General features: G+C 36.1%; 2 protein-coding genes across 3 annotated transcripts; one reads left to right on the forward strand and one right to left on the reverse strand.

Annotated features, from left to right (window-relative positions):
- Positions 1–4751: 4751 nt before the first annotated feature.
- LOC115229955 (beta-ureidopropionase) lies at positions 4752–30317 on the reverse strand. Its single transcript, XM_029800214.2, has 14 exons — positions 29858–30317; positions 25555–25726; positions 23027–23114; positions 21455–21549; positions 18914–18998; positions 16675–16751; positions 15961–16015; positions 14327–14441; positions 11966–12047; positions 11202–11244; positions 8566–8592; positions 7933–7973; positions 5596–5682; positions 4752–4875 (listed from the first exon to the last, which is right to left on the reverse strand). Exons 1-14 carry the CDS (start codon positions 29956–29958, stop codon positions 4792–4794), a joined length of 1152 nt encoding a protein of 383 aa, XP_029656074.1. The 5' UTR covers positions 29959–30317; the 3' UTR covers positions 4752–4791.
- Positions 30318–43980: 13663 nt separating this feature from the next.
- LOC115229958 (zinc finger SWIM domain-containing protein 7) lies at positions 43981–56921 on the forward strand. Of its 2 annotated transcripts, XM_029800218.2 has the most exons (7): positions 43981–44126; positions 46737–46808; positions 49161–49182; positions 50957–51059; positions 52722–52800; positions 54743–54768; positions 56266–56921. In XM_029800218.2, exons 1-7 carry the CDS (start codon positions 44117–44119, stop codon positions 56368–56370), a joined length of 417 nt encoding a protein of 138 aa, XP_029656078.1. In that variant the 5' UTR covers positions 43981–44116; the 3' UTR covers positions 56371–56921. The 2 variants fall into 2 exon arrangements, with proteins under 2 accessions (XP_029656078.1, XP_036355311.1); XM_036499418.1 differs by lacking the exons at positions 54743–54768; positions 56266–56921 and adding an exon at positions 52917–53230 and having other exon boundaries at positions 52722–52876.
- The last annotated feature ends 15168 nt before the right edge of the window (positions 56922–72089 follow it).

A 72089-nucleotide genomic window follows, 5' to 3' on the forward strand; every position in this document is an offset into this window, starting at 1 on the left:
ATGTGAGTCAGTTTTATGTAGCCAGGTTGTAGAAGGGCTGTTGTTTGAGCCAATTTTTAGCAGTCAATGCTGACCAATTCTTTTTAAGATGAACAACAAGGAGAACAAGATGAAGAAGAACATGCCAACTGGTTGTGTTGGTGGGTACTGATCATGTTGCAGGTGGAGTACTGGCATCTGAGTTGTGTTGTTGAAATTGCTTATTGTGCTGGGAAACAGCACAGTGGTTTTGAGACACAGTCACTTGCATGTCAACAAGAATGGTTGTAGTTCAGGTGAGGCTATGATGACAGTAAAATATCAATGAAGGAGAAAAGATTCTCAGAGGCAGTTCAGCCATACATTGGTGGTTCATTGGAAGTTAAAAAGCTTGGCTAAAATACTCATTCCTTCTCAGGGCTACCAATTTCAGTGATATGAATATTTCTATTCTGGTGACAATAGAAAAAGAATAGGAAGCTGTAGTGGAAATAAATAACTGAAGAAATAGGGAAGCTCAATTTAAATAGTTTTCAACACTTTGCATAAGATCTTATGTTAGTAATGACAGTAGCAATTGTCTTGATAGTCTAGCAGGTAGCTAGTTTAACCCTTTAACATTCAGATTACTGTCAAATTTTATGCTTATTTATTCACATTCTTTTGAATTAATCATGCATTACCTTGTAGTTTTGATGTGCTTCTTTATTTTTAGAATGGCAGATATTGTAGGATATGTGTGAGAGGCCAGATCTGGCCAGTTTGAACATAAAACAGATAGAATATTTGGGCCAGATACGGTCAGTTTAACTGCTACAAGGTTAAGCTGTCATAACTATCATCATCATCCACTAGTCCTGAGTACTGCAGCCTCTATCTGCTAGTGGATAATTGCACTGTGTATATAGCTGATGTCTTTCAAAGAAGGCACCAAAAATTGAAATTGTTAATGACATTCTGTTCTACCAGATTTGAGTGGTCAGTTCTTTGCTGACATCATCAATCATTGAGCAAATTGTGATTGTATTTAGTTATTTATGCATTTCAATAGTGATCTGGGTTCAATTCCTAGGAAGTGAGTTATTGTTGAGGACTGTGGCAAATAATTCTGCATCACATACATTAATGAGATGGATGCCAGCTTGATGCATGTTACTGTATTAAAATACACAGATGACATTACATTGTACCTTGAGATAAAAAGATCAGATTCTATACACTAAAGATATTTCTGGCAATATTGGACACTATGTAGCTATGGATTGCTGACTGTAGACAAGTGCACTATTATACATTTTGGGAGGGAAGAACTGGAGTTTGCCTACTCTCTCCACGACAGACCTTAAGTTTGCTAATGAACATGACCTAGGCATTATTGTCAACAATGATTTGTGTTGGAAAAACCACATTTACAGTTTGCATCTCCAATTTGGAACCTCCATCTTGGCCAGAAAATTGATTTGGTATGGTAGCTGTCTAGAAACCTGAATGTATTGTTTTTATGTGCATTAATACACTAAAGTTTTGATTCTAGTAGATGAATTGGTAAAAGCCCATAAAATTATCCACCATCATTCCAACTTTGGCCACCTTTTAGAATTCAATACCCCTAAAACTCATGAACATAATTACAAATGTTTAAAAAATCAACAAAGCACCAATGGACTTCTAGAAACATTGTCACACAATTATTGAAGCATGGAATAAGTTACAAATATCAGTTATTAGCTGTCAGGAACTATCCTTCAAAAATTCCATGCTTCCTAAAATTTGCTAATATATCTATGCACCCTTTCCTCTTTACAACTCTTTTAATGTTCACTTTTCTGCATTTTCCTGTGTATTGTGCATGTAGTTCTAGCTTTCATTGCTGTCTTTCTTTACTAGACTTCTGTCTATTTCCTGTCCCCTCTTTTAATCTTTTATTGATGAGTTGTGGTGCACCTTAGAACTGTATACAATAAGCTCATCATTATTATTATTATTAAGAAGGAAGCAAGCTGGCAGAATCATTAGCATACTGGACAAAATTCTTAGTAGCATTTTGTCTGCCTTTATATTCTGCTAAGGTCAACTTTGCCTTTATCTTTACAGGGTTGATAAAATAAGTACCACTTGAGCATTGGGGTCGATGTAATAAACGTCCCCACCACTCAGGATTGCTGGCCTGTGCCAAAATAAAGGATTATTATTATTAAGGTGTTGAGGTGGCGGTATCAGTATGTTGGACGAAATGCTTAGCAGCATTTCTTCTGACACATTACACTGAGTTCAAATTTCAATAAGATCAACTTTGCCTTTCATAACTCTGCCAGTCAATTAGTAGGGTCAATGTAATCAATTGATCCTTCCCACTAGTCTTGTGCCAAAATTTCAAATTTACTAAGGCTGAGCTGGTAGAATTGTTAGCATGTACAAAATGCTTGGTGACATCTTTTTCACTTCATTACATTCTGAGTTCAAATTCTGCTGAGGTTGACTCTGCCTTTCATCCTTTCGAAGTCAATAAAATAAGTATCAGTCAAGTAGTGGGGTCAATGTAATCAAGTTCACCCTCAACCCAAATTTCAGGCTTTAAGCCTATAGTAGAAATAATTATTATCATTATAAGGTAGTGAACTGGCAGAATCATTAGCATAGACAAAATGCTGGTGATATTTCTTCCAGCTCTTTATGTTCTGAGTTTAAATTCTGCCGAGACCAACTTTGGTTTTCATTCTTTACAAGCCAATAAAATAAATACCAGTCAAGTATTAGAGTTGATTACATTGACTTGCCTGCTCCCCTCAAAACTGCTGGCTTCTGCCAAAATTATTACTATAATCGTATTGTATACTCTTGAAAATTTCATTTAAAAATATGAATTTTTAAGAAAGTTATGAGGAAACAAAATGAAGAGAGCACTGCTCATTGACTTTGTTTCCTCAAGGAAAAAAAAAAGTTTCATATTTTATCAAGATAATTATAATGCATCTCTGGAAAATTGCATTAAAAACTATGCATTTAACAAAGTTTAGTCGGGAAATGATCCACCAAGAAAAATGTTTTTCTCAATTTTCCGTTCCCCAAAATCAGTCTACATTGTCTAAAATGTATCTTTGGAAACTTTTATTAAAAAATATGCAGTTTTAAGAAATTATGGGGAAACAAAGTCCAGGGGTGGGAACACACACTTCTGTAGTAATGCCATAGATAATATTGAGTATACCATATGGAATTTCTATGTACTCATAGTAATTATGGTCATTTCCCTAATAGCAACAGATTCCTGTATTCTTTTACTAGAGCTCAATCTCTGCTAAGTTTACTCTGAGACTTCTTGATTCTAGGTTTTGTTTTCATGTCTGGAATTTCTTTAAATCTTTGTCTCTGCTATAACAAGCAACCAGTCTTAAAATTCTTAGTTATGGCTTAAATAAATAAATAAATAAGAGGATGGGAATCAAACCATAGACATCTATGTACATATTAAGTTCCTCACTGAACTCATTGCCAGTTCTCACTTTAACTGACTGCATCTCTGTACATAGCTTGCACTACTCTCACAAGCCATTAATCCACTATTTTCTTATTGACTACCAGATTTCAGATAAATAAATACTAGGTAGAGATGCTTACTCTTAGAGACAAGCTGCTCTTGCAGTTGTCTTGCTCTGAAGTAAAGTTCGTTGTGTTTGCAAAATCTAGAGGAATATTATAGAGAAAATAATAATAAATGGCTGCTGTTGATTGGTTGAAAATTGTAGTGGTATGTGTGTCTAGCAAAGAGTTTGAAGGACTAAGCAACAATAATATTAATTTCAATGTTGAAGGTGATATACTACAAATATAAGGCTCTTTTTCAAAAGGGAAGAGAATATAGGTGGAGTGAATTGTTCATAATATTATACTTGTTTTTACTTTATAAATCATGGAAAAATGAAAGGCAGAATTTGAACTCAGAATCTAGAAGATATAGAATAATATCAGGTATTTAGTTTTTTTATTTCTGCTAACTTACTATCCCACATAGTATGACATTGTTGCAAGTTGCGCAATTAACTGCAGTCAGCAGGTTCTTTAGAGCAGTTTGGAAAATTAAAGTGTGGAAGCATGACATGGAAAATTTAAACCAGTATAGTTGAAATTGAAGAGGGAATGTTATTAGCAATTTTTTCACTATAATGAACTTATTGTATGGTGTTCAGGAGTAATACAACTCATCAGAAAAAGTAACCAAACCTCCATGAACGGTGCATAGAATATGCACAGGAAGGGAACATTGAATAAGCTTACAAAAAAAAATAAAATAAATAAATTGATGAATAAATCAGGTAACACAGAAAAAATTGACAGTGTATTTGATTATTGTCCTAAAGCCTATTTTGTTTGCTTCTAGTTGAAGAGTGGACAACAGTGTGATCCCAAATTTTATCTCAAAATTATTGTTATTTATGTTATCTGCCTGGAAATGATGAGATATTTTGTCCAATAGTTCATTACCTTATTGATTTAAGAGCAATGATGTCTAAACATACAAAATAACAAAACTGAACAAGTTTTAAAACAAACCAAACATTGAAAAATAACTTTATTCCAATACAGAAATTACAAAAATCATAACTTGGTTTCCTTCTCATTTTCATAGCAAAGTAGTTTATTATAAAATACATTTTTCATCATTGGAAGAAAACTTTAGAAAAATTTTGAAAGGGAATGTGTTCAAAATAGTTTGATTAACATTTTTTGCCCTGATAATAGAATTTATGTGATAACATCTTTCTGCTGTTATCTATTCTTTAATTAGAGATAAAAGCATGCTATTGTTGAAATCTATTCTTTAAGAACAGGTGGAACATAGTCATCCTTCACAGCAGCAGTTAAAGATTCTGCATACAGGTCAAGACGCTGGGTCATCTATTAAAAAAAAAGAACATGTTATTTGATTATCACATTGTTTACTATGTAGGTGGCTTTACATTACTTTTATATATTTCTTTGTGTAAATATATCAAATGACTGGAGAGAGAGAGAGAGAGAGAGAGAGAGAGAGAGAGAGGAGAGAGAGAGAGAGAGAGAGGGAGCACTAATTACATTTTAAGGTATGATAATACATCATAGATATCAGTAAAACACACCTGCAAGGTATCGTGTTTTTAAAAGTAAATAACAGATATTTATACAATTTTACTATGGTGTATAAGAGGCAGCTTAATTTAAAACAAATTAAGTAAGATGAAATAATTGGTTAGGTTTATGCTAATACTAAAATAAGCAACAAAAATTTCAACATAACTTAGTTATAATAATGTAAGTATTTTATAAATAAATATCCCCACCAATGCTATCATGGAAGGCAAATGTTAAATGACAATGATGATGATATAGGTAGTAGAAATATATTTTAATACTTTTAAGGTATCAAAACATAAGATCATTGGGTTAAAAAGCAAAAACCTGGTAGAATGGATGATGTGTATAAAATTATAGTTCAGTCATAAAAGTTTTCTATTATACATAATTAAATGTCAAATCGGGAATCGATCAATTAATAATACTAATGATGATATATGATATGTGAAAAAAAATGAGAGGTAAAATATATGGAAAGAAATTAAAAGCAAAAACTTAACTTACTCGAAAACCCCAAATATCTTTTACTTGGCGGCAGAGATTAAGGTCTACTTCAGATATCAGCAAACCATCTCTGTTACGGCTAAGACCCTGACATGGAAAAGAATGAATTGAATTAGATGAAAGAATTTAGTTCAATAAAAATACAAAGAGAAAGTGTTCTAATGTGAAGCCTTTCTTAATTGGATATGAATCAGCAATGAGATTTATCAGTTTGTTGAATTTGAAATATTTATGACTAAGAAATTTATTGACACTATACAATGAGTACATCACCATGCAACAGAGATGGATAATATGAATTTAATTATGCAATGGTTGATCAATGTTTGCATATTACTGTTGACAATGCAGATATTTAGTTATACCCTTCTCTGTTTGGAGTGCAAATATCTATTTCTTTACTACCCACAAGGGGCTAAACACAGAGAGGACAAGGACAGACAAATGGATTAAGTCGACTATATCGACCCCAGTGCGTAACTGGTACTTATTTAATCGACCCCGAAAGGATGAAAGGCAAAGTCGACCTTGGCAGAATTTGAAACGTGCTAACGTTTCTGCCAGCTCGTCGCCTTTATCATTAGGACTGACTTACTTTTACTGTAATGTACTAAATAAGAATAAAATGTAAATAAATAGAATTGGTTCTTAGTTAAGCCATTACACATTACTTATTTCGATATCTATAATTTCATCAGCAGCCAGGGAAACAAATGGGTCCTGGCAGGTTGACATGTTACATGAGAATATCATCTCTGGTGATGATCTAACAATTCCTGTCACAAGTCTACAGGCTCATTAAGCAATAGCATATAAGTGGCTGAGAGTGCAACACTCCCCATTGTAGGGGACACCAGTCCATCATAGGGTTAACTTCCAGCTATTGCTGGTACTCATTTTCGGTTGAGTGAGCTGGAGTAACATGAAATGAAGTGTTTTGCTCAAGAATATAATGTGCTGCTTGGTCTGGGAATTGAAACCAAAACCATACAATTACGAATTCAACACCTTAACCACTAGGCCATTGAAACATCAGGTGATACAAAATAACTTCAATCTAATATTCAAATCAAATCTATCTGTCTTATACAGTGACCACTGTAAAACATTTTCCATAAACCTGCATTCACAAACAATAGCCGCATCAGATATTTTGGCCTTAAAGCAAGGTGCTATCCCTTTAAATAAAACAAATTTATATATTTTTCATTCAGAACAAATTTCAGTAATCAAATAATCAAAAATTATAGCAAAAATGATTGGGCTGTACAGGCCCTATGCAGAGATGCCATTAGCAGGGTGAGGATTGGCAATGAGTATAGTGAAGAATACCGGGTAGAAGTAGGGGCCCACCAAGAATCAGCCCTCAGCCTCCTCTTATTCATCATAGTCCTCTAGGCAATAACAGGGGAATTCAAGACAGGTTGCCCCTGGGAACTCCTCTATGCTGATGATATGGCCCTCATAGCAGAATTACTACCAGAACTAAAGAAATTTCAGGTGTGGAAGCAAGGTTTAGAATCGAAGGGCCTTAAAGTCAACGTTGCAAAGACCAAAGTTCTAGTAAATAGGAAGGCAGACACATCATTGGTATGGTCATGTACTGCAGATGGACAAGGAGAGCTGTATGAAGAAGTACTACTCTCAAACAGTAGAAGGAGTCCGGGGTAGAGGGAGACCCAGGAAGACATGAGATGAGGTGGTTAAGCATAACTTTCAAACATTGGGCCTCATGGAGGCAATGACAAAACACCAAGACCTCTGGAGGTATGCTGTGCCTGAGAAGACACGGCAAATAAAGTGAGTTCACAGATTTAACCTACACCAGTGTTGCATAACCAGCCCACTCAAAAGTGCCTTGGACCACAGGGCCAGCAAATAAAGTGAGTCCACAGCTGCAACCTACACCAATGTCGCATAACCAACCCACTCAAAAGTACCTTGGATCGTAGGGTGACATGCCATGCTTGAGGAGACTGATTGAGTCAAGTACATCAACATCAGCAATATCAAAATCAAATCAAATGGAAATTGTAGTTGTGAACCCTGCGCTGGTAGCATGTAAAAAGCACCCACTACACATTCAGAGTGGTTGGCATTAGGAAGGGCATCCAGCTATAGAAACACTGCCAGATCAGATTGGGGCCTGGTGCAGCCTTCTGACTTCCCAGACCCCAGTCGAACCGTCCAACCCATGCCAGCATGGAAAACAGATGTTAAACAATGATGATGATGATATTTTTATACAATGATTATAGTGTCAAATACAGTCTATCTCGTTAATTTATTAACAGACTGATTATTATCTGTCATCAATAGCAATCAAATATAACTTACTGGAGTTCGGCTTCCATCAGGAGCTGCAATATAACTAGATCCTGAAAAAAAAAAATGCATATAAAACTTTTATTTCTTTAAGCAATAACAGTAGAAAAAGTATTATCCATGGGTGAACTTTTGCTGAATAGAGACAAAGATCATAATATTCTTCTTAGCACATATACATACTCAATTTGAGACATATTATAGTAAATGTCTCAACTTAAAATTTTGTGTATGTATACAGACATACAATATGCTTCTCTTTATTTTTCAGATGATATTATGGAAGTATTCAGTATATCCTAGTAATGAAAATGTTTAGAGACTGGTGTATGTTTGCTGTAACTAGCATTCCAAACACATACTTAAGCGGTTCTATACAGCCATACTGAAACAGAATAATAAATGAGCCATATTTACCCTATATTCCGAGGGTTAATCATTCATTAATGAAAATATCAGATTAATGTTAAGAAATGAAATAATTGATCAGTACATTTCCCGAGATAAATACACACTGAAAAATATATGGATATAAATCTTTTGTTTTATCTGTATGTTTCACTTATTTCCCATTTTATGACAAAAAGCGTTCTATATTTTTAGTATTCTTTTAAACACTAAACTTGTGTTGAAATAATAACTTACCATAAAAGTGCCCAAAATCCTTATGTGCTGAAAAAGACAAAAATGAGTAATAGACAAAATTACAACGAATTTAACGTCTGCTTTCCATGCTAGCATGGATTGGATGATTGACTGAGGGCTAGCGAACCAGATGACTGCACCAGGCTTCAATCTTGATCTGGCAGAGTTTCTACAGCTGGATGCCCTTCCTAACACCAACCACTCCGAGAGTGTAGTGGGTGCTTTTACGTGCCACCGGCACGGGGCCAGTCAGGCGGTACTGGCAACGACCTCACTTGAATCTTTAACACATGCCATTAACTTTTACTTTTTCCATGCAGTTGATATTCATTACTAAGATTGTAACTAATATTGATTTCATAATTAATTAATACTGGTTTCAATTTTTGGAATAAGGCCAGCAAGTCCGGGTAGGGGCGGTTGATCAATTATATTGATCCTAGCACTCAACAAGTACTTATGTTATTGATCCTGAAAGGAAGGAAGGCAAAGTCAACCGTGGTAGATTTGAACTCAGGATGTAAAGAGAGACAAAATGCTGCAAAATATTTTATCCAGTATGCTGATGGTTCTGCCAGCTTGCCACCTTATATTAATTTCATAATTATTAATATTGATTTCAAATATAGGCATAAGGCCAGAAAATAGGCAGAGATAGATTAATTCAAGTACTTATTTTGAAGACCCAGCAATGTTGAAAGGTGAAGTCAACATCAGCGAGATTTGAATACGAGTAAAGTGAAAGTCAAATACTACAAGGCATTCTGTCCAATACTCTATTGACAGCCATTTACTACACCACCAAGTCGCACAAGCATGGAGAAACAGACATAAAATAACGATGATGATAACTATAAAAAAACAATAAAGACCAATAAATAATTTAGAAATCCACAGTGATTTTTCATTAAAGTTTTAATTTCAATTGATTTAGATTTTCCACTCATTATATTAACTAGTCATTCATTATGCAAAAGGTACCTATGTGTAATTTTTCCAAGATCATTATTTAAATTAAACCCTCTCGGGAGAATTTTAGGAAAAGAGAACTAATGATAAAGATAAACAGAGGGGAAGAAAATGAGTTGAAGAGAGAGAGAGAGAGAGAGAGAGAGAGAGAAAGGTGAGGAATGATGAAGTTCTACAAATGAGATAGAAAGAGAAATTTATGGGTTTGATATGGACAGTGATAAGGTTAGAATAAAATAGAAGACTATTATTCTAATATAACAGCAAACCACATGAAAGAGAAATGATAAGGATTTCTAATATATATATAAGGCTATGTAAACTGGAGTGAAAATAAGAAAGATAATCAAAATCAATTCGATGACTGGCATCCGTGCTAGTGGGATGCAAAGAGCACCATACGAGTGTGATCGTTGACAGAGCGGCTAACCGGCTTCCATGCCAGTGGCACATAAAAGGGCACCATTCGAGTATGATCGTTACTAGTGTCACCTTACTGGCACTTGTGCCTGTGCTAGTAGGGTGCCAAGGGCACCTTCCAAGCGTGATCGTTGCCAGAGCAGCCAACTGGCTTCTGTACCCGTGGCACGTAAAAGGGCACCATTTGAGCATGATCGTTACCAATGTTGCTTCACTGGCACGTGTAAGAAGATTCGAGCAAGGTCATTGCCAGTACCGCCTGACTGGCCCTCGTGCTGGTGGCATGTAAAAAGCACCCACTACACTCTTGGAGTGTATCCAGCTGAAGGGCATCCAGCTGTAGAAACTCTGCCAGATCAAGATTGGAGCCTGGTGCAGCCATCTGGTTCACCAGCCCCCAGTCAAAATCGTCCAACCCATGCTAGCTTGGAAAGCGGATATTAAACGATGATGATGATGATGTATAGTCAATTATAGACTAACACTATTCTAGATTGTACCTAATTCATACATGTACACAGACAAAGATAAACATAACTAAACATCATATTTTGTCCAGTTCCCAACTGATTCAACCATCCACTTCTCTTTAATAATCAATATAACAATAGTTGTTGGGACCATTGCCAGTGTTGCAGATATCCATTTTCATCCTAGCATGGGTTAGAATAGATCTACAATGTAACAGCTCATTATATGATTTAATCTCATGTCATCTTACAATGCCTAATGTTTGCAGCTGGGATTCAACTCCTTGAGTAATTTGAAGGTTATTTCTATCATAGATATCTTCTTTTATTACTTCAAAGAACTTTGTCAATCATTATATAGTATTCATTCACATTACATATTTATACTAACAGTTATCTCTCTTGCTTATATCTATTGCTGCCTCTGTTGGCCAAATGCTTTTCGAATGACTTGTGTCCAGCATTTCTCCTGAATTAAAATTGCAGATCCAATTGAAGAAAATATGCACAATTCTTACAACAGCTGGTTCTTACTCAAATAGTACCGAGGAACTGGGAGTGGCTTAATTTCTTTAAGTATTCAATATCTCAATTAATTAGCTTTTTTTTTACTGACTGTGTTCAAATGCAAGAAATTGATCCGAAGTACAATGCAGAACTATGGTTCGTCTGTTAATTTGTTCAATCAATTAATCAATCTAACATCATCTATTAGTATCTGTTCTCCATGCTGGCACGAGTTGGCTATTGAAGTGAAATGCTTAAGATATTAAATACCTGGTTTGTGATCTCCTGATGTAAATTCATTTGGAAAGGTCTCCTACAAAACAAATAGAGAAATAGAAGTATATAGTAATTAAGTATTTTATGATATTGGAAAACTGATCTATTAAAAAACACTTAAGATGCAAGGCTATGAAGTAATTGCTCTGGACTACTGGTCACATGACCATAAGTTTTCAAACTTACTTCAGACTTCAGCCAATATTGTGTCCCTAAACAAGGTGTAAACGACCGTGCTGGCACAGGTTAAATGAATATACACATGTGTGTGTGTGTGAATGTTGCTATTTCAGGGTTTTGCTTGCTGCCATCTAAGTGAAATAGTGATGTGATGTTTATATTCCTTGATATTGCCCTACAATATCAAAGGCAAGCAGAATATACAAAGTCCTTTACTTGAAAAATATCAAGGATTGCTGACACAAAAGACATCTGACCATAAAATGCTCCCTCAAATAGTCCCCCATTCAATCCATGGCAGCCTAGAATAGACATTAAATGAACAAATATATAAGATGTTGTTCTACTGCATGCAGCATCTCCACATGATCTGGTTCCTATTCCTAACAGCTATGAGAAGTGAGGGATTTCGAATTATCCAAATACACAGCAAAGTGTTTGGAATGAATAAGAAGTCAAAAAGTATTTGAACAATCTAACTGTAGCATCTGAGGCAAAAATATAGCAACTTTACTTAAATAAACAATTGAGAGAATTAAAGTTATGACGCACTGAAAAAAAAAATAGTTCACACTTACTGTTCCAACTCGGTTAACAGCACAAGTAAAATAACTGTTTGCTATGGCTGCATTTCGAGCTTCAATAGGCCACAATGGTTCACTACAATTGAAAAATTAAAATAAAATAAAAGGAAATACAATATAATGTATGAGCGTGATAATCTAGAAGAGCGGTAACTCTGAATGAGAACTAAAATGGTGATGACTCATTCAAAAGCATCCCAATATGGAAAAGCAAACATACAAAAATGAAATGATGATGACTTTGAACAGTTATTTTTATTCATCTTAAAGAAGTTAGTTTTCATTACTTCTATAGCTTTTCTTGCATTTGGGAAGATCAAAATATTTAGATGAAGTTTGTGCAGTTAATCATCTTACAAACAATAACTCTGAGCACCTTTTCAAACTTCACCTGTCTAACACCCGTGAACATGTTTACAAAGTCAGAAAACAGCACAGCTCCCATGACTTTCAGAAACATTTTTTCACGCTGAGAGTTGCTGAAGCATGGAACAAACTGCCGGCATCAGTTGTTAGTTGTCGGAGCACAGCATCCTTCAAAACTTCCATGCTTTCTGAGATTTGCCAACACTACACCTGATTTTCTCCCCTCCATACACACGCAAGCATGTATCTGACTCATACACTGTTCACTTCCCAGACATTTGTACATTACTGCATATGCTTTATACGCACTTTTGACAAGTTGTGGTGCACCTGAGCACTGTATACAATAATTTCATTATTATTATTATAATGTTAAATTTGACTTGTAAGATAATATCTAAAGTAAAGACAAACACGAGGGTGTCCAATATTTCAAGAATATATGGACAGGGTTAGATGATTTTCTAATGGATACATTTAAGTGTAATGTTTAAAAAAAAAAAAGTACTAATGCAAATTATATATTTTAAATAAAAATGTTAATAAACTCAACAGTACCATAAATACTCTCAGGTTTTGACTAAAGAAAGAAGACAGCATCAAAGCATTAGTGTTAAAGTCGGCATATTTAATGCAGTAAACTAACAAGAAATAATTATTTGGTGAGGAAAAAAAACAAAAACAAAACTCCAAAACAATATAAGTTAATGGCTAATATTTCGTTTTTAGATTTGCTTTGCAAGATTCTTTATATGAGTTCATGTGTTGAATGGCTATTTTGGCAAATATGGGGAAACTCTGGAGAAGTTTCAGTTTTTAAACAATATCCAGTCATGGGGCCACTGGTTCAGAAATACTAGCCACTCTCTTAGACACTATTATTCCTAAGTCTACTCTGACTCAGTGTAGTAGCATCTTTTAGGGTCCCAGCTATGGGTTAAATAGCATGTAACCACCCAAGACAAGGTACACTGAAATCATGGATGCAGCATGATGGATTTGAACTATTTCAACAAATGAATTTTACTGAATCAGTAGTGAATATCACTACATGTTGAGTGGATAAGCAGACAACAAATTGTCAAAAGCCAGGATCGACTGGTTCAGTTAGAGAACTACTGCTAACATTTGTAGTTGTGACATGTGCAGATGAAATATTTCAGCTAGTGGAAAACCAATGTGACTAAAACCCAAGCCAGACGTTCATACCACACTATTCAATTGGGATATCTGATGTGGAGGAGTTGCATTGGTCCAGGTAATTGCCCATTGAAGATGAGGATAACCTATCTGCAAAGCTTAGAGTTCCTTTCTTCTATAGGCACAAGGCCTAAAATTTTGGGGGAGGGGCCAGTCAATTGCATCGACCTCAGTACTCAACAGGTACTTATTTCATCGACCCCGAAAGGATGAAGGGCAAAGTCAACCCTGGCGGATTTTGAACTCAGAATTTAGTGACAGGCGAAATACTGCTAAGCATTCCGTCCAGCATGCTAACAGCTTTGCCAGCTTGCAGCCTTAGCAAAGTTATCTCTCATATTTACCAGAGTAATAAAAACATTAGCCATTGATCAATAATTTGTTTGCATCACTGCCTAATTATTTTTAGCTGGCTTTTTAATGATCCCTGTGTTGAATATATTACTCCTAACTTAATGATTGTTTTTCTTACAGAATTGTTTCTCTCAGTAAAAAATAACAATAACTATATATGACATTAACCCTTTCGTTACTGTATTTATTTTGAGATGCTCTGTATTTCTTTCAATTACTTTAAATATAACAAAGAATTTAGTAAAATAACTGAGTTATCATTCAGCTAATGTTAGGAACATAAATTGTGACTAAGGTTTGGTGGAAGATTTTAATTCAAAACTTATGAAAACAAGACATTTGTACTCAGAGCCAGGTAATGAAAGGGTTAAGGAGATGATATAGAAAAGCAAAAATTGTATTTATTACTGAGAAAGTCAACAAATAAAAACTCACCTCAGTGATCCAACTGTGGCAGATGGATTAAAAACTATTTCAGCTCCATTTACACCATACATCATCCAATTCTGAGGGTGGTGGCGACCATAGCAAATATTCACAGCAATTTTACCTTACAATCCCAAAACAAAAAAAGGCTATAAATATTATATTTATAGTGGTATGATAAAATACAATGAGACTACAATGTAAAGCAGTAGCTGATAGGAGTGGCATTCAACCATAAAACCATGCAATAAAGAAACATGATACATAACAACTTGGTGGACTACACCAGGTAGGAAGACTTGCCTAACAGATACCAGGGGCAAAATGTTGATATATGAAGGACAGAGGTTTATCACAGTTTTGTAGTAGCAGATCACAGGGGAGGTACTAGAAATATGCTTTGAAGTAGTATATGTAAGGCAAATAAAAAAATATCTCACTTGTCAATGTTACAATGTTCCCGCTGCGTCCATTACAATATGAACAGTACAAAATAGATCTTAGCAGGATTTATACCTAATGCCAACCACTTCCACTATGAAATAGAAGTGCTATATATTTTTAGATGGGTTGATTTAAGATAACGAGCTGTTTTACCTATGAATAAAGCATAATGCTACTTGCAAAGTATAAAGGGCTTTGAACCTATAGTAGGTGAAGGTCACTTTTCACATTATTTTAAGGCAGTGCTGGTAAGCTAAATAGATAGGGCTCACAGTAGGAATGGAGCTAGCTGTGAACCATGTAACTAGTTTCTTTTGTAGTCAATTTGATATTTATTATAGAAACTTATGAGAGGTGGACAGCATTCAAACTAGTTACAATACAGATTGTAAAAACATAAAAATTGATTGCTCTAGTTTAAAACTAGGAAAAACAAACAGAATCTATATTGATAAACCCATCACTTATAACTTAATTATAAGTGTTATCTCTATACATAAGTCCCAACTCAAGCTACATAAAAGCCGTAGTGAAATATATATATATATATAACAAGACGCTTAACGGACATGTAGAATATGCATGTGTGTTGAAGCTAAGTTTGTGTTCTTTTTTACCGCCATAAAAACCATTTCATAATTGCAGAAATAAAAGTGAAAGAAGTGAAGAAAAAGAAAATATTTAATACATTGGTATATTTATGTACATTTAATATTTACAGTACATTTAGAAGTAAGGCAATTTGTCATAGAGAGTCACGACCAACGAACACTAGCATAAGTGTCGTGAAGTCTAGTGATAACCAAAAATCACTAGTGTGAGTGTGGCGGAGTTTAGTAAAAACCAACGATCACTGATTAATTTCCCCAAAATCAGAGTTTTTTTAACTGCTCATACCTGAATTCTAAGAACCATATTTCGTGAAAGAATTCTCTTTGACAAAAGTTTAGAATTCAAATATGGGCAGTAATTTTAACCAATGGGAAACCAACAATTATACTTGTTCAGGCAACATGGCCATTACATCATATTACCACCTTTTACGACTTGCTTGCTGCTCACTACATCACAATAAAATACTTGTCATTATTACAATTCTGTTGCTACCTATGGTGAACCATTCAATTGTAAAAAATTTTCTTTCTCAGTACTTAACACTTTTGGCTGAACTACAAAGACAGTAAAAGTTAATAACTCACCCCATTTTGTCTCAAACACTCTATGTCCAGTATTGCCTTCCATATAATAAGTAGACTGAAAATAATAATAACAATTATTATATAAAATTCAAAGCAACTACAATATTGTCTCTGGTTGAAGAATATTGTAGAATAATCTAAACAAAAGTTTAACATGCAAAATGGAAGGAGCAAGTAATTATCATCAGTCATTTAACGTGTTCTTCATGCTGGTATGGGTTGGACAGTTAACAGGAGTTGGCCAGCTGGAGAGTTGCCTGGGCTCCATTTGTCTGCTTTGGCAAGTGTCCTATGGCTGGATGCCCTTCCTAACACCAACCACTTTACTGAGTGTACTGGGTGCTTTTAATGTGGCACTGGCAAGGGCATTTTTATTTGACACCAGCATGGGCACTTTTATGTAGCACCAGCATGAGAGCATTTGTGTAGCACCAGCACAGCTGCTTTTATGTGGTACCAGCACCCATGAATCCACAAGACTAGGACCTCTCAGCTAAGAGAGGGATTAGAGGACATACACCTTACTAATTTCTTTTTTTCCATCTAACAGGAACTTGAAATTAGTTGTTTTTTTTACTAATTATAACATAATAGAATGATTTAAGTATATAAATTTAAAATTACTTAATAATCAGTTGTTTTATTTATCTCTTATTTTTGCATTAGTGATGTAGATTCTGCATGTTATATAAATAAACAACAAATAAATAATACCTCATTGAAATCCCCAACTCTGGGGATATGGTTCTTACGTGTGATTCCAATAATATTGCCACTGTTTGAAATGATCACTAAAGTAATAAAAAAACAAAACAAATTTAATCAATAAAAGATACATGTAAAACAAAAGCAATACACAAGAGGTAAGGTATGTTTTGAAATGAAGCATATAGTTTTCCAACTTATCTATCTTATCATCACACTCACTTCCAACAACCTTCTCTCCAATACCTTGACTCTCTCTCCCTTATGATAACTGGTATGGCGTTTTTGAAGCTAGATCTACAGAAGACCTACTCTCCTATGTTACTCAGCTGTGAGTCTTCACCCTCAAGAAATTTCAAAAGATTGTTGTATCAACATCACCAATGCATTGACAGTATCAAAAGGTTGCTTCTATCTCAGGTCTTGGATCTGGTTTTCTGTCAGATTGCATCATTATGGCATGTGCTTTAATTAACCCACACTGTCAACCTTAGTGTGTCCAGGTTTGTCTTTCTTTTCTCATTATACTCTTCCTCATATACATCAAAAAACTACATGCCCTCCACCAACAATACACACCCCTTTATAGATGGAAGTACCCTTCATTCCTCTCTAATTTTCTGCACTCAAATGTCATCTGCAGGCATCATATCTCACCCTAAGCATTCACCAATTCTATGAAGAGAGACCTTGAAAACATCCTCCAATAGGGTCATTCCAATTGTGACTTTTTCAAAAGCACAGTGACACAATTACTACCCATATTAAGAAAATGCTATTCTCCTCTTTAAATATGAACAACATGCAACTAGATTTTGTTGTATGTAAAGTGGCCCCAAGAAACACATATTAATCATAGATGTGTAAGCCTTTAAAGGAATTGCTTCATATAGCTACTTGTTGTGCATAGTTATTTACATTGCCCTGGTTCTGATGAATAAAATATGCAAAAAGAACTGTAAACTACAATAAATGAAACACATCATTTGATGGCTGGGAACCAGGAACTTTGCTCAATGGAATTCATAAAAATTAATTTATTCTGACTAGGCACAAGTTCAGTGTTTTGTAGGGAATCGGTTGTAATTAATATTTGCAAAATTCAAAGTAAATGTATAAGAAATATAGGTAAATTACAATGAATGTATAATAAATATAATTCAACCATAGATATTATGCAGAATAAATTATAAAGATCACAGAATGGGAAAATATATTTTATACTTGCTGATAAAACCTAAAAGTAATGTTTCATGTAAAAGACTTCAATGATTTGGCATCAACTATGCATAAAAAAAGTGGGAAGTATGTTAATAAACTATGTTGTAGAAAGTTCTGACTAGTAAAGCTGTAGCTACAAATGTTGACTTATCTTTATAATGATTTTAATGCATAGCTGTAATTGAAGTCACCACCAATGAGCTGGTCATGGTAATAGCTTAGCACATAGTTATAACTGAAGTAGTTGACGCTGTTGAGCTGGTCACAATTGGTAAAAGCTAGTTATTGCAGTGGTTACTGTGTAGCTGTCCTACTGTTATCATTGCAACTATCACTACTACTCTTCTAACTGGCAGCTGACTTGGCAGAAACCCATAAAATTATTAACCATCTTACTAACAATAACTCTGAGCACCTTTTCAAACTCCACCTGTCTAACACCCGAGGACATGTTTACAAAGTCAGAAAACAGCACAGCTCCCATGACTTTCGGAAACATTTTTTCACACTAAGAGTTGCTGAAGCATGGAACAGACTGCCGGCATCAGTTGTTAGTTGTCAGAGCACTGCATCCTTCAAAACTTCCATGCTTCCGAAGATTCGCCAACATTACACCTGATTTTCTCCCCTCCATACACACGCAAGCATGTATCTGACTCATACACTGTTCACTTTCCAGACATTTGTACATTACTACATATGCTTTATACGCACTTTTGACAAGTTGTGGTGCACCTGAGCACTGTATACAATAATTTCATTATTATTATTATAAACTGATGTTAAACACTGATTGCTTGTTAGAAATGGTTGACAGAGTGTTGCTGTTTCTTTTGATATTGCCATAAGCTGTTACTGTCAGCGAATAAGCATGCTCACATGGTTAATCACTGACAATAGTGGCAGTAAATCAAATCTGTGGGTGGGAGTTTATCTTACTGGCACATCTCTAATGTAATCTCACTTTATCAAGGGATATTTACCACAAATGAAATGAATATAGAAGTATTCAAACATGAGAACATACCACAAGTATTAGCAAGGATATCGCCATGAACCTCATCTCTCTCCAATATTGGTGAGATAATCACCATGTTGAACATCTTAGCCATCTGAAAGACATTGAAACATTAAAAAACCGTGTAAATAAATACGAGAACATTTCTATTTCAATAAGCTTTATAATAGTAACATTTCAGATTAAAATCGATGTAAATAAAAACATTACCTATTTCTTTATTACCCACAAGGGGCTAAACATAGAGGGGACAAACAAGGACAGACTTACGTATTAATTCGATTACATCAACCCCAGTGCGTAACTGGTACTTATTTAATCGACCCCGAAAGGATGAAAGGCAAAGTCGACCTCGGCGGAATTTGAACTCAGAACGTAGCGGCAGATGAAATACTGCTAAGCATTTCGTCTGGCGTGCTAACGATTCTGCCAGCTTGCCGCCCTTAAACTAAAATAAAAACATTACCATTAGCACTGACGACTGGGTGTTTAGAATTGTATTATGATACATTCTTGATAATTTTATGCTCACCATTCCACCCTCTCCAGTTCTTCCTTTAACCATAACTAAGTGAGCCAATGAGAATCTTCTGTTCATTTGATCTACTATAAACAAAAGTCAAATTTCTTTCAATTCACACCCTATGGTCTTAACAGAAGGACATATTAGATACTGTAGTCATGAATGAACAAAATAGACTGGATGGTTATGGCTGGAACTTCTTTCATCATTTGGTGTTTAAGCCGGCCATATCCGGCCCAAATATCCTACATGTTTTTACATTCAAACTGGCCATATTTAGCCCCTCACACCTAACCTACATTGACATTCTAAGAATAAACTATCATACCATTGAAACTTCAAAGCTATAAGATAATGTATGATTAATTCAAAACGATTTGAGTGAAAAAAGTCTTACATTTAACAGAGTAATCTGAACACGAAAGGGTTAAACAACATCAATCTTGAAAAGTAAGAAATAGTTTTCTTTCAATGCTAGAATATGAATTAACAGACAATGTATCTTAAGTTTAAACTAGCTTCAAACATTTCACTGGGACAGAACACTATATTTTCGTTGTATCAATCAACTTAGCTGTTAAGAAAACTATCAAACCTTCTTGGGAGTGTCGGGGGAGAACGATAGAGATCTGTTTTATCTACTTTTGTGATACAGCATTGCAAATTCCTAATAATCTAAGAAATAAACAAATTAAGCAGCAAAATAGTGAAAGATAAATCACTATTATGTTTATCCTCTTTTAGGAAGAAATACTACCAGTAATATTTATATATATATAAAACTGTAGTTGTGTGAGTGTCTGTCCCCTTCGATTTAGATTCCTTACTCCCACATTTTGCGGTGCAGTTTAACCAAAACCGGGTATCTTATAGTCGTGATTCATATCAAGCGCTTCTGGGTATTAGCGCGCGTCTACGATGAGTCTACGATTTAAAAAATAATTTACCATCATTTTTTCCATTTTAACGCATATTTTTTTAAATATAAGGGAAGTAACTCTCTAAAAATGTCTACGATGAGTCAACGATTTAAAAAAAAATTTACTATAATTTTTTCCCCATTTTTAATGCATTTTTTTGCTATTTTTTGGCTATAACTCTCTAAAAATGCCTATATAGTTATTTCCCTTACAAACCCGAGCAACACCGGGCGATACTGCTAGTTTATATATAATTTTCAAGATCTCCAGACCCTATCACTAAAGTCTGAAATATTTTCCTTGTCACACATCTTCAAAATACTTTGTTTCTCTATCACCTCAATAATGAACTATTGACTCAATGTCAATAATTAATTATTGGGGTTATAGAGAAATAAGACATTAATGAATAATTTATTTTCTATCTATGTATTTTGGGTCATCGCAATTCTCAATAGTTTATATGTCTTTCTGCAGTTTAAAAAAATAAAACTGAAGTAAACCATCTTACACATGAAAGTATGGATAATTGAATACAAAATAGATATATGCATACACTTGGATATTTTTATATAATCATTTTTTTTTATTTGATTAAAAAAAAAATATCAATAAAGATCAAATTTAATACACATTTAATATTCAAACTGAGTGGTAGAGACTGATATTATTGAAACCAATCTGTACCTGACCTTGTTCATGTTACTTTTTGCTCTCATTGTAGCTTCTATAAATCATTAAAGAAGCTAGGTTTTTCTTTGTATTATCATTTTTATAACACAACCCATTTAATTCAGTTGGTTTTATTATGAATGTCAAAAGGTTAGTTAGAGTTTCAAGCTTAATCTTTATCCAAAATAAATAGTTATATAAGAGATATCATTTAATATGATAATGACAGCTGACTGGAACTTGAAAATTCCTGCCAGTTTTAAGAAACAAAGATAAGAATGATATTGTGATAAATTATATTTCTACAAACATCATTAGAAAATTAATCTCTAAAAACAGCTGTTGTTCATATAGGTTTTTACCTGTACCAACAACACTGACTTACTACCTTATGGATGTGATAGCTTTTAAGAGAAAATCTTTGAAAATAATCACCTGTTGCAACAGCTTGGTTGTAGGTCCAGTTGTAGCATTCTCAGCAAATTCAGACCATGGATACTTTTCTCGAGTACAGAAGGCAAATGGCATATCTAATCAAAACCAAATAAATAATCTGTTCAGTTTTTAGAATAATGTATGTGAAAATAATCAAATTTTCGAAATGCTTTTTAAAAATAGTTTACAACACAATTATAATTACATTTGTAATTGTTTGATTTCAGTTACAAGACTATCGCTTTTAGCGGGGGATATGAATATCAGAACTTTTGTTTCTGTCAGCTGACATCCAAAGATCTGATAGAAACCAATGAATCCTATTGATGGATACTGATGAAAATGTATTACATGTGTGTGGAAATAATTCCTCATACAGTTGAGATTTTAACAGTTTCTTGTGCATTAAACAGCTTTTATCTTAGTTATCTGCAAGAGAAAGGTGAATTTCTCTTGGTTTTGAATAGATAAAAAAGGAATAAGAATGTATGATGTTTATGCATTTTTGAAAAGCATTAGCAGTTTAAGTTAGGTGAAATGGTTCCAGCTTGGCCAAAACCAAGTATTAATATTATTTAGAATAAAAATAATTTGGAGGGAGAGAGAGAGAGAGATGAGGAAATGGAATTTCAATTATGAGACAAAAGTTTTGTTTAATTACTGAGAAATTAAATGGAAAGTAAATATGACTAAAAATTTAGTCCTCAAATGGTTAAAGTAGTTTTTTCATGATGTAATTGCTTCAGTTTTAATACACACTCTCAGATCAAGTCATTTGCCAAACAAGTACAACTATGGTGAAGTAGTCGTCCTCCTCAGCTGTTTTATGCTCTGCACCCATGTTATAGTGATTCTCCCTACCTCCTTTATGCATTACACCTGCCTCCCCACCTCTGCTTCCCTCAGACTACCCAACCATGTCATCTCTCTCTCTCTCTTGTCCTCCCTCATGGCAACTTTATCATCTTTACTACTTCTGCTGCTCAATTCACCACTCTTTTTTGTATCCCTCTATCATCCCCAGTCCATGGTCCTTTGTTTGCTCACCCTTCAATCCTACCCATTTTGGCAGTTTGCCTCTCTATCTCCTCATTCTGCTTTCCATACAATCCTGTAAACCATCAACTCAACCGCCCACCTACCCTCTTCTGCTCAGTTTGTGCCTTGTGGGGTCATGCTGATCTTTTTCTCTCTGCCCCTTTCCCATGAGATATGAATAGCCATGCAGATCCCTCTACAAGAACCTGCCCTATAACACCATCTTATCATAGTAATTCCCTTGTCCTCTAGCTTGAAGCTGTCACCTTCCCTCTCCCAGGGTCTGTAGTCCTTGCGATCTCAATAGTGTAAGTGGCATGCAAAAAAGCACCCAGTCCATGCTGTAAAGTGATTGGTGTTAGGAAGTGCATTCAGTCACAGAAACCATGCCAAAGCAGACATTAGAGCACAATGCAGTCCTTATACACATCAGATCCTGTCAAACAGTCCAACCCCCGCCAGCATGGAACATGGATGTTAAATGATGATGATGTTGATGATGAAGATTAAATATTAATAAAATAGCTAACTCACGCCATGCTTCTTGAAGACACAGAATATTGACACCACATAGAGAGGCAGCCTTGATAATGTTACATATTCTATTGTGAATAGCATCACGCTAGGTTTGAAAATAAAATTTTGAAAATCATTTACTATAATGACAAGTTAAAAGAAATTTTATTTGTACATTTACTAAAACCAACAAATTGCCTTTAATTACATAACTAATATTTACAGGAACTAGCAGTACCTATGGAAATTCCAGTTATTTTGAAACTGTAAGATGGTTGAAAATTTATACAAGAACATGAAATATATAATTTCTTTTGAAATTGTGTTATTTTAAACAGCTGGAAGTAGTTTGAAACATTAGTAATACTTCTACTTGGTATAAAACTAAATTGCATCCATGTTAATTCTCTTCCTAATCAAATATGCTATAATTCTTTCTCTCATCTTCATAAGCTGACCCAATAGTTTAAAACCTCTGTAATTTCCCTATTAAGTACACTGTTATGTTTGTCATTAGATATGACACCATCTTAAACTACCTGGTCTACTATGAAGGTGATCATCCCAAATCTTATTCTGACAGTTTAAATATTTTAGTAGCAATTCCTTATGGACCAGGTGCCTCCCTGTTCCTCATATTCTTAATTGCTTTATCTACCATACTATTGTCATCTTGGCTGGTCCTTTTATTGGATCTTGTGTCTTAGAGCACTGACAAACTCCTCACTCTCTCTACATATATTATTATATATTATTATTGCATATATACTGAGTTCTTTTCGAGTGTTGGTCTTCAAGGAGGCATTGACTGAGACCTTTGGCATTAAGTTGTGCTTGAGAAGAAGACCCATCAAGCCGAACAAAATTGCAGTTGTAGCAGATATTGGTGTCACGTAAAAGCACCCCATCGTCATGCAAATGGCACCCTTGCTGGTGGCATATAAAAGCACCCATTATACTTGTGGAGTGGTTGGCATTAGGAAGGGGATTCAATAGTAGAAAACCATGCCAAATCAGACTGGAGTCTGGTGCAGCCTTCCACTGTGCCAGCCCGGTCAAATCGTCCAACCCATGCCCAGCATGGACAATGGACATTAAATAATGATGATGATGATATATATCTATATATAAGGCGGCGAGCTGGCAGAAACGTTAGCACGCCGGGCGAACTGCTTAGGGGTATTTTGTCCGCCACTGCTTTCTGAGTTCAAATTCCGCCAAGGTCAACTTTGCCTTTCATCCTTTTGGGGTCGATAAATTAAGTACCAGTTACACACTGGGATCGATGGAATCAACTTAATCCGTTTGTCTGTCCTTGTTTGTCCCCTCTGAGTTTAACCCCTCGTGGGTAGTAAAGAAATAGATATATATCTATATATAAAATGCAAAGGAATAGGGATTTTTAATCCAAGCAGATACCTTACAAGCACTCTGATAAAATTCACACTTGGTTAATCACATCAAAGGATAGGAAACATTTAGAATAAACAATTGCACTCCCTTCAGTCAGAAAATCCTGAGCTCACTTTAATGGATTTCAAGTAGAATACAGAGCATATTATCAAGACATAATATTGAAGAATGAAGATTTAATCATCTTTAAAATTTATTTATTAAAAAGCATTCTGACATGTGTTTCTTCTGAATAAGTGAATAAATTGACTAAATGCACAAAAGTATTATATCAAAGTGGAAATGATTATTGTTGATTCGGATAGCTGATCCCTCAATTGGGTCTACATTAAGCAGACTCTTCTCTTTCATTACATTCTCTACATTTCGCAGCCTTTCATAATGGCAGATACTGGTGTCATGCAACTGGCACCTGTGCCGGTGGCATGTAAAAGTACCCATTACACTCCCAGAGCGATTGATATTAGGAAGGGTATTCAGCCGTAGAAACCATGCCAAATCAGACTGGAGTCTGGTGCAGCACCTCAGAGTCAAACCGTCCAACCTATGCCAGCATAGACAACAGATGTTAAACGATGATGATAATTATATGTTTTTTATTGCCAAAATGTTTCCATATCGTTTCATAAGGCCTTTTGTTGATAATATACTTAATTAATGTTTTTTAGTTCCTACTGTTTGCTCTGAATACTTATTCTATGACACATACCATATACACATGTATCTATGTATCTATGTATGCTTGTGCAAGTGTGCATGCTTGCGAGTACATTCTTGCTTATGTGTATAAGTACATAATTATATCTGCCTGCTTCCTTTCTCAGTGGTGATAAAATATGATACAATATGTTTAAACCAAGAACAAATAAAATCAATGTAGTTGACCAAAGAAAGTACTGAAACGTTGACAAAACTATCTTTTTATATACACTTGGAAATTCTTTAGAAAACATCCATGATAAATCAACAGTAGGGTTTAAGACACTTCAATGAGTCTACTACTTCAGTGAACAAAAAAACCCCAACTTTTTATAAATATTAAGTGCTAGTTTGATTTTAGGGGGAAAAGGATAAGTAATAGCAATGTAGTGAGGAGCCTAAATTGACCCGAATGTATGAATTTATATACTCACTTGTGCAGTGATTGAAGCAGAGGTACTCTCTATAATTTGATTTTGGATAGCTCCAATACGGACAAGGCGCTGAGGTCGGATATCTTCTACTTTAGCATCAAATGTATAGCCCTTAATTTCAAAATTCTTTTCTTTTGCAAATTCTTCAGCTTCAACTGGAATTGCCAATTTTCTGAAATAAAACGAAATTTTACAGATTCTATCACAAACAAATATATATTAATATTTATAACTATATATATGAAGAACATTGCAGTTTGCTTGAAGCATTGTGATACAAAGGACTATAAACTATTCATCAGGCTTATTTGTTCCACCAAATCCAACTTAGGGCATGCCATTAAAAACATTTTACATTGTGTTATCTGAATAGTGAGGGACCAACTAAAACTTGTCACTTTATTTTGAACAAGTTGACATTACCAATTCACTTGTTTCCCTGCTTTTTTACATTACTAAAGCTTAACATTTTGCCAGGAAACTGGCACCTTTCTCTAGCTTGGACATAGATGCTGTATTAATGGCATGAAAAAACCCCTACATCCTCTAATAATGAACTATGCGGGCGAAACAATTATTTTAGGTGCAGGCATGGCTGTGAGGTAAGAAGCTTGCTCCCAACCACATGGTTCCAGGCTCAGTCCTACTGCACGGCATTTTGTGCAAATGTCTTCCACTGACCAAGACCATAAAAAAACCCCCAACAATTTGTTTTTATTTGTTTATTTGCTGATGTGGACATTTCAATTGAGAAGATGGGTAGGTGAAGAGTTTGTACTTAATCGAAAGACTTGAACAAACCTTGCGGCCCATCGAACTGTTCTTCCCGATTTGGTGTGCCAGGGTTGTGCAGAATCTGAGGTATTTGTGATGGGTGAAGCTGAAGTTGTTGAGTTCATTTGAAGAACAGCAGGAACTGAAAGTAAGTTCTCTTTGACGAATGCTTTTTTTAAGTGAACAACAGAGACAGTATTTCGGTTTCCTCCAGTATTGAGAATGAAATACTTTGGTTCTTTTTGGATTACTTTGTAGGGCCCGGAATATGGTGGCCAAAGTTGAGATGGTATTCCATCATTTCTAATGAAAACATGTGTTCAAGTATTGACGTCCTTTGGGACAAGTGAAGCAACGCTCTGTTGTCTGGGGTCTGCAGGGGACAAATGCAACATACATGTCCGTAAGTGGTGCACATATTTTGCTGGGTCCTGAAAGTCTTGTGGTGAAACAGAGTTAATCATCTGCCCAGGTAAGGCAAGTGCTGTGCCATAGACCAGTTCAACTGGAATATGTCTAACTCCCTCCTTAACCATGGATCAAATACCAAGGAGGATGAGAAGGAGATATTCCAGCCAGTTGGAGCAGTCTGGATATGCTTTTATAGCCGCCTTGAGTTGGCGGTGGAAGCATTTGACCATGCCATTGCTGCAGGGTGGTAAGCTGTGGTGCGGGTATGTTTACACCCAAAGAGGATGAGTCAGCTTGGTGAAAGGGTGAGAATCAAACCGACGTCTTCTGTTGGTGGTAAGTGTTGTGGGTGTACTGAAACATGAAACCCAGTGAAACACTAGCATTTTGGCGACAGTTTCTGCAGAAGTGTCTAATAAGGGAAAAGCTTCCAGCTAGTGAGAAAATCTGTCAACGCAGGTGAGTACAGTTGTTGGAAGGAGGCAAGGGTCCAATGATGTCAATATGCGCAGGTTGAAAATGTGCATCTGGAATTGCAAAGGAACCAATGGGAGATTTAAAGTGTCGGTGGATCTTTGCTTTTTGGCATGCAATGCAGGTCCTAGCCCAATCACGGGTGTCCTTGTTGATGTTGGGCCACACGAAACAGGTCGATATCAGCTTTGGTGTGGTGCAGACACCAGGATGTGCTAGGGAATGCAAAGCAGAGAAAACGGCATGTTAATGTTTCTGCGATATGCATGGGTATCAGTGATTGCTGAAATTTCAGAGATGACGAATTCCAGAGCTGTAATAGTTCTTTGTAATCTTGTTGATCGGCTGCAATCTGATGGAAATCAATTGTAGCAGTGGTGTGGATAGTGTTAAGTTTCATGCGTGACAGGGCATCAGCTGCAGAGTTGTTTGCACCCTTGATGTGGTGAATGTCTGTTGTGTACTGTAGCATGAAGTCTAGATGTTGGACTTCCCTGGGTGAGTGACGATCGGGCTTGGCGTTGAAGGCATAAACCAGCTGTTTATAGTCCAGATAAATGGAGAAAACGTGACCATCTGCATGTGTCGAAAATGCTTGACAGTGAGATACGCTGCCAGTAATTCTCGACCGAAGGTACTGTATTTAGTCTTGGCAGGTTTTAAGTGCTTGGAGAAGATGGATACAGGTTGCTAAATACCGTCAGTGAGTTGTTGGAGCACGCATCCAACTCCAGAATTGGATGCATAAACTAGTACAAACAGTGGGGCGTCTGGTTTGGGATACCCCAGCATGGTAACGACATCTATTACACTTTTTTTTTTTTGTTTTGTTTTGATGGGTGGATGTTTAAAGTAAACATTAACCAATTGGCGATCCTTCGGTATAAGTACACACGTGACTTTGTTTACATTTCTGAAGGCGCAGGAGTGGCTGTGTGGTAAGTAGCTTGCTTACCAACCAAACCACATGGTTCCGGGTTCAGTCCCACTGCGTGGCACCTTGGGCAAGTGTCTTCTACTATAGCCTCGGGCCGACCAAAGCCTTGTGAGTGGATTTGGTAGACGGAAACTGAAAGAAGCCCGTCGTATAATGTGTGCGTGTATGTTTGTCCCCCTAGCATTGCTTGACAACCGATGCTGGTTTGTTTATGTCCCCGTCACTTAGCGGTTCGGCAAAAGGGACCGATAGAATAAGTACTAGGTTTACAAAGAATAAGTCCCGGGGTCGAGTTGCTCGATTAAAGGCGGTGCTTCAGCATGGCCGCAGTCAAATGACTGAAACAAGTAAAAGAGATTATAACAGAAACCTTTTTCTCCCACCCCTAACCCCCCATATATAAAAAAACAAACACTTTCTTGAAATGTATCAGGTACTTACACCGGTACTTATACCGAAGTTACGCCCTAGATAATTCCCGACACTATTCTATAGGAAGAAATACGTCATAATTTATGCTTTACTCAAAAACTTTCAGTTTAGTAAAAGTTGTTTTCCCGACGCTATTATACATGTGTATCATTACATTTGTTGTAAAACACGACAGGCAATTCTCCAAAGGACTGCCACACTAGAATATGAAAAAAAAAAAAACTAACGAAAACATGTTAGAGACTAGTATAATGTGTTTATCTTAAGGTTATTGACAGAATATCTTGATAACACGTTACTTTCACTCCCTATAAATTTACAGAACAACTCTTTCTATTAATTTACTAATAACGAATATAATAAATGCAGCTAACGATGCAGAAACTATTTTTCGAATGGAAATGGATTTTATGACGTTTATTAAGTACATATCAATTAGCTTTGACGCCTTGTATTAATACTGATTTCAAATTGTGGCACAAGACCAGCAACTTCAAGGGAGGGGTAAGTCAACTCATCGACCCCAGTACTGAACTAATACTTATTTTTATCGACCTCGAAATGATGAAAGGCAAAGCCGATCTCGGCAGAATTTGAACTCAGAACGTGAAGACGAACGAAATATACGCCATATATTAATGGTTGTGTTGTCAACACATATTGTGTAAAGACAGAAGTTGTTCTCTGAAGACGAAATCCAACAGCGAAAAGTTTGATAGAATGTGCCAAGAATGAATATACAAATCACGGTTCATTTTGCATTTTCAGGTTAATTAGTTCAAACTCGTCCTCATTACTTCGTCCATAACTTATTGAACTACTTACGACCCACAAAGGTTGGGCCTACGTGAGAACTTCAATGTTGTCATTCTATGTGCTACAGTAAATATAGAAACCAAATTCCCTCAAAACACAGCTGACTGTCTTAGAGAAAAAAAAAAGGGTATATTAAACAATGTAGGCCTATACAGAAAGTTATGGATGGTTACAGTTGGAGCACCTTCGATCATGTTTTGTCAATCAGGACTAACCTGGAACTTAAATAATAGTTATCAATAGAATTCCTAGTAAAAAAAAGTGGCAATGCCTTAGATTTAGAAAGAAACCGAGATTTTGTGACGTTCATAACTTTCTAAAGGACATTTAATGACCGAAGTGAAGTGATATTGTTGCAACGACGAAGAGGAACTAGACAGCAGATAGCCTACTTCTACAATATGGATAAACTTGACAACAATAAACTGACGAGACGAAAAAAATATGTAGCTTCCTTACCGTAGTGCTTTTCCGTAGAGAACACGCCACACTTCATTCAGTTCATCAGGTGGCAAATGTTTTTTCAGGATACTTTCGATGCTTTCATATTTTCCCGCCATTGTTTACAAATTATTTGTAATAACTTTGTTATTAGTTATTCGAATAACTAATTATTCGTGCAGTCGCCTATTGTTACCACCGCAGCTTTGGCTAAAGAAATTGTTTTTAGGCGAATATCAATAGCAGCTATGACCAAAAACAAATTTGTATTTTGTGTCTATTGCAGAAACCTCTTACCCCTCACAACAGCACTTAATGATAACAGGACTTTCGAGTGGCTCCTCCCCTTTCTGAATGAATTTCTTATCGATGTCACTCTTACTATCTCTGCTATATAGATAAATATTCTTTTCTACTCTAGCCACGAAGCCCGAAATTTTTTTTGGGGAAGGGGGCCAGTCGATTAGATCGACCTCAGTATGCAACTGGTACTTAATTTATCGACCCGAAAAGATGAAAGGCAAAGTCGATCTCGGCGGAATGGGCGTGCTAACGTTTCTGCCAGCTTGCCGTCTTTACATAGATAAATATTAATTCCTGACTAATCGCAAGTTGGTTTTTCAGAACTTTTTAAACTATTCTAGAACATCGAAAAAGAAAGAAGCCAGTTACGACAAATGTAGGCGAACTTGATAAAATGTAACTATCAATTATCTTCTTTTCGTAGCAAATTTATGTATAATAATAATGAATGAATCGTAATCTAAATATGTTAATGATGTTTAACATTAATGATAAATTTATATACTTTTTTCAAAAGTCAATATTCGAAATACATGTCCGGAAAGCGGTAGATGTTCTACCAGTTACTCTCCATTCTTTATCGGCGCGCATTTATAAACAAATTCCTGCTCTATTTTGATAAAATCTTTTTTTTTTTTCAATGGCTTGGTCTGAAGGCCGTGATGGAAAGACTTCCTCCCGCCTCTCCCCCGATTTTCTCGCAAATTATTATTAAAAAAATTTTTTTTTGTCAAAAACCCACCTTTTCGAATACGGAGATTCCAGAAAATTGCCCCAAATCGGAATTTTGAAATTTTTTTCCACCCCCCTTTTCCACCAATTTCTTCAATTTTCACATTTTTCGTAACCCTAACCCTAAAACCCAAACCCCAACCCTAAAACACTAACCTTAACCCTAAGTAGAAATATTTTTGTAAATTTTTTCTCCGTATTTTTCTGTATATTTAAAAAAAAATATATCTGAAAAAAGTTTTAAAAAATGAAGAATTTAGTGGGTGGGGGGTAATTTCAAAATGCTGATCTTTGCCAATTTTTTTGCATATTCGTATTCTCCGTAGCCGAAAATGAGGGTTTGTGTAGAAAAAAAAAAAATTAAAAAAGGGGGTATTTTGGTGGGGTACAAAAGGAAGTCTTGCCGCCGTGGTTGTACCCATGCCACTGGCAAGACCTGGAAACTAGTGGGGTCAATATGGTTTATGTTATGAACAACAATAGTTAAAAACACACAGGGACGGTATTCCTGCCATTTTAAGAAGAAAGGATTAGAAATATCAAATAGTGCAGAGCCAAGGGGTGGGAATAGATATACGAGAGGAGGAGAGAAAAACGGGTTTGGGTAGAGGTGTCACAAAGCCGTACATCTTCGAGGACAGAGGTCATTGTAGTAACAACAGAAAAGGCAGAGTGAGGAGATAACATTAAATATACATGTATTCAGTAACAACAGCATTGTTCTAGATGTGGAAGCAATACTATATTGTGGGTCTTGAACTTTGTAGTGAATCCGCAACTGATCAGAGCTGAAATATTTTCTGATCTGAAAAAGGAAGGCTAGTCTTTGTGTTGCTGCCTTTGAGGAAGGATCACCAATGGCAGCTTAGAAGGTTTTTAATTGTGTATAGCTTATAACTACATGGGATGGGATGCAAGAGTGTTTCCTTCCTATTGAAAGGCGATAAGATTAATATGACCCTATTATAAATATTTTCAAGGTCTCTGCTGAGGGAGAAAGAGCAAAATATTTGGATATAGCCATCTGAAACAAAACGAAGATATGAGATTTATTACTGGCTCTCAGGATCAACCAGATCAGAATTTCATTCTAGTCCCTGTTTGTGTTAAGTTGATGATAAACATGTTTTCCTTTGAGTCTTTTATAAATGACTTTTTCAGAAGTGATGGAGTAACATTGCTTTTCATTCTGAAATAATAATGATGATGATGATGCCGCCAATGATGATGATCCTTTTTACTGAGGCACAAGGCCTCAAATTTTTTGGTGGGACTAGTTGATTACATCAACCCATTGTTTCTCTGGTACTTAATTTATTGACCCCGAAAGGATGAAAGGCAAAGTCGACCTTGGTGGAATTTGAACTCAGAATGTAGCAACGGGCGAAATACCACTAAGTATTTCATCCAGAGTGCTAACGATTCTGCCAGCTCGACGCCTTGATAATAATAAAATTAATAATAATGATATTGCAAGAGATACAAGCTCCATGACAAATACAGAAGGCTGGTGGTTATGAATATGGAAGAGTGACCTGAAGATAGAAACAGAAGCACTTATATGTGTAACATAAGAACAAGCATTGAGGACAAACTATGTGAAGTTGAGAATTGATAACACAACTGAGAGTGGCAAATACAGAATGTGTGGTGAGAGGGGTCAAACAATATGGCACATTGTTAGTGAATGCCTGAAATTGGCACAAGGTGAATACAAAAGACGACATGACAATGTAGCAAAATGATCCATTGGGAGCTCTGGAAATTATGGCCTAAGAAGATCAAAGGCAAGATCTGATCAAATCCCAGAGGTAGTTACTGAGAATGAAGATTGCAAAATTCAGTGCAACCATCAGATTAGACATCAGAAACCTGACATTGTTGTGGTGAACACAAAAGATAAAGCATGCCTGATAAGTGGACCTGGCATATCCTGGTGACAACAAGATCAAAGAGAAAGAGGAAGAAAAGGTGAACAACTATAATGAATTGAAGTTGAAAATATGCAGGTTGTGGGTATGAAGAGAGATGATGTGATACCAATAATGATTGATACACTTGGAAGTATCAGTGCTCAACTACTACCAATGTGGCTCAAAAAGATTGGAACAAATGCAAAGATAGAACACCTACAAAAATCAGCATTGCTTGGAACTGCAAAATTTCTCAGCAGGGTTCTTGAAGGATGATCAGTAAACAAGTGCCACTTCAGTCTGCTGGTTGAGGGCAGCTGACACTTTCCATCATACCCAGTAAAATAAGCTGAATGTTTTCATAATAATAATAATAATAATAGTTTTGGTGTCTGTTGCAGATGCATCTTGCCCACTAGCAATATAAATGGAAGTGCTTTTATGTACTACAAATCCACATGAGGAGTCATCACATGGTAAATAACACAGTATTCTATGTTCTAACATAACATCCACTTTAAGTGGGAGATAAATATTATCTTTTGATATTGATACTACCTCTGCCACTATTAATTATTTAATCATCCTCATCATCACCATCGCCGCCACCGCCACCACCACCACCTTCTTCTTCTTCTTAAATAATAATCTATTCTGTTGCTATCACAGTAGCTGCTGTTCCTCTAAATCAGCTTGTTGCATACAGTCGACATGCCAGGTCCACTCAACATACCCATTTCTCTCCTGTCATCACCCACAATTGTGGTTTCTCCTCCCTAGTTCCACATTAACAATTTTGTTCAATCCTTCCTCCTCAATGTATCAGCCCTCTGAAATTTTGCCTGAGCTCCTATTTTTCCTGCTGACATCGACTTGAAGGTATTCAAACTGGAGATAAATCATAGCAATCTCACTGCTGTTAGTGGGCCCATGAAGATCATAACACAAATCATGCTTCTTGATTAACTGTTAAAAAAAGTCTCATTTAATGTGTGTGTGTGTATTGTTGGTTAGATCTATATATTATGATCTTCATTTCAAATAAACTCAAATTCTTTCACTAGTTTTCTTTTAACATTTTCTAGTTTAGTAATTCTCCCATAATTGCATTCTGAGTATCATACCCAGCTTATTTATAGTTCAGATTTCATTACGAACATGCATAATTCAAAATATCTTTTCACCTTTGAAACAGTTATATCCCTAGTAGTTCTTACATAATATACCTTGGTATTTTGGTTAATACTTTGACAGAATTCTTTATTCATTGACAAAAGTAGTATTTTCTTAAACCACTTCTTAATATTTGTTTTTTTCTTGTTATGTTGACAAAAGCTGGGGTGCTACAAGGAGATATGCTTGCACCTTACCTGTTTGTAATTGTACTGGATTATGCAATGTGGCAGGCTATAGACAAGTGATGAAAACTTTGGTTTCGTCATAGACTGGCAAAGATCATGCAGAATACCAGCAGTAACCATCACAGACCTGGACTTTGCAGATGATATAATACTCATATCTAATAAAATAGATCAAGTTCAATGGCTGCTCAGTAGAGTAGAGACATTAGCTGCTAAAATAGGATTGTACATAAATGTCAAGAAAATGGAGTCTTTCAACCAATCAAATGATACTGAACTGTTTGTTTTGAGCGGTTCTAAACTGAATGTTGGTGAAGACTTCAAGTACTTAGGTGGTTGGATGAGCAGTTCGGAAGCACAAGCATGGACAGCCTGTCACAAACTAAAGAAAGTCTGAAACTGTAAACTGCTCAGGCAAATCAAAATCAAGCTGTTCATTGCGACTGTTGAATCGGTGCTTTTATATGGTAGTGAAACATGGACACAGACAAAGAAATTGTCAAATGAAATTATCAGAAATTATGGATGCTATACAAAGATGATATGAATGACCCTAAATGTGAAATGGTAGCTACATATGACATGAATACCTTTATGGAAACCTGCCGAAAGTTAGTGAGAAGATCAAACAAAGATGGTTTCAACTATCTGGTCACTGCGTGCACTGTCCTGAACTGGAAACATCCAAATTAGTTTTGTGGAATCCATTTCATGGTGATGTAAGAAGAGGAGATAAACATTGTCACAATTACATCAACAACTTAATTGTAGAAACTGGCCTGGAATGTATCCAGGACCTCAAAGTTGTGATGTTGGACTGAGCAGTGTAGCTTTGTCGCTGTGGTCTGGGTTGGAACCCAGCCATAATGAATAAAATGACAAAAGCTTCCATTTCTCCAAATCATAATTAAGTTGCTCTACATAATTTTACTAGAACAAATAAAAGAAGAATAACTTTAAAAAAAACTGTTAAGAAGATTATTATGAAGTGTGATACTACTTCTGTGAAAAGAGAAGAAAATTGATCGTTGTTAAGGAAATAAATTATTCAGCATCACACATTTCATTGAGTGAGAAATAACATTGACATAGATAACACATAACAAATAATTTTTTATGAATAGTAATCGCCAAGCTAACATAGCAGTCCAGGAAAATAGGACGAATGCTGCTGTTGATTAGCACCAAGAGGTCATTGCTTCAACCTAGCTGACACACAAACCCGTGTTCCATTACAACATTCAAACAGGGGAGGTCAGCAGCTTTCCCTTGTTGAACCAGCAAGGGAAAGCTGCTGACCTCCCCTGTTTGACAGTTGTGATGGATACAGGTTTGTGTGTCACATAGCTAGGTAGAGGCGATGGCCTCTTGGTGCTAATGAACTGCAGCATTCGTCCTATTTTCCTGTACTGCCATGTTAGCTTGGTGATAACTACTAATATCCAGTACTGCTGCCGTAGTCTCCTTTAGAGAGATTTAGAAATATTAATATTTCTATAATTAATTTTGTGTTATTTGTATAAATATAGTAATGGAATATTGGTCTTAAATACTATATAAATATATAAATAAGCTGTAAGAAAATGAGATGATAAAGGGACAAATGATTATCTTAAAGATAACATTAAGATAATTGTTGGTTGTGGAAATGTTAGTAACTGCTTTTTCATGAGATATAAGGTCATACAAAAGCTTATAAGTGATATAGATTGATGAAAATAAAATAAAATGATTAAGATTCAACAAAATAAAAAAAACAAACAAACAAAAAATAAATAACTTAACATTCACTTTCATCTATTCTTCAGAATAGACCCTATGAGTTGCATGTACCATGAAATGTCAAAACATTTTGCTCATCTGTGAAATTGTGTCAGTTACTACTAGGTCACAGAAAAGAGTTAAAATGTAGGACATTTCATAATGCATAGATCTATTAAGAAATGAACAAAAGTGAAGAAACAAAATATTTAATCCATAGTAAACATAAAATTTAATTAATATATAATTACTTTTTATGACTGAGAATTACAATCTGATGGCAAAGCCAAGAACTGCATGTCAGCAGATGTACTTTGAAAACAATAATCTCCCTGTTATATTGTATTGTTAAAAAGTTTATCAATAAACAGTTACCTAAAACTAAAATACATTTTATATGTTAAGTGATACTCTAATAACAGGATTATTAAAGGAATTATAATCAATGTACTGGGCAAAAACAGTTTGTCATCAAAGATATATATACTACAACTTAACTGACAATATTCACTATCCACAGTATCTGGGATCATCTTTTAATTGTATGCATGTATATTTATTACCTCCGCCTTCACTCAGGCGGAGGCATTGTTTTCAGTTGTGTTTGTTTGTTTGTCCATGGACAAGATATCTCAAGAACCACTGGATGGATATGGATAAAACTTACAGGGATATTTGGCCTCATCACTGGTACGAACTGATTTGGCAGCCATCTACTACACCTGACAGCAGACTGGGAGCATTCCCAGTCATGTGAGCCAGGAGTGGTGACTCTGTTGAGGAAGGATTCAACCAAGGGGAATGTGATGGAAAACTTTAGGGCCATAACTCTGCTCAGCACTGAGTTAAAGAATTCAGCTAAGGTGCTCACCAAGAGGCTGGCACTTGTTGTCAGTAGTGTAGTTGGGGATGCACAAACCTGTGCAATCCCCTGCAGATCTATCCATGACAACCCCACCACCCCACCTCATGCAATATATTGTAGAATGGGTCAGGGATAGATCTAGCTTTAGAGGGGCACTGATCAACTTGGAGCAGTCCAAGGCATTTGACAGGACTAATCATCACTATCTGGTGGCTGTCCCGAAAGCTGTTGGCTTTGGTCCTATCTTCAGTGGCTGGATCACTACAATATATAATGGCAAATACTCAGTGGTATTATGAAATTTGTTGTTAAGTTACATGGAACATAAGAGTGGAGTGATGAACTTATCTACTGTGCTCAAACCTTTTGGTGACATGTTGCATCTTCCAGTGCACATTTTGGGGTATGTATATATATGTATATATACACTAGCAGTATCACCCGGTGTTGCTTGGGTTTGTTTCGACCCTTTAGAATCAGAATTTTTGAAAAGTAAAAATTTTGCATTATGCAACTTGTTATTCTCTTCAAGTGAAATGCTTCCAGTTGAAATACACCGAAAAATGAAGACACAGCAGTCAAAAATCGTAAAAAATAGGGATTTTCATAGAAAAAAAAGCACTTTTTTGATGTAAATAATTTTTGGTGTTAACATGGTCCGATTTGAATTTTATCTTCTGCAGAATGAAGAGCAAGCCTTCTTCTATTATACTATCAATTTTGGTAAACTTGCACTGCAGGGTCTCGAAGGAGATAGTGTTAGTTGAAAGCTACCAAACCTGTCACACACAGACAACTTCAGCTTTATATATATAGATTTGCTACACACTACTTTCCATCCTTAATAATGAAACTTGGTAGATCCAAAAGTTAAACACACAGACACACACACAGATACACATACAGAAACACAAGTTGAGTTTTATATATATAGATTTCTCAACGGGGATTTCAGGGGAGAGTTTCAAGGAGTCGCTGGCGATGTATCGTGATGATTAAAAATCCGGCCTGCTAAAATTTGGTTAAAGTGATTCAAACTGCAGACTCAATGCAAAATGGTTACATTTAATTCAAAGCGTTAAAAATGTTATGAAAACAATTGGTATGTGTTCACAAAGTCCAAACGATTAATACGAAAAAACCCTCCAGGCTACATCCCGAAAATTCATTTCTTTGCCGAATTTCTACAATGTTTACGGTGATTCGTTTTTATATCTTGATTTTTTATTTTTCATGCAATTTACGCATGCTTGCACACGTGGTGAACACAGTTCACGTCAAACAGCTGACTGAGTAAATTTCACTATTCAGTGCATGGGATAAGGCCTAAACAAACACATTATTGATTTTTGCACTTGTGAGATGAATTTTGGAACAGAAATAGCGCAATTCAATTTTCATTCACCTAAACTTTAAGTGACCCATTTTTGGTGGTTCTACGATTTGTTGGCCAGGAGGAGATATGCTGGGAAGTTAAACACACAGACACACACAGATACACACATAGACACACAAGTTGAGTTTTATATATATAGATATACACACACACATGCTCGTGCATGTGTGTGCACATACACACACACACATGTATGTAAACGTGTGTGTCTATGCATGTGCACTCATACTTCATTTCCTTACAATGGAGTTAAGTGCATAGAATTTTAAGTCATATCCTTAACGTTTTAGAAGTGAATGTAATTAAAATCTCTTCTCTAATTTAGATTAGTGTTTGTGGTTGAGGTTTCATAACTACATTGATATCAGTGTGCATGATAATTTCTATCTTTCTTTATTTCTAAGTATATAACTATTGCTTGTGGGTTAATAGCATACAATGTAGGTCAATAACTTCCATTGTAGGTCAAATAGTGATTCAGTTATATGTTTTTGGTGTTAAGAGTTTTTAGGATTCTCTTGGTGGCTCTGTAGATAAACTTATTTTATTCATGTTCATAGGAAAACCACTAGCATATGCCAGGTATTATCTTGAGGCACTAAACAGAACTCTTGAAATGACATAAAAACACCTATTTTTTATATTATATAATAGCTTCATTGATTGCAAGTGTTCATTGGGCTTATCATAACGTCATTATATTTGCAAATAAGAGTGCCATGCGAATTTCTGTATAATTTAGGAAGAATAAATATCACATGGTATTGTTTTGATTCAATGCACTGGTTTATTGCAGATATATATATATATATAATATATATATATATTGCTCACTCTCTTTCTCTCTCACTCACTCACTCTCTCTCTCTCTTACACACACACACACAGGGCTACTGTTGAGTTGATTATACTCAACAAAGCAGAAACAACATACAGCTGTCTTTTTTTCTCTAGACAATCAAAAGCATGTCACTTTTGGAGAATTCATGATTTTTGAGATTATCTCCCATTCTCATTTGGAGTTCGTCTCAATTACCACCAGGCACTTTTTCTATCTCCTCTGAAAGCAGAGATAATTTCAGTAAATAAAAATTTTTATTTTGTATGGTATTTAATACACCCTTCTTAGTTTTTTTTTTCAAATTCAGGCCATTGGCTCACTCTGAAATATTTCTCTACGTTCATTTTTATGCAAATTACCAAAGTCATACACATGTTCTACTTGTTTATAAATATGTCAATCTCATTCTGGATGATGACTTTGATTGAGGCAGAAACATAAATATAAGTTGTAATAACGAAGTCAAACCAAATAGTGATATTTTGGGCCGTTGCCAGTACCGCCTGACTGGCCCTTGTGCCGGTTGCACGTAAAAGCACCCACTACACTCTCGGAGTGGTTGGCGTTAGGAAGGGCATCCAGCTGTAGAAACTCTGCCAGATCAGATTGGAGTCTGGTGCAGCCATCTGGTTCGCCAAACCTCAGTCAAATCGTCCAACCCATGCTAGCATGAAAAGCAGACGTTAAACGATGATGATGATGATGATTAACTGATTTCAAAGTATCACTATTTGGTTTGACTTCATTACTATAACTTATATGATGTGATACCAATACAAACTAACTGATCCAGACTCTACTTATGCAGATACTCTGACATCAATTTGGAGTAGTTATATTTGACTCAAGTTGAAAAATCTGGTACTGCATACTGCTTCTTAGCACAACAGGAAATATATATATATATATATATATGATGAACCAACTATTGTGCTTCTCCATTTTCTTATTTGCTATATATATATATATCATAATATATTATTAATATCAGGAAGTCAACATTAGAAAGTTCTTCAGAAAGATAAATACATATTTAAAATAATTGTTGTATTAAAAATATAAATATATGTAAAAATGTATAAGTATAAATATACAATGTATGTGACAGTTTAATTACATGCTTCATATGGTAGAGTAGACAGGATGTTGGCCACAGTTAGTTGGCATTCTGGAGGGTTTAACATTTCAGTGACAATGGTTATCATGTGGAAAGATAATAGGTGATGGTGTGAAGTTACATCTGAATTTGTATAATATACATGATTGTTGGGTGATAGATGGCTGTAATCTACTATAGGCTGCAGGGATGTATTCTCTAATTGAGCTTAAGTCAGCTAGCTGAGAATGGCATTTCTGGGTTATCAGTGGCCAATGGCTTGAAGGTCATTAAAGAAGCATATTTCAGGTGTCAACATTTGGCTAGTTTAGTTTTCTTATTGATGGATAGTGCAGTTTCTCATGGAGACAGAGTTGGCAATTACAAACTCTAGGTGAGTAAAGAGAGGCCTTTTTGAGGATGCTCCATGTGATGTTGAAGTTGTTTTCATGGTTCTGGAGTTTCCATGCAAAGCAAGAGAGGACAGTGGTGTTTTTTTTCAGTTTCTACATCTAAATGAGTGCATGTGTTGTGTAAATCTTTTCTTGAAGTTGCTAACTGTCATGCTTCATGATACTATTGGATGGTATTAGAGAGAATTGGAGATTCACTTTGTAACCCATTGATAGAGTGGAGATTCTACTGCTGATAGACTTCTAAATAATTTCTAAAGTTGGGGTGGTGGTGTAGTTGGAGTATCTATAAATATAAACTATTTCCTTGTTGGGCTTTCTGTTGGGGTAGTACTCACCTGTCTCTAGGTCTAGACTTTGTTAAGTTGGTGGTAACAGTTTCAGACTGTATTCTTTGAAGATATATGATTTTGTTGCATTTTGAGATGGTAAATTTTTTTCTGCCAAATAAACACATGCACTATATATTTGTTTTTCACTTGTTTATAACTGTTTTTATTCTAACTGATGTCCATTGTCTGGAAATCTTTCGTGGAGCACACATAAAGACAGAAAGTGTTGCTAAGGAGGTCACAGACATGTGACGAAAGGTTTCTGGACAATGGACATGAGTTAGAATAAGAACAATAATAAATGAGAGAAGAACAAGTATAGAGTGCATGTGTTTATTTGGCAAAAAAAAAAAAAAAAGACCATCCCCCAATACAACAATATCTGTTTGAACACATGACTTTACATAAGGAATCTTGCAACACAAATTCATTTATATGATTCTCCTGAACTTACTAATATACATCAGTTCCTAGGATTTGAGATTGCCTAACCATCATTTCTGAACAAGACTGAACTGTGGGTGTGTGTATATAACTTTTAGAGTATTCAGGATAAATAACCTAATTACGCCTATGCCGAGATTAGTGATGAGGACATAAACATCATCATACACACCAGAAAAACCTTGCTCTTTAACAAGGGATCTACCTGGGTCAAGCAAACTGACCCAAAAGGCTCATTCAATGAAGTGATGGGGGTATTTCACAGTGTTGACGTATGTGACTAAATATAAAGTTCCCCTCAACTAGATTAGACCTCATCAAAGATGATGCTTGGCAATATTGAGAGGGGTCAACAGCCATATATTTAGTAGACTTAGGAAAGACCTAATCTGCACTCTGAATTTTTTTGAACTTAAAGTCACAATAAAAATAACCTGAAAATGGTTGATTTCCTCACTGTAACCTTAAACTTAAACACTGGTGCTTTTAAGCACTTTAAGAAACTGAATGAGGAGTTGACATGTATAGCTTCTTGTCATTCAACCATTTTGTTCAGGACATAGTGAAGGGAGTCGGCAGAAGAATCTCCAATCTGTTTTCAAATAAAGAAATTTTTAATGCTGCAGTCCCATACTACAGCAAGGCCTTGGTTACTAGTTGGTTTAAGGATAAAATTAGTTACATGCCTGACCCTAACCCCACTGGAAAGTTTTGTGGTTTTCTCCCACTTCTCCCTGGATGTAAAAACTGGTGAAGGTAGGTTCTTAGTATATTTGATAAACACTTTCCCTAAATACATAAAGAAAAATATTTAATATCTATACCATGATAATCTTTTTTTAGCTGTGAACCTTGTATAAAGGAAATCATAGTAGGTATGTCTATACCTGAAATAGAGGCAGGATACCCATGCAGAGTCAATGCTGTATGTCCACTAAGTGGCCAATGCAGCGCAGAAACTGTTGTATATAGGGCAATGTCAAAGGATCCGAGTAGGTAGACAGACGTTTGGACAGAAGATCCCTTTTGATGAGTGCCAGGATTGGTTTTCCCAAACTCTCGTGTATGAAACCAAGTGGTAAAATTGGCTCAAACGTGTCTATATTGCTGTACTTTACATACATACATACACGATGACCGTCCACTCGTGACTGAGGAAGACCATTGCCAACCTTCAGGAACATTGTGCGCTCTAGGACTAATTTATATTTTGCATTTGCGGCTCCGTTGGTGGCTAATGAGCCCTGCTCTTGACAAGCATACACGACTGCAAACATTGCAGACTAAGCTTTCCCTATTCACTACACAAGCAGTGCATTTTTGCGCAGCTCGTTTAGGTTCTTCATGCTGGATACGTGCTCTCTCAAAAGTGTCGATCCCCTCCTTAACCTGCTTCCTCCATCTGTGGCGATGACAGGCATTGTTCTCCCTGTCAGTGTTCTGCACATCACAGGCCTTTAATAAGGACTTGACACAGTCCTTAAATCGCAGCCTTGGTTTCTGCCGGAGTCTCCTTCCATTCACAAGTTCTCCATAGAGCATCTGCTTAGGAATCCTGCTAGGATCTTTTCCTTTTGAACGGCAGACAATTTCTAGTTAACTAAACACTTTAAAACTTCGTATACTAGTAGATTGTGTCAAAATAAAACATTTTTTTCTCTTGGCTTTCTTGAGAAAATTGTAATTTGTTTGTTTAACGTAGTTTAATTTTTCGAATTTCAACCAATAATACGCCCTCTTTTGAGCTAAAATCATTTGCTGCATCTAAAACTGAGACAACATCCTGTCACTAACCCTCAACCTAACCCTAACCCTAATTTTTTTTCTTAATTGTTAAATTAATCTAATTGTTATGCGGGTAAAAAAAAACCAAAGCAATGGAAAATAATTTAAACAATTAACAAACAAAATAATTCTATAATTTTATACACACTCTTCCCGTACGTATACGGAAAGCGTGTGTGTATATATTGTTACACACGTAACAATTAAATTAATTTAACAATTAAGAACAAAAAAAATTAGGGTTAGGGTTAGGTTGAGGGTTAGTGACAGGATGTTGTCTCGGTTTTAGACGCAGCAAATGATTTTAGTTCAATGGAGGTAATCGATTGGTTAAAATTGCCGAAATGCTCGGATTTTCAGACGAAATATCTTTCAAACTATAGAATTTTCTCAATAAAACCAAGAGAAAATGATGTTTTATAAACACATTCTACCAGTATACGAAGTTTAAAACTTTTTAGTTTCCTAGATATTATGTTACAAACTGCCGTTCAAAAGGAAAAGATCCTCCTGCTATCCTTCATTCTCATAAGGTGTCCAGTCCACATATGTATGTACGTACGTACGTACATACGTACACACACATACATACATACACACACACACACACACACATACACACATACATACATAGTGTTACAATCTAAACAAGCTGTAATGCACTTTGTTTTCTTGACCGCATAGCCCTGTCCCACAATGTGTGTGTGCATGCGTGCGCGTGTATCGATACTATTCTTACGGTAATAGTCATATCTAGTAAACAGTGATCTGCTCAAGATATCGCAGGGCTTCCAACATTGCCGTAGCTTTAGTTACAATCAAGATAAGCGATTGCAGTTCTTATGTGGGATAAAGCAACTCTATTTATTTCACCATCTCACCAGACTTTTAAGGTACACAACTTCTAAAGTTGTCTCCCTTCTAAGCTTTTGTATCTCATTGGTTACAAGTGCGAAAAATTGCGCTAGAATTGAGTTTATTTACTTAGGATATTCAAATAGTTTCTTTAAAAACTTGAGTCACAAATCATTAGGCATGCAACACGGTAAGATGAACGGTTATAAAATTTGTTTATTTCGTTAGTCATTTGAATTACTGAATATAATGGCATGGTAAATATTTAAATACGACGGAAAATGTCTTGTATTTCCCGTCGAAAATTAATTAACCATCTATGTTTTGTCTCATATGCTTATCTCAGATCAAAATTTCAGCTGTTTCACTTTCGAATCACAACACAAATATTTAGGATAAAGTAACAGTTATTTTTTCCTGTTACGACTTATTTACCTTTACCTACAAACTTTCGACAAATTCTTTCTCTGTTCTTGTTGCTTCATCATTCAACATTGTACGAACTGTGTTTTCTTTTATGTGAACGCAAATGTTTATCTTCGCACGCCAGCGAGTAGTATTTCTATATATCATTTTGCGATGATTTATATCGATGTTCATTTGCTTTTTACACAAAAGAAGAGAGAGAGAATGTGTAAAATTTTCACAAAATAATATTACTACTCTGCTTAAGCAAAACAAGTTACGAACTCATATAAATTACTCGCAAGTACCCTATTTAAAAGAAGGAATCAATAACAGTTGTGTACGAACATCAGATTCATCAAGGATTATGCTAATCCCTGTTTGGGACCATAAGCAAACTTCAGAGTTCAGAAAACTGCACTACGCATCATCAAGCGTTGCAAACAGAACAGCAAAAGAAATTTATTAAAAATAACGATCATTTTGACATGCAAGGGTCACAGTTTGTTGCCTTAAAAAACATATTCTCGCAGTTGTTGTCACTATATAGAAAAATCACTCTTAAACGCCCGGACACCTATACAACGGCTCAGAGAACTACTACAGCAGCATCCTAAAAACACTATCGTTTCTATTCAGCTTAGACAAACGTAAAAATAAAATAATAAAAAAAACCCACCAAAAACCATACACTTAGAAGTAGTTGCATCATTAATTGCCTCATTAGCTCCAAATGTTGTGCTGGGATGCACATCACCTGTAAAATATGTAGAGGGACAGCAAATGTTTCATTCAGATCAAGTTCATCTTGTCCACTTTCACTGTGGCTGTCACCTGAATTTATGGGAGTATAGATATAGATTGAACGGTGTAGAAAGTGTAAAATGTTGAGAATGTCACACTGTTGCACTGTATGCAATTCCTCACAGTGTGTCAGGTGTGGTGGAGACCTAGTATAAACTGGAATAACAGATCTGTTTCACATCTTGTTCAGTCAACTCCTGACATAATCAGAGCTTATCTGGGTCTACACAAAAATAATTACACACTTCATAATATCATCATCATCATCATCGTTTAACGTCCATTTTCCATGCTGGCATGAGTTGGACGGTTCGACAGCAGTCTGGGAAGCCAGGAAGCTGCACCAGGCCCCAATCTGATCTGGCATTGTTTTCTACAGCTGGATGCCCTTCCTAACGCCAGCCACTCCGAGTGTATAGTGGATCTTTTTATGTACCACTGGCACAGGGGCTAGAGGAGCTGGCATCGACCACGATTGGATGGTGCTTTTTACATGCCACCGGCACAGAAGCCAGTCAAAGCAGCACTATTTGATATATTTAAAGTCATCATAACATCTCATTACCTATGACAAAAAAAAGGTGACATTTCAAAATCACAAATTCTGTATTTTGGATTTATGTCTTGCAAATTTCATTGTGACAGAGAGAAGTGGCATCTTTAATTATTACATTCTTGAGATCAAATTTTGTATTTATACATGTTGTATTGTAGAGGTTGTGTTGGGCAAAGAGATATGTTTGCCAAGCCAACAACATTATTCATGTATCTTTGAAATATGAGTTGTTCTAGGTCACATGTGTAGTGTGAATGGAGTATATTACAGAAATAAAATAATGAAAATTAGCATACATTGGCAGTAACCTGGTGGAATCAAGACAGCAAACTGTTGTCTTGTTCAACTAAGACATGTCTGAGGCTAACCAATACAAGAGTTGAAAGAATCTTTCTGTTGATTCTTTGCTCTGGTTAATTTCTGTAGAAGAAAGTTTGGAGTTTCATTATGTAGCCAATACATGGCTGAGAGATACAACTCTTTCAATGGTTTATTAATTTGGTGAAAAGCAGTGACTAACTAAAACTTTATGTGGTTGCATGAGTGTTTTACAAGGTTTTGATTGTTAATAGAGCATAGTATTGTTAACAGGAGACACACTATCAGCCCTTGATGGTTGTCTAGTACCCTAAAGACTCAGTCATTTTTGCTTCTACAAGATGTTTGATAGAGACATACTCATGAAATAAGATAAAAGAAAGTTTAACAAACATGACAACCTTTGAATTCTGTAAGTCATCAATCAGAGGCCATTTATGCAAATTAGTTTAAGAAGCACTAGTCTTACAAATATACAAGAAAGCTTCTTGAACTATAATTTAGCTACCTTAGGAATTTTAATGCTTTTCTTCTGTGTAAAAAATCATTATTAACAATAATAATCTAAATATATATTGATTTTTAGCAGTTATTTGCAAAATATCTAAGCGTTATTGAACTGTCAATTTGATATATATATATATATTTTACGTTGTTTTGTCTTGTTTATCGGAAATCATTAAAAGCATAACAATATAATAATTTTTTTCTCCCCAGATGTGTTACTTTCTACTGTAGAGACCCAATTAATGTCAGAAGTCTCTCGAGTCTACAAGGAAACCAATTCATGTAAGATATTTTCAGCTCTCAGTTTTAACTATTTCATGCAGTACATTGGAAATGACAACAGAAATGTTTCATAGTCTTCAGTTTAGTTTTGAGACGTAAGAGATAGCATATAGATTCAATAATTATATTGTTTATGAATAAAGTATATAGAGCAACATGATCTTGGGTAGGCGTTATTAAAATGTTATCTCCCTTTAACCAACTGATAGTCGATATAAGTCCCAAACCAGTCATGGGTAATCGACGGTCCGTGGGACCTTCAGAATGGTAAGCCCAATGAAAAATTTACCTTTAACTTTCTTAGTTATGCAGTCTGCCAGATCATGAGCCTTGTCTCATGCAGCCTGCTTCTTGGAAAGTTACCAATGCCTGGTCTAAACTTTAATTTATATGTATATGCTAAACCTTCAATGCTGGAAAGAGCACTTCTTGAGTCTTCTGAACCAAAACTCCAATGTGGTACCCATGCATCCAACTCAACACTGGTTGAACACGCCACCATTCTACGAAGAGTACCAGATTGCCCTCAACTGCATGAAGCAGTGAGAGTCTCCTGGCCTAGACAACCTCCCAGGGGAACTTCTAAAACATGGTTGACTACTATTAAACACTTGTCTGTTCTCATTGTTTCTCCGAATGTGGAAGAACTGCCATGTTCCCAAAGATCTCAAAGATGTTGTTATTATTATTACCATCTTCGAAAAAGGAGATAGAAAGATCTGTGGGAACTATTGTGGCATCTCACTGCTCTCCACTACAGGGAAAATCTTTGCAAGACTCCTGGATCATCTCAAAATCATTGCGGAGGAAGTCCTACCTGAATTACAATATGGATTTCGACCATCCAGAGGGACAACTGACATGATCTTTTGTGCTTGACAAATACAAGAAAAGAATAGAGAACAACAAAAACCTCTCTATTTTGTTTTCTACGACCTCGAGAAGGCCTTTGATACCGTCCCAAGGCTGGCAATGTGGAAGGTCCTCTGATGCTTTGGCTATCCTGATCAGTTCGTTACATATATTGATTTAACTATGAGCGGGTGCTGAAAAGTTCCTGGTTTTGGGTTAAAGAAAATAAGGGAGGATCAGTTAATTATGATTTTATCCAACATATTCCCCTCTCAGATTCAAACACTTATTGCAGCAATTCTTCAGTTTTTCTAAGCCCTGTAAAAGAACTCAGAAGGTTGGGCCTCCAACCAGGCCTTTTGTGATACCTTTAAAGCCAGGAAGTTTTTAGTTCCTTGTTTATAAGTTTGACTTTATAAGCATCATAAGATATTTGTTTATGATTACAGCAGTAATTTACAAAGAGTTAGCCATTTGACAATATTGTGTAATCTCTTCAAATTCAGAGTGATAAGCAACACTCTAAAGTTGTCTCATCTTGAAAAAAGCTAGTTCAGAATTTCTTCATCCTTATTATATATATATTAAGTATCACTATCTAACCCTTTATAACAGGATTTACTGGGGGCACTAAATTCAAACCTTTTCTATAATTGTATTGTGAGCTGTAGATTTAACCAATTTGATTGGAAATGGATTCAATGAGTTGTTCCCAATTAAGATATTCAACTATAAAAGTGATTGCTGTAACGATATGTCAGTGTAAGAATTTTTCAGTGAGGCCATTATTGAAAGATGGATTTAAAGTATGAAAAAGATTTGTTATATATTGTAACCACTGTGCATGTTGGTGGCAAATTGTACATTTTTTCTGTGCACATGTATGTGTGTTTGTGTCTGTGTGTGCACACGTATGTGTGTGTATGCACATGTATGTGTTTGTGTTTTACTGTCTCCTTCCCATGACATCTTGCAACAGTTGTAAATGAGTGTCATCATCATGTGTGCAATGTCCTTCATTTCCTGTTTTCTGTAAAAAAATATCTGATCTTGGAAACAGGTGATGGATGGCGATATGTAGGGCATCTGCTTGTAGAAAATCTGCCCCAACATACTGCGTCTGACCTATGCAAGCATGGAAAAGTGGATGTTAAAATGATGATATTTCGTTTTTGGATTTGGTTTGCAAGATTCTTTATGTGAGTTCGTGTGTTGAAGCATATTCTGTTGTGCCTGGGGAGAGTCATTTTCTTTTTGTGCCTTATAATTTAACACACTCACTTAGGAAAATAAAAATAAGAAATAAGTGGAAATTTTACCGGTGAGTGTGTTAAATTATAAGGCACAAAAAGAAAATGACTCTCCCCAGACATAAGAGAAAATGATGATAATACATGATGATATAAAAATTATAATGCTATAACTTTGTGTTTATGTAAAACAGTAGCTACATTATTTATATCTGTTTTATAACAATATAAATGGCTTTTATGATTTCAGTGTCTGATGAATTGTTATCCGCGTGAGTATATATATCCACTTTCTATATATATATATATTAGTTTCAAATTTTGGCACAAGGCCAGCAATTTCGGGGAGGGGAATAAGTTAATTACATCGACCATAGTACTCATCTGGTACTTATTTTATTGACCACGAAAGGATGAAAAGCAAAGTCAACCTTGGCAGGATTTGAACTCAGAATGTAAAGATGGATGAAATATCACTAAGCATTTTGCTTGGCATGTGAACAAGCTTGCCACCTTACTTTATATATTAAGAATTGGTCTATTTTATCTGCATTTTCCCAGAAACATTTTCTGAAATTATGAAGCATAAGTCATATTTACCAACATATTTACATTTATACACCTACTAGCAGTATCACCTGACGTTGCTCGGGTTTGTTTCGACCCTTTAGAATTGGAATTTTTGAAAAGTAAAAATTTTGCATTATGTAGCTTGTTATCTCTCTATATATAAACGGCAGTTTGTCTGTGTGTGTTTCTGTGTGTCTGTTTGCTTGTACCCTCACCCTGACCACGGCTTTCAACCGATTCTGATGAAACTTGACACACACATAGCCCAATGTCATAATTCAAAACTAACGCAGCGAAAATTTTGAAAAGTTCCCCCAGTTCTGAAAAAAATCGATAAATTCGACATGGGGTCGAGAATCAGAAACACAAACCACAGACTGTCTAGGGGACGCAACTCCACCTTTTTAACTAAAAAAAAATTTACCATAATTTTTTTTCCATTTTTTTGCTATTGTTTGGCTATAACTCTCTAAAAATGCTTTATAGTTATTTCCCTTACAAACCTGAGCAACGCCGGGCGATACTGCTAGTTCTCTTTAAATGAACATTTTTCTGGTTGAAATACACCGAAAAATGGTGACACAGCAGTCAAAAAATCATAAAAATAGGGATTTTCATAGAAAAAAAGCACCTTTTTGATGTAAATAATTTTTGGTGTTAACATAATCCGATTTGAATTTTTTCTTCTACGGAAGGAAGAGCAAACCTTCTTCTATCATACTCTCAATTTTGGTCAACTTGCGCCGCAGAGTCTTGGAGGAGATACTGTTAGTTGAAGGCTACCAAACCTGCCATACACTGACAACTTCAGCTTTATATATATAGAGATTTACATTTACACAGCTATATACTTAAGGAACTAATCTTAGAAATTTATTAAATATTTCCAGTTGATACTGGTTTTAATCTTTGTAGTTTCACCAGTCAATAAATATGTTATACACATCACACAAGTGTGATATTTAGAGTCTATTGCCAAATTTTTTGTGGGAACTGAGTTATTAGTTTTATCTATCTTAGAGATATAGATTAATAGGATTTATGATGTTTGTAACTCTTGCAAAAGTTATTGTGCTGTTAATGAAGAGACATAGTCTCACCTATATTAGAATTTGATTATAGGATTCAGCTCATCATTTAACGCTTGCTTTCCATGCTGGCATGGGTTGGACAGTTTGACAGGAGCTGGCTAGGCAGAAGACTGCACCATGCTTTGCTGTCTGTTTTGGCATGGTTTTTTTTTATAGCTGGATGCCCTTCCTAACACCAACCACTCCACAGATACCTCAACTTTAATTTACTCAAGATTAACTTGTTTATTGTATCTGAAACTGATAACAGGCTCAACCTGAAATTCAGATTATATCTTATAGCATACTAATTTGCCACACTGTCTCAAGATACTATGTAACTTTGATGACTTATAATGACTGACAAGAGATTATGTTGTATTTTTGTTTTATTCTTTTATTCTAGGCTTCAGTTCATTTACCAGACAAGTCTCATGCCTGCACTTGATATCATTGATAGAAAAGCCGTTACTCTGCTAGAATGCCCAAGTAAACGCCAATTATACACAGTACGTCTTCTATACAAAAAGTTTCGTATTTGTTTATAAGTAATATTGCATGTGGAAATTGCTTTACAGCTGAGTTTATATGGTGCTGGACTCACAATGAAGGGTGGCAGTTCATACTCTGGCACTGAGAAAGGACTATGTCCATAACCATGAATTGAACACTTAAATGGCTCAATCCACCTAGGTGTAAATGGATAGCACAAATGTTACAGCTCAACACTGTGCAGCAGCATTAATATGAAGTAGTAGGAACCATGGAAATCCCACATTTTATAAATTTCCTTATTTCTATTTTTACAACAGTCTTTCATTATGTTTAAGATTTCACTTACATTTTCAATTTTGTTCCATAGTTAAGGTAAAATTATAACACTTGAAGATATATCATAACATTGTGGAATAATATGCATACATATGAGATATATATATCTATATATATATGATATGTCTGGCTGGGCATTAAATGATGATGATGTTGACAATTCATGATATATATCATGTTTATAATGATGAGGATGATGACGATCATCATTTGATATCCTTCAAATGTCCAATTTTTCGCATGGATTAAAACGAAATTTGTCAAGGCAAATTTTCTATGGCTAGATGCCCTTCCTGTTGTCAAATCTCATCCAAGCAAGGTTATATTTTCCATGGCTGCACATCGTTTTTTTTTATAGAAGACTGGAAAAGAAAACATCCTTGAACAAGTGGTGCTTGTTTATCATTTGATGTCAAGAAAAGGATACACACATACACAAATATACATTATACTGCTTTCAGTTATTATCTACCAAATCCACTCACAATGCTTTGGTCAGCCTGGAGCTATATCAGAAGACACCCTAGGAGCCATGTAGCAGGGCTAAACTTGAAATCACATGGCTGAGAAGCAATCCTCTTAACCACACACACACAAATTTAGTGTATGCATATGAAACAGCATTAAATTAAAATACTCATCTATGTATTATACTTGCTGTATATACACTGTTGACACGCACAATGCTATAGTATTTGTCTGACTGAAAGTCTCTTCATAGAAATGCTGTGTTATAAAACATAATATATATTGGAGTGAGGCAATTATCATGACTCATGAGAATGCCAGATGTGTGTTGGCCTACCTGGGTCTAGTCAATGACATGTACTCACTAATCTCATACCTCAGTGAAATCAATTCTCTCTGATACATGGGAAACAGGGAATAATATATTCACTGATATTGCAGAAAGTCTACTAAGATGAAGTTCAGTGTTTTGTAATTCTGAAATTCTGATGTAACTTTACCTTTTCAAACCTCTCTGGTCTAAAGCCGTACTTCTTCCTTATCAATCCATAATATTTGTTCTCTCGGCTTCTAACATCCATTTACAATGTTCTTACTCGAGCAGTTATCTCCCCTGCTTACAATATCTTACTGTCTTTCATATTCTATCACTTTCTCAATTCACTGTATTTAATTTTTGTGAAAACATCTCTTACATAATGAACTATACATAGCTCATTTCTCTCATGAATTGCTGTCTTCAATGTTATACAATATCATAGTTCTTAAATGTATTTTTTATAATGTCTTACAGAGAGACAATTCCTTTGCTTCTCACAATTTGTCCATCATATGTTGTTTACAGTGTTACATTTATCATGTTTATTGTGCAGGTAATGGGCACTTCAGGAATTGTGTATATTTGTTTCCCTGACAGCAAATATTGTTCCTGTCCTGCTTATAACTATTCAGGTAAAGTATCATACAAGTGCTCATTTACTTTTTTACTGATTTCATGTTAACTGGAAGCGGATGGATTTTGTTAATATGGACATATTAATAGTTGTGCTAACTACCAAACTGAAGCCTGAGTGTAACCACTTGTCACTCAGAATGAGTTATAATCTTGCTAGGCAATGCAGCATAATACTCATAGTAAGATTCTTAACCTTACTCTCATTGTATCTCTTGGTGTTGAAGGCAAGTATTTTAGTATGTTTGTAAAGAACTGACAGATTCCAACAGTGTTAGGAGTCTAAAGAAATCTGAAGAGTAAAATGCATGCTTCTGTGCCGGTGGCACATAAAAAGCACCATCCGAATGTGGCTGATGCCAGCGCCACCTTGGCTGGCTTCCGTGCCGGTGGCACGTTAAAAGCACCAACCAATCGTGGCTGATGCGAGATTCCCCTGGCACCTGTGCCGGTGGCACGTAAAAAGCACCCACTACACTCGCGGAGTGGTTGGCATTAGGAAGGGCATCCAGCTGTAGAAACACTGCCAGATCAGACTGGAGCCTGGTGCAGCCCCTGGCTTCCCAGACCCTGGTCGAACCGTCCAACCCGTGCTAGCGCACAAAACAGACGTTAAACGATGATGATGATGAAGTGAAGTTATTATTTTCTATGGGATTTTTTCATTTTGTTTTCTCACAAAAATTAGAAGTCAAATTAAATTTAATATACGAACTAGACTTGTGCATGTACTGTCTTAAGAAGAAAAAAATAAATAGAATTTCAATTGCTGATTCCCACTGATTTTAAATTGAATAATTTTGAATGCAAGAAAACTTTTATCTATCTTTTTCACTTTATTTCATCCACTTTTTTTAAAATTTGGTTTTTGCTTCATTAATATATCACATTTTCACTTAGAAATGAGTATTTTACACAAACACAAGGTCTCAAATATGAAGTTCAAAGAAAATGTGAAGTGTGATGTCTCTCTTAGAGAAATGAAATGAAATTCCTTCAATTGGAATTAAAACTGATATAGAGATTTAGCCTGTAAGGAACTTATATTGTATCAGAGTGCTTATCCATGTGATATTAAACAGTAAATCATTTCACAGAATTAAATTATTGTTAAAGAGGAGATTGCTCTTGAGCATGATTTAAAAAGTAGTTGTGTTAGTTGTTTTACATAATTGGAAAGGATAGGAAATTTTAAAACATATTAACCAAAGGCTGTCACAAAACAGTAATTATCACTGTAATGATGAAATTATGAGCACATTTGATTACTGCAGAAAGTTAAAATGTTATTCTGTTTATCTTTCATCTTTTAAATACTTTGTCTGCTAATCATATACATTCAACTTCATATATGAGGTCAGCTTCCAGAGATACCCAGGTATCCTTTCAAATTACTGTGAATTAATGCTATAATAAATCTGCAAGGCCTGATTTGCAACAGTGTTTGCTATGAAATCCCTTTGTATGACATCATCATCACAAACTGAATAATTTTGTGGAGTTGTTTCTGGTTCTTGTGTAAATGAGCTGAAAAAGTAACAGCACATTAAAGATGTATATATATATATATATTGGTGGACGCACGCAGTTGTCGAGTGGTACCCGCGTGATCGGAAAAGACCACCCGGAAGACCTCCACGATGGTGGAATGACGATTTCAGGAGGACGATTGGGATCACGTAGATGAGAAAGGCGTGATCCAGAGAGGAGTGGACAGCGTGCTGTGACCAGCGGTGTCAAATGGACGCCTGACGGACTGGTCGGTCAAAGTGATCAAAGTGATATATATATATATATATATATATATATATATATATCTACAAGGCATGTTTATATGTATATCTAATTACAAATTAGTAATGTAATAATAGAGATTATAGTGAGATGTGTTAATAAAGATTATGGTGAGATGTGTTAATACATAGTTTTTCCATGTTTCAGTCCTTTTGAAAGATGACCACATCATGGTAAGTTATAAACCCTTCACATAAGTAATCTTTATAACTGGATATCATTAAGCTGTTTAATGTACACTCTATCCCCTGTTTTCTCCATTTATCTACCACTAAGCTATCTATATGTTCATGAAATATTCCTGTATTTCTGAAATTACCTATATAACCATTTTTATTGTAATGTAACTGTGTTCATTCTGAAAGTTCATGGAAAGGTTAAGGATACTGACTCACTTCTTCAGACTAGATTATATAAAATCTTTGCTCTTAGTTTACAATATATCTCCAGTTTATTGCTTTTCAGTTTAATGAGCAGGTTTCATTTGATAATGTACTCTCTGTTACCTACATTTGACTCATACTTGATGTATGTTGACAACCTAACCCTGCTTCAGCACAATTATTCGAAAGGGCAAACTGTAGCCTGGATTCATTTACCAGTTTCTAAGATTCCCATGGGCCTTTTGATAGTGATTTTATTCACCCTCCCCAACACATGTACATATGTGTGTGTGTATGTTTGTGCTTCTTTTTCTTGACATCACCTAATAGTTGTAAATGAGTGTTATCATTTGCAAGTAGTGTCATTCGTTTTTCATCTTACATAAAATCAAGTCAGGTCATGAGGAAATATTGCCTTGCTTGAAAACACAAGTATCAGTTGCTGACAGGGAAGGCATCCAGCTGATAGAAATTTGCCTCAACAAATTCCGTCTGACCCTTGTAACATGGAAATGTAGGTGTTAAAATGAGGATGATTTTGATGAAAACTCAAACACCAAACTGGCATGGTGTCTGTTTTTTTGTTTTGTTTTTTATTAATTAAATTATCACTTTTAAATAATAGAGTGTATAACTCAACACACCACCAACATGCTAACAGAATTAACATTGGATGAGTAGGGTAGTAGGCTAGTGGGGTATTAAGAACACCATCCGACCATGATCGTTACCAGCATCGCCTTACTGGCACCTGTGCCTGTGGCATGTGTAAAAGATTCGAGTGAGGTCGTTGCCAGTACCACCTGACTGGCCCCGTGCCGGTGGCATGTAAAAGCACCCACTACACTCTTGGAGTGGTTGGCGTTAGGAAGGGCATCCAGCTGTAGAAACTCTGCCAGATCAAGATTGAAGCCTGGTGCAGCCATCTGGTTCGCCAGCCCTCAGTCATTTGTCCAACCCATGCTAGCATGGAAAGCGGACGTTAAACGATGACGATGATGATGTATTCATTACGCATATGGTGTTTCATAGCTGCAGCCAATGAAATATTATACATTAGTCATAAGATGTCTCCAAGCTATTGTTTTTAGTATCTTTGTTTTCAAAGGTTTGTTGTTGCATTTATTTTGTTTTTACACTCAAGTATATATTTATATTTGTATATTAATATATTGTATATTAAAATTTCTCACATTATATATGAATATATTTTCAGTGGATCTAAAAGAGTAGTTAAGCTGGTACCTATGTCAAGTATATTTTCATTTTACTTATGTCTATTTCTAGTGCAAGCATATTTTGGCCATAAAACTTTCTAATGCCATGAATGTCACTGTGAGACGCAATATATCTGACAAAGAGATGAGATCTATGCTGTTGCATATGGAATAAATGACGTGCACCAGAATCAAATCTGAAAACAATGAATGCCTTGGTAGGGTGACAATGAAGATGTTGAAACCAGCAAAATGAGAATATTAACAATTCAGAAGATAAAATACTTTACAGTGTATTCTTTACTCTAATTGTTTAACATAGATGTCAACCAAATATTCTTAGAAGGGCAATATCTCATTAGTTAGGTATAAACTCCTAAAAGACACACAGCATTTGAGGACTCTTAAATGACTTAGAACTCTGAGTATTTAGCAATCTGTGAAATTATCCTTTTCTATGTCTATTGGAGGTAGTCTGGGATTTTCATGTGTGTATAGCAACAGAAACATTTCAAATATGAAAGCAGTACACTAATGTGGATTGTTTTTGTGCTGTGTAGTAAGGTCAAAGTTGAAATAATAATTTCAAATTTAATTGGTATGCAGTTTTGGTTGTATATGACATTGCCAGTCAGAGACTGTGAAGCTTAAAGTTTGTGGTAATTTTTAAGGACAAATTATTTGCTACACTTGTAAATAAAATAAATATTTTTTTATTCATTCTCACATTTTGTTTTGATAGTTTGTTATTGCATTCTGTATTGTTGAAGAAAACTTAGTTTTTATCTGTAAGACAATTTTTAACAGAAATATATTTGTGTATTGAATTATGCTGAAGGATTTGAACTTTAATGCATTGCAGACTGAACTCTCAGTGTCCAGTATATAAATTTCAAATTTAGATGAAGCTTGCCACCTAAACTGTAAGGCTTCTTTTTGATGAAGTAAAAATACCCCAATGAACTGAAGGGATAAATGAGAAATTGTATTGTTTGTGTATATCCTAAGAGCATTTGGAACAAAAGTTAGTGAATTGCCTTTAACCAGGGTAGAGTTGGCCTGTAGTATGCTTATCTCTTGGATGAGTACTTTATTATCTTTTAATGTTGAATTCAAAGCATACAATGAGCATAACTTAGAGGTGAATGAACTTAACCAGTTCATGTCCCAGGCATACTAATCTAGAACTGATCTTGTTAACAAAAAATTACTGCTTATTGTGGTGGAGTTATAAAATGGACCCAATACACCCTACAAAACCGTAAAAACTATGCCAAAAATTGTAATGTACAAGTGAAATGTCATTGATTGCCTCATCTGGAGGGGCAGTAACAATGAATAAGGACTGATTTGGATCTTAATGATACATCCAACCCATGTTGGTATGGAAAATGGGCAGGTTTGAAGAGAAATAGTTACTGTATTGATGACCTTGTTTCCATAAGCTATGTGGTTGAAGAGTGATTTAGGGTGACCTGCTGTGCTTGAGGAGACCTATTGAGTCAAGTACATCAACATCAAAATAAATATCAAATGGAAATTGTAGTTGTGATACCTGTGCCGGTGGCATGTAAAAAGCACCGTTCGAACTTGGCCAATGCCAGCGCCGCCTTGACTGTCTTCTGTGCCAGTGGCACGTAAAAAGCGCCAACCGATCGTGGCCACTGCCAGCCTCCCCTGGCACCTGTGCTGGTGGCATATAAAAAGAACCCACTACACTCATGGAGTGGTTGGCGTTAGGAAGGGCATCCAGCTGTAGAAACACTGCCAGATCAGACTGAAGCCTGGTGCAGCCACCTGGCTTCCCAGATCCCTGTCAAACCGTCCAACCCGTGCTAGCATGGAAAACGGACGTTAAACGATGATGATGATGATGATATAGCCTAGAATAGTCTGTCTGTTTTCTATTTTAAGATTCTTTTTCAAAATACTCTACAGAACCTGTTCATCAATTCTGATTGTCAAAACATGTATAGCAACTTAGCTTTGTATGTTGTATCATCAGTCTGACTCTACTGCTTCCACAATGGTGGGGTTTGGCTGGGTTGGGAGCAGGGGTAAGGTCATTAGGACCTGGTGGTCCATTCAGACCTTCATCTGACTGCTTGTTTTAGTGTATTACTTCTGCACTCATCATCTGACCATAGCATGCTGCAAAAGTGATGACAAGTCAAGGGTTAACATCTATATATAAACATCTTTTGCTGTGATCTTTATATTCTTCTTTCCCACTTCAGAATCAGCCTATTGACAGGCTTGTGTTGCTTAGGCTCTGTTTGTATCTTTGCCTTGTTATTGGTATTGGTATTATAAACCAAGTATACACTTGCTTATGACCTACCCCATTCAAGGAAGCACATCTCTTGCTTCACCTCTGCCAGGTTTCTCAAAATCTTCTTTTGAGGACATGGAAACTCTCCCTGTTACTTGCAATACAGGAGTATGTCATCTTTTTGGATAAAATCCCTTGTTTTTCTCAATAAATAACATCTTCTTTCCTTTTTCTTTAGCCTTATTTCCTTAAAGTATAATGATACAAATAAACTAAGAAACGTAATTACTATCTCAAGCAACACTACACGTGTGAACATATGTATGTATGCATGGTAGTATAGTTTACTTTGCAACCATGTAGTTCTGAGTTCAACCCTTATTGTAGGGTATGTTTGACAAATATTGGATCTTTACCGTTTGAACTACAGATTTAAAAAATAATTTTTTGTAACTAAACACTTTCAAACTTCGGACACTGGTAGAATGTGTCATATAAAACATCTTTTAGCATTTTTGAGAAAAACTTATATTTACAAAGTTATTTCACATTAAAGTTGTCCTATTTCGGTAATTTCAACCAATCAATGACGTGTATTCAGCTGAATAAAATTACTGCTGTTGTTTGTCAACAAGAACTTCCGGCAGTGTATATTTCGTTTGTCACTGTTATTTATGACAACCTTAACCCCAACCCTAATCCTAAAACCCTAACCCTAACCTTAAAACTCTAACCCTAACACTCTAACCCGAAAACCCTAACCCTAAAACCTTAAAGCTAAAACCAGTACAAACGCACGACTGATGTCATAAATAACAGTGACAAACAAAAAATTCACCGCTGATAGTTGTTGACAAATAACGGCAAGTAATTTTATTCAGCTGACTACACATCATTGATTGGTTGAAATTACCGAAATACGAGAACTTTAACATGAAATAACTTCGTAAATATGTTTTTCTCAAAAATGCTAAGAGTAAAAGATGTTTTATGTGACACATTCTACCAGTGTCCGAAGTTTAAAGTGTTTAGTTACAAAAAATTATTTTTTAAATCTGTAGGTCAAAAGGTAAAGATCCCAAATATTTTCTTAGACTGAGTTGGGCTGGTAAGTGGAATCTGCCAGACAAGCTGTAACCCCACTTCCCGAAAAAACTCCCAAAAAAACACACTATATTGTGTTTGTGTGTGTGTATATGTTTGTCCTTGTTTACAACAATGTTAAAATCGATGCTATGTTGTATTTCTTTATGCCTTACACTTTAGTAGTTCAATGGGACTACCTGAGGCATGTTATTTGGTTAGGGGCTATATGATTGACTACACACTTGAAGGTGCTGCACTGTATGTCTGCAGCCCAATGACTAAAACCAGTAAAACAATAATAATATAAAATGGAAAAAAAACTAACACAAATTACTACAATAATGTAAATGAGAAAATAAGAGAGTGAGAGAGAGAGGCAATGAAAAAGGTGGAGGGAAAATAAATATCTTTATGTCTTCATACTCTTTACTCATTTGTTTTTTTTTTTGTTTCCTTTTGCTTAACTTAATTGGAAGACTGCAATCATCTTTGTGTGTGTGAGTTTGTATGTGTTTGAACTATACATAAAAGTACATTTGGTTTATAAAAAGTAAAAGAGTCCAATAGATAAAAACACAGAAAGTATGTTGCTGTTTATTAGTTGGCACTACCTAGGCGTTACTCAGAGTCCTAGAGTTTCGTTTCCTAATACTTTTCAAATGAAACACAAGCACTTATATATATAAAATGTATGTATGTATGTGTGTATGTATGTATGTAGTATGTATGTATGTATGTATGTATGTATGTATGTATGTATGTATGTGTATACATATATACACAAGGATAAATGTATATATGTGTGTGTGTATGTATGCATATATGTGTATAAATATATATATATACATGGACATGTGTGCATATATATATATATATATGTCAGTATATATATATGTGTGTATGTATAAATGTGTGAATATTCCTATACATACCTAAGTATATATATATGCAAATATATAGGTGTGTGTGAATTTATGTCTATATGTGTGCATGGATTGTCTATTTACATATAAATATTCATGTATATACATGTGTGTATGTGTATGCGGTTGTATGTATGTGTATATGTGTGTGTGTGAGTATGTATATATATATATATAGATGAATTGAAATTTGACGTTCATACAAACATAATAAATATATACTTATATACATATACTTACACACACACACACACACAGAGATATATATATATATATATACACACACACACACATATGTACACATATATATACACACACACACAGATGAACGTCGAATTTCAATTCAAGTATCTATATACTACGCTGATAAGATCAATTTTCTATGAAATAAGCCGCTTATTTCTTCAAAGTGTACCCCCGACCTTTTCGTAGAGATTCCTTTACAATTGTTGTTGTTTTTTTCTTCTCTTCATTCATTAAGAATTTTTCTCGTGCGTCACTCAGAAAACACCACCTATCTGAATTACATATGGTAAATGTAGTTGTGTTGTATATATTTTCCCATAATGGTTTCTTCCAGTTCAATAGAACTTTAAAGTAACGAGGTAAAATATACGTGAATAACAAAAGTGCAGTTCCTCGGCTGTCGCTAAACTTCACAAGTACATTTAGCCAAATTTATAGTGATTTTTCGTTTTTAAAAGTGCAAACCACTCTCGGTTTGGGCTGTTCCCATTTTCGCATCCATTCACCTAATTAATCAGTTGGACTCGTCCCGATTTATAAATAAGAAGTATTAGGCGAGTCTATTTTATCGTTTTTCTAGTATAGTATCTTTAGTATCTTATCAAATATTTGTTTTTATTATGTTGAAGCTTTCCGATTTTGACAGATGTGATTGTTGTTGTTCCCGTCGTTGTCGTCATCGTTGTGTATATGTGGGGGAGTTGTTGATTTCGTTACTGAGATAAATGTTGTAACAACTTGTATTATTTGCTGCTGCTGTTATACTTATAGCTACCGTTATCGAGTATCTGTACGCAGCGTCGGAAAAGTGCCTTGCGGTGTTTGTTCAGGCTCTGAGTTCAAATCTTGCCGAAGTCAACTTTGCCTTTCATCCTTTCAGGGTCGATAAAATAAAATAAAATATCACTGCTATTTCTTTATTAGCCACAAGGGCTCAAAATAGAGGAGGGGGGGGGGACAAACAAGGACCGACAGGACACCACAGAGGGGACAATACCTAAAACGAATATGAATGAGATGATTATATAACAATGAGGTTATGAATGGCTGCATGCGCCCCTCATCACATGCAGTACCATTAACCTTTTTTTACAGTCCATTTTTATCAACAGTTAATTATAGTGTTACATACCTTGCAAGAATTTGAACCGTTACTCTTTTACTCTTTTACTTGTTTCAGTCATTTGACTGCAGCCATGCTGGAGCACCGCCTTTAATCGAGCAACTCGATCCCGGGACTTATTCTTTTTGTAAGCCCAGTACTTATATTATCGGTCTCTTTTGCCGAACCGCTAAGTAACGGGGACATAAGCACACCAGCATCGGTTGTCAAGCAATGCTAGGGGGACAAACGCAGACACACAAACACACACACGCATATATATATATATATATATATATATATATATATATATATTATATATATATATATATACATATATACGACGGGCTTCTTTTCAGTTTCCGTCTACCAAATCCACTCACAAGGCATTGGTCGGCCCGAGGCTATAGTAGATGACACTTGCCCAAGGTGCCACGCAGTGGGACTGAACCCGGAACGATGTGGTTGGTAAACAAGCTACTTACCACACAGCCACGTTATATACATTATATACATCATATACATTATATACATTATCTACAAATGTTCTTCTATTTTTCAATATTTAAAAAAAAACTAAACATAAAACACCTGACTCTTTTTTTATTCTTTTTTTTCTCCTTTTTCTCCCCCCCCCATCCTTTTCAGTGCATTAACTGGTATGTATGTGATAGACTGAGCCCCTCTCGCCCCAACATAGCTGACCTTGTGCCCAAATCAAAAACCAGCATTTCTTCATAAACGCCATCGCCGTTTTCATTATAGTTGTGTTGTTGCTTTACTTTCAATATTATCAAAAATGCTGTTATGTTATTAACAATTAACCCTACCTCTTTATTCGAACTGCGTGCCTGTTATTATTATTTATTAGTTACTAGCAGTATCGCTCGGCGTTGCTCGGGTTTGTAAGGGAAATAACTATATAAGCATTTTTAGAGAGTTATAGCCAAAATATAGCAAAAAAATGCATTGAAAATGGAAAAAAAATGATGGTAATTTTTTTTTAATCGTTGACTCATCGTAGACATTTTTAGAGAGTTACTTCCCTTATATAATAGGGAAAAAATGCATTAAAATGGAAAAAAATGATGGTAATTTTTTTTAAATCGTAGACTCATCGTAGACGCGCGCTAATACCCAGACGGGCTCGATATGAATCACGACTATAAGATATCCGGTTTTGGTTAAACTGCACCGCAAAATGTGGGAGTAGTTGGGAATCTAAATCGTAGGAGACAGACACACAACCTTACTTTTATATATAAAGATTATTATTATTATTATTATTATTCAGTAGTTTTATTTTTATAGCGTGCTTTCACTTCACTACCGAGCGCAGCTCTGTGTGCCTTGGGTATGTGCTGTGATTTGTTGTGATGCTCTGATGGTTATTGTATGGAAAGTGTTCTGCGTAGGATGTGTGCAGTGCCTAGTAGTGCAATTTTCTGTATGTTATATGTGTTTGTAAGTCCTGGTGTTTTTGTTATGTATTTGTCTGAATATTTTTTTATCATGCCTAATGCACCTACTATGATAGGAATTGTTTCTGTTTTTAGGTTCCACATTCTAGTTACCTCTATTTCCAGGTCTTTGTATTTTGAGAGTTTCTCCATTTCTTTTAGAGACACGTTGTCATCTGCCGGTATTGATACATCAATTAGAAAGCATTTTTTTTCTTCATGATCTCTGACAACTATATCTGGTCTGTTGGCCTTAATTTCTCTATCTGTGTGTATCGGCATATCCCAGAGTATGGTTGCTTTCTCGTTTTCTGTGACCTTTTCTGGTGTGTGCCTATACCATCTTTTTTCTGTTGTTATTCCATAATGTTGGCATAGCTTCCAATGTATGTAGGTTCCAACTCTGTCATGTCTGTGAATATATTCCTTCTTAGCCAGGACTGGGCAGCTAGAGATAATATGATTTATTGTTTCTTGTCCATCTCCACATATTCTGCAGTTACTTGTAATATTTCTTTTCATTACATGTTTTTGGTAATTTCTGGTGGGGAGGCTTTGGTCTTGTGCTGCAATTAAAAATCCCCCTGTTTCTGCTTTGAGTCCTGAGCTTCTCAACCATTGTTGGGATTTTTCTTTGTCTATTTCTTTTGCGTTTAGTTTAGTGCAGTATTACCATGAAGGGGCTTTTCTTGCCATCGTTTTATCATGGCTCGTTGCTGTTCTATTTTTAGTTTGGATTTCATTTGTTTTATAGCTTTTGTTGTTTCTTCATCATCTTCTTCTTCTTCTTTGTGTTTATTAGGTGGTATGATTTCTTGTTTGTATTTGTCAGCTTCCTTAAATACTGAGAACAGTTTTTTGTTTTGCTCGTGTTTTGCTGCTATCTGGATCAGTTTTCCTTCCTTCTGAAGTAGGTATTTTTGCAGTCCTATGGTGGTTATTTTATAGTAGTTTTCCAGCTGTATAAGGCCTCTACCACCTTCTATACGTTGTATATATAGTCTTTCTATGTCAGATTTTGGGTGATGCATCCTAGATCCTGTCAGTATTTTTCTTGTTTTCCTATCTATTTTGGACAGTTCATTTCGTGTCCAGTTAAGGATATTGTAGCTGTAACTTATAACTGGGACAGCTAAAGTGCTGATACCTATTATCTTGTTTTTAGCATTGAGCTCTGTTTTTAGTATTGATCTAACTCGTCTATACTATTCTTTTTTTATTTTCTCTTTCATTTGTGTGTGTTGTGTCTTATCTAGTTCATGGATTCCTAAGTATTTGTAAGTTTGGCTTTGGTCTAATTCTTTTATTTCATTGGTTTTATCTAGTGTGATGTTGTTACTCTTAACTAGTTTTCCTCTTTTCATGGTTACTTTGGCGCATTTTTCTAATCCAAATTTCATATCTATTTCTTTGGTAAATCCATGAACTGTCTTTAATAGTGTTTCCAGCTGTTTGTCATTTGCAGCGTTATTATTATTATTATTATTATTATTATTATTATTATTATTATTATTATTATTATTATTATTATTATTATTATTATTATTAATATATTATTTATTATTATTTATTAGTTATTTATTTGTTAGTTATTATTTAACCCCTAAAAGGCAGCGAGCAGGCAGAATCGTTAGCGCGTCGGACAAATGCTTAGCGACATTTGGATCTTTTCGGTTTGAACGGCAGTTTTTTTCCAGCGGTATCATATGAAATTGTCACCCATAATTATGACCTAATATCGATCTATTGCATTTCAATCTGTTTTAGGGTTAGGGTTAGGGGTGGGGGGAAGGGTATCTGTTTTTCTTCACAAATGTAAATAAACCCAATCTGTTTCTTAAACGAGGGACATATTCATACAACACAAAATGTTTTTTTTTACCTCAATAGACGATACTGATTGGTTGAAATTGCAGAAATTGAAGAAAAAAAACAACAACGAATATCTTACAAACTATAGAATTTTCTCAATAAAGCCAAGAGAAAAAGATGTTTTATAAACACATTCTACCAGTATACGAAGTTTAAAATTTTTTAGTTACCTAGAAATTATGTTAAAAACTGCCGTTCAAACCGAAAAGATCCGGCATTTCTTCTGATTCTTTACTTTCTGAGTTCAAATACCTCCGAGGTCCATTCAGGGTCGATGAAATAAAGTACCAGTTAAGAAATGAGCGGATGTAACCGACTAGGTCCCGCTTTCTAACTTTCAAGCCTTGTGCAGAAATGATTATTAGAAGGCGGCAAGTTGGAAGAATCGTTAGCACGCTAGACAAATTGCTTAGATGAATTTTCCGGCCTTACGTTTGGAGTTCAAATTCCACCAACCGTCGACTTTGTTTTTCATCGTTTCGGGAGTCAATAAAATAAGTACCAATTGAGCAATGGGGTCGATGTAATCAGCTCTCTGCCTCAAAATTACTGCCTTGTGTGCCAAAATTAGAACGAATAATTTAGCCCCAAATCATCTCTGATCGAGGATACCTATCATCAAAAATATTCCAGCTGTGGCTACCCTGCCTTACTTGCCAGACAGTGTATTGAGGATATTTAAAAAAGACATTAGGGTGTTACTTTTGGGGAGATTTGGTGGCTAATTTTAACTGTGTTGCTTTATATGACAAAATTTGTGCTTTTGTAATCATTATTTTAAACCCATTGAAGGCGATGAACTGGCAGAACCGTTATTGCGCCGGGCAAAATGCTTAGCGGCCGAGGTCGACTTTGCCTTTCATCCTTTCGGGATCGATAAAATAAGTACTAGTTGAGCACTGAGGTCAATGTAATCGACTTAACCCCACCTCTCCAAAATTACTCCCTGTGCTAAAATTTGAAATCAATATTTTCACCTGATTTATTAACCATCAGTGGAATGGACAATTGTATGTAACCTGTGGCTTTACGCTAAATGTGTGAAGATGCATAACCTAGTGGTTAGAGTATTCAGCTCATGATCATTGGTTCAGTTCCTGGAAAGAACGGTGCGTTGTGTCCTTGAGCAACGGACTTCATGATACTCTGCTCTACTCATCTGCAAAGAGCACCAGACTGGTTCTGGTACAGCCGCCTCTCCTCGCTGGATGATCCGCTGGGTCCAGAGTGGGAGGGCCGAGAGGAGTCTGCTCTTGACTAAATAAGCACCTAAATCAATTAGTGAAAGTATGGCGCATGTTACTAAGCCATGCATGCTCGCGAGTGACGGAAATTCGTCACCTTTAAAGAATTCAGCGAAAGAAATGGTTTTGTACTTGACATCAGCAAAACATTTGGTCGTGTCCAGTACGAGAATTTCTGAGCTAAACTACCCATTTGTAGGTTTCATCCACCTTTCCCAGGGGCGAATCTAGGATGGGTGGGTACCGAGGGCACGGGCTCCCCGCAAGAAAAGAAGTGCGCCTTTCCAAATAATATAAGGTTGTCCCAAAAGTTCGTAGAAAGTCTTGGAAAATAATGGTCTTTATTTTGAGGAATAATTTTTGTTGTTTTTATTAGTACTTGGCGAGTAAAAATTCAATTTTCGCAAGTGTTTACGAACTTTTGGGACAACCTAATATTATTACACAATTTTCTCCTGGTATTGTAACCCCTTTCTGACTTGTGCCCTTCCTTCGAAAAATTCCTGGGACCGCGCCTGTTTCATCTCTTTGAGTTGAAACGTCTTCCCTAATCATACTCTATAGCAGCGGTTCACAACTGGAATTCATAAAGATTTTGTTGTTAAAATTTATCTGCAATAAAATGGCTGTATTTCTACAGTATACAAAATATTTTAACAACTTTGTTTATATAATTCTTAATATTTAAAAATATATTAGGTTATTTTAGACATCGAATGGCAATGGTGGTGGTGGTGGTGGTGGGGAAGTAAAACATGAATCAAAAGCGTCCACAGGTAAAAAAAATGGTTGAAAAACACTAATCTATAGTAACTATAGTGTGATGACAGGGGTCTGTGCCTGTCTGTCTGCCTGTCTGTGTCTGTCTGTGTCTGTCTGTCTGCCTGCTTGCCTGTCTGTCTGTTTGTCTGTCCGTTCGTCTGTCTTTCTTTTACCTTCACACACACACACACACACACACACACACACACACACACACACACACGCAAGCGCTGATGTTTGATTTGAAACAAACGCCAATATTTCTCGTCGAATAATGTCCTCCAAAATTCACACAGAAATCCAAAACCCTCTCGGTATAATACATGAAGAAAAACATCCCGAGTCAGCGGTATCCTTGGGGTAAAACAAGGAAGATAAAAAAAAAAATGGCTATTGAGAGTTAAAATGGAGTGATGAACTATCCTCTTCTCTCTCTGCAGTACACTAATCTTTTCTCCTCCCGACCAATGCCTTGTAAGTGAATTCGGTAGATGGAAACTGTGTGGAAGCCAGGCACGCGCATGTGTGTGTGTGTGTGTGTGTGTGTGTGTGCATATTTGTGTTTCCTTCCCAACACGTTGCAACTGATGTTTGTTTACATCCCTCTGATCAAGCGGTTCAGCAAAGAAATCGATGAAATAAGTACCAGACTTAAAAAATACGCACTGGATTGTTTATGGAAGGTTGTTTATGGAAGACCAGCAGCCTCCCCTCTCCATGCCACCAATATCATCATCCAAGGGAAAGGCAAAGGCGGATACAGCTTGGCACCAGCGATGTCGTAACTTATTTCTACAGCTGAATGAACTGGAGCAACGTGAAATAAAGTGTTTTGCTCAAGAACACAACACACAACCCAGTCTGGGATTTGAACTCACTACCTCATGATTATGAGTCCGAAGTTCTGTGACATAAAACTGACTGAGCTCCGATCAGTTGGCTGACTTAAAGCGTAAAATTGTCCGGTGGAAGTGGGGTGCTGAGTTGTATGTTATTGTGCGTTGGGCAGTTGCAATGGGACAGTGGTTGGACGATCTGTTAGAGGGAGAAACGGTCACGGTGAGAAAGAAATCAAGTATGAGCGTGGCGTTCTGTGTATCAGTCTGGAGTGGAGTCTGAGTAGATCAAACATGTTGGTACAATGAGTTGAGAACAGCGAAAGATTCGGCTTCTGCACCGACAACACCAGTGTAGGGTCAGTGTGAGAATGATGAGATGTGAACATTGAAGTCACTAAGGATGATGACTTCGGAGAAAGGAGAAGTAAAATAGATGTTCTCAGGAGGAGAAAAGACCAGAGTATTATTGGTGGTTGGAGACGTTCGGAGAGCGAGGGAGAGAGAGAGAGAAAGAGAGAGAGAGAGAGAGAGAGAGAGAGAGAGAGAGAGAGAGAGAGAGAGAGAGAGAGAGAGAGAGCAGATGTGATTGGAGAAACGAGTGAAGAGACTTCGTGCTAGAGAAGTTATAAGTCGTTATAGCTGAAATCCAGGTTAGAGAAATAGATCGGGAGAGTAGCGTTTGCTTATGTCAGACATCATTTGTTGGAGTGAAATTTGAGGAGAAAGCATATCCTGGATGGCAGAGATGAGTAGTAGATGGAGGTTGAGAAATTTGCGCCCCAAAAAGAAATAAGAAATGTGGTTGGTTGTAAGATGTGACGAGTAGGGAGTAGTTTGGAGAGAAGTCCCCGGATGTTTGAAAAGAGGATGGAAAATTGGCCAAGGGGTTTGGAGTTATTGTTTTTTTGCACTGATGAAAGTGTTGAGTGCGATGTTACGTAGAATGGTCGGAAAATCTCTCGAGTTGGAGACCTAGTCCGAATACAAAAAGCATACAAGGTTCATATAGTCGCGTAGTGCGCCTATTCCAGTAGGCGAACCAAAAAAGAGGATCTTCTCTGCCCAGTAGAAAGGATTTACATTCGGATGAACAATACGAAAATAAGGAGAAAAAGTGAATCTCTAAGTCCCAAAACCCTAAGACCTTAAGACTCGTAGTTGAGTTGCTGCAGTTTGGACAAAAAAATAAAGTCTACAATGCCTGGAGAATCTTACCTGATTTCCAAAACTGGGTGGCGTCCACCCAGCAACGCAATTATTTTAACATCATTATCCGAGATGCAAAAAAAAAAAAAAAAAAACCGCCTTCACGCATCACACTGCCCTTAAGCTTTTCCATCTCTCAAATTGCTGCTGATCTTTTTGGTCCCTGTCAACTTTGTGAAAACCTGTTTTCCTCCAATTTTAAACAATGATGACTATTGTAAGGAGTACTCCCAATGAAGAAAGCCTCCACCTTAGCTACCCACTTTGCATCGAACTCCATACTACATACACTTGGCCAATCCCCTCCAAATCTCCCCCCATACCACTTCAATAGGCTCTCCACTCCACTTACACATGCCAGTTGCAGAAATACCTTCAATTGTTCCAAACAAACAAAACCACAGGCCCTGAAAATGACTTTTTTCTTACACTCCAACACTGCGCATCAGAACTTGCTCATATACTCACCAATTACTTTTATATCTCATTCTCCACAGGGATATTACCTGACATTTGGAAACATGTCTCAGTGTATCTCATTCCAATGAAAGTCAACCCCTCTGACTCAGACAATTATCGTCATATTGCTCTTATCTCTAACATCTCTATGGTAACGAAGACGGCCATAATCAATAAAGCTCTCCAAGATCTCGAATCTCTCACTTTCTACAGTGATCACCAGTACACTGGCGACCTAATCTCTCATGTCACTCACCAGTGGGTTTTCACCTTAGAGAAGTCCGGTAAAAGCAATATTGTTGCCCTCCACGTTAGCATAGTCTTCAACCATGTCTGGCATGCGGGTCTCCTATCAAAACTTCCAGTGTACTGGCTCTGCCCATCTCTCAAATTTACACACACACACACACACACAACACACACACACACACAACACACACACACACACTCTCTCTCTCTCTCCTCTCTCTCTCTCTCTCGCTCTGTCACTACTCTCTTCTGATCCACAATCCAATGTTTGAAAAAAGGCCCACCACACTGTACATTAACGATCTGAATGCTGCCACCACCAACAGCGCTTATTCGTACTCGGATATGTCAAGGTTCTCTCAACATATCCTTTTGCACACAGACATCAACTCTTTGTGACGTAGGCATCTTATGTCAAATCTATATATCCTCTGCGAACAGATAGCTCGAAATCATCCTCTAATAAGGCATGGCAATTTTGTTTCTTCTTGTAGCACAAAGACACAACAGAATCCCTGGACATACGAAGGAAGCAGTCTTGTACCTCACCATCTCTACTCTTGGGCAACACGCAGTAACTATTAATGCTAGGTTTCACAATCTCTTATGATCCCCTTTGGTGAATTCACACCCGAAACAATACCGGAAGTGAATATATAAGAATACTTTTCTTCTCTCCAAGAATACGAAATGCTTCCGCTCTGATCAGCTACAAACTCTGTAGCAAACCCGAGTAAGATCCACAACGGAATAATTTCACACTTGGGACGGTGCTGCTGCTCTCCTTCCAACATTCTCTACTGCATCTGTAAGAAAGCTATTCAACTAATTAGCAAAGACACAATCCCATCATCATACTAGATCCTTCAGTGGGGTGATAACTATTCTTGTCTCCTGCAACACCACAAAGACCTTATCACTACACATATTACACACAACATTATCGCATCTCTCCCTAAATATGAACACGCGATTATAACCTTCAAGGCTGATTGATACACATGCTAGATGTCAGCATTTACTGATGATCTCGCCAACGAAAATACACATTCACCTTTGTAGAGACTGCATCAAAAAGATCGGCATTCTTCTTCAGGGCCAGAAAATGCTTCAATTTCCAACAAATTCTAACCTATTAAGTTTAACTGTGACCCAAAGTACTGCTCAAACATCTGGGACGCTGCAGCTACTACGCACACAAACATCCACCAAACGGTTACTCGACTGGCTGACATTAAGGCCTCTCTCTCTCTCTCACACACTCACACCAACTTCTGTTCCATAGATCCACTGTCTCCTCTTTCCGATTCTTCATCTACCACAACTAATAGAGTGACGTCTACGTTTCAGAGGTTACTTGCCTCATGCCACCTCTACTCAGACATTTCCGACTCGCTCTTGTTATATCTTCCTTTCGTCACTCAAGCTTACTCCCCCCACCAAGGCTTTTCACTAATCATTACGTTCAATTTTCCTCGCCAGAGCGTCGGCCACTTAGAAATTTTACCCTTAAGCATGTTTTTCCTGCTGCCGTCGACTTGGAACTGTTCACGAGAAACGTTAACTTCTTTGGGCTGATTATACTGCCATCCCTCTATTCTACCTGTAATAATACTACTACAATAGTCTCCGCATGTTGGAACTAACAATTACGTAATTCATCGATCCAGACTCACTTGACAGTATTTACCATACTCTACCCCTCCACCGATCCTCATTAACCACATATGCTAAATCCTTACTCATAAAGAGTGTCAACCCTCTGGAATTTCCTTCCTACCTAGTTTTTTCCTACAGACGTCGATTTACAAAATTTCAAACAGCTTCCACCTAATCGATCTCGAATGGTCTGTGCAGGTCACTGATACGGTGCCCTGCTTGATTAAACTTCAAAATAGCTGATTTATCAAAGATGAAGTATATAGAAACGAACCATTACTGGTACTGATCTGGAGCTAAGCAACAGCAACCACAACTGTTAGAATGCATCTACTTTTTCCAAACTGTATTGTGTGTAGTTCCTTCATGTACGAAGTACCTTGATGCAAAAAGTCTTTAAATATTGTTTTTATTTTCTTTCTAATATTTCAAAATTTTGGCACAAGGCAAGCAATGTCGGTGGAGGGACCAAGGTGGTTATATCGACCCTGAAAGGATGAAAGGTAAAGCTAACC

This window comes from Octopus sinensis, unplaced genomic scaffold, assembly GCF_006345805.1.
Source record: "Octopus sinensis unplaced genomic scaffold, ASM634580v1 Contig13942, whole genome shotgun sequence".
In the NCBI taxonomy this organism is placed as follows: Eukaryota; Metazoa; Mollusca; class Cephalopoda; order Octopoda; family Octopodidae; genus Octopus; species Octopus sinensis.

Bases quoted from the DNA above. Each gene is read 5' to 3' on its own strand.
- LOC115229958 (XM_029800218.2), top strand. The intron at 46,809-49,160 runs GTAAGATATTTT...TTATGATTTCAG, and splicing joins CTACAAGGAAACCAATTCAT to TGTCTGATGAATTGTTATCC. The intron at 49,183-50,956 runs GTGAGTATATAT...CTTTTATTCTAG, and splicing joins TCTGATGAATTGTTATCCGC to GCTTCAGTTCATTTACCAGA.
- LOC115229955 (XM_029800214.2), bottom strand. From the start codon at position 29,958: ATGGCGGGAAAATATGAAAGCATCGAAAGTATCCTGAAAAAACATTTG. The intron at 14,442-15,960 runs GTGAGTTATTAA...TGGGATTGTAAG, and splicing joins AGTGTTTGAGACAAAATGGG to GTAAAATTGCTGTGAATATT. The intron at 8,593-11,201 runs GTATTTAATATC...TGTCTTTTTCAG, and splicing joins ATCAGGAGATCACAAACCAG to CACATAAGGATTTTGGGCAC.